Raw genomic sequence first — 72,089 nt, 5'->3', positions numbered from 1 at the left:
GTAGACTTGGAGGTGGGTCCAGCCCCAGCTGAACCTCGAGGCAGGCCGACGACACCTTGACGGCGGCCCTCCTGGGGATGCTGAGTTAGAGGACCTGCTTAGGCCACCCTTGGATCCTTCACCCACAGAAACTTTGATGTAATAAATGAATGTTGTTTTAAGCTGCTGGGCTTCCAAATATGCCTTGTCCCACAGCACCAGGTACTTAATGACACCCCTGGTTCACACAGCGGCTCAGGAGAATGCATGGGAGCAGTTTGAGGCAACGGTAGGCAGACTCTTGTGTTTTCTTCAGTTGGTTGGGGATGAGAAGGGAGAGAGACAGAGACAGACGCAGAGACAGAGACAGAGACAGAGTGTGTGTTCTGGGGCTATGATCATCTTGTGACTTTGTGGAGATACCCTGGCTTAAAAGAAATGTAACATAAATCAGAAAGCAAATCTGAGGGATGGCGGGTCACTGGGTTCCTGTGACATCAATGAGGACCTTCATCCCCCGGTGTCTGAAGCCAGTCCTCTAGCTGGAGCCAAGAGGCCCCCTCCTTCCTTAAGCCTACTCTGTGTTTTGTAACCCAAACAGTCGGACCTGATACAGACCATAATCAGCTCATGACCAGACCCTCAGCTGCCCAGAGGAGGACTTGTCCTTCTAAAACGGGCGATCCCCATTTTGTTTCAGCTGACAGGGTTTGAAGCATCTGTTTACAACTTTACAGAAACGAGGAAAAGCCATTTGTAAGTTTGTGAGCACAGGTTAAAAAAGTAATTGGAAACTAAGTAAGTACAAAAACATCTTCAATCAAAGAAACATTTTGTAAGCTGAAATATTGTTCATTTTTATGATCATGCGTGTATATCTTCATATACAAAACTTCACTATCATTAGGAAGTGTCACACAAAATAACAAACACACCTTTTTCAATCTGGTTATAAATATGCGGAATGGAGTTTACTTCACCGAAGCATTACACACTTCCGACTGATAATATATCAATAAAAGCTCTCACTCCAAGATGTCATTAAAGCCACATTTGTTCATTTCTATTTATTATGAGGGGAAAAAAACCAAAATGAAAAAAGTGGATTTGAGTCATATTTCCTGTGAGTTCATCATTTGCTGGCATATAACACTTGTGAATTTTATTCAATTCATTTAAAATGATTTCTAACATGCAGCCAGAAAGTTAAGGGCAGCAAAGAATTCAAACTGAGCAGCAGGCATCTGAGATTTCTCAGGAGACAGATTTAGAATCACAGCGAAGGTATGTTTTCCTTAAGGAGCTGTGTCTTAGAAAAATTATCTCTAATGAACCAGAATTTTCTCTAATAAACTCAGCTCATTTGTGTTTTGAAATCAGTAGACTCAAGTGACCTTCTTAAGATAGGTGTGTTGTTTCCTGCTTTCTTTAGAATAGGTCAGATATAGGCCAAGATCTATGATGCTCATTTCAGATGCCTTCAGAATTCATTCTTCTTATTTTTTTTTTTTTTTTTGTAACTATGTGTGATGACAAAGAAGTCAACAGGACTAAAGTGATGAGAACTGATTAAAATCTTCTCCCAGATTCTGAACAAAACCTTTCAGATTCTGAGAATACCCAGATAATTTTCAGAAGAAGAGGGGAGGAAAAAAAAGAAGAAAAGAAAAGGAAAGAAACCCCAATAATACCTAAAGCAAAACAAGGTGAAAAAAGGCATGTGGCTTCTTAAAAATTCTCCAGTTATCCTTGGGAGCTGAAATGCTATAAAACCCATTTTCTTTATAATGATTCTGTCTTTTCGAGAGTAGCCTTCTGGGAATCAGGTATCTTAGAAGGTAACCTGTTTGCCTATAATTTTAGCTGAGCCAGAGAGAGGGTTACAGACCCAGGGATTCATAGCAGGTCATATCAGTGACTCAATCTGAATGAATCTGACCAGCATCACAACAGATAACATTCCCCATGAGCCTGACGTTCATGTGAACCTTTGTGGACCGAGCCCCTCATGCTCTGTTTCAATTTTCCTCTTCTAGGAGGCTGGAAAGTTCAAGGACATATTTTTCTGTCATCAGAGCTCTGGGTTAGAGTTAGGCTCTGTTCATCAGTTGCCCTCATGGAGATCTGGAGGGTGGGAGTGGGGCATATCCCTCCTGTGACAGTGATGGTTGACCAGCAGGCACTACATGGGGATTCCTTGGTAGTCCGTTGCCACATTCTAGCGTCTGGTTGCTAGACTGTCAGGGCTAATAGGCAAAGCTATAACAGCAGCAAAAACAGTGCCATGACCTTCAGACCAATAGGTTTTTTTTGTTTTTTTTGTTTTTTTGTTTTTTTTTGCCCCAATCCGTCCAACAATTTGATAGGCAGCTCCAAAGTCCCTTTCATAAGACATAAGGATACAATTCTTTTTTTTTAAGATTTTATTTATTATTTTTTATTATTATTACTTGAGAGAGAGCGAGAACGAGCATGAGGAGGGCAGAAAGGCAGAGGCAGAAGGAGGAGGAGGATCCCGGCTGAGCAGGGAGCCCCCGTGGGGCTTGATCACAGGATGCTGGGACCATGACACGAATCAAAAGCAAACACTTAGCCAACTGGGCCACCCAGGAGCTCCAAGGCTACAATTCTTAACCTTCCTTGTGTCCATGTTCTTGCCCAATAAATGCTCTAACACAGTGACCAGTGCATCCTGCTTTGTCCAGGACTCTCCCAGTTTTAGCACTAAATTCCTGTATCCTGCAAAACCCCTCAGGCTCTGGAAAACCAAAATGGTTTTCACCCTCACATCCAGCTACCCTGGGTGGGACTTTCTATTTCCACTCTTGCCTATGGGCTCAATGTGTAACCTGCTTCGACCAATGGGATGCCAGCAAACCACCCAAGAAGAAGTCCTTTGGCTTCTCTGCCTCTGCCAGGAGAGTGCCCGGGCCATCCTGCTGGAGAAGTACACATCGAACCCAGATGCACCAGTCAACAGTAAGACATGGAATGAGTTCACCATGACCAAAAGAACTCAGCCAAGCCAAGCCCAAATCTCTGACCCACAGACCCATGATTGGAATAAATGCTCATAGTCTTAAGCCAATGAGTGTGTTATGACATTATCATAATAATAGATAGCATACCTAATACCCAAATTAACTCATTTCATGCTTGAAATAGTTGTAGTGATTTCTATTTCCTGCACCGAATCTTCACTGATACCAAACTTGATACACATTTTCTCCTGCCCGCGTCAGAACCACCTGATGAGTAGGTGTGGTCGCTGCTCCCATTTTAATAGACGAGGGTCCCCGATGCTGAGTAAATCATCCAAGTCCCTACAGCTGGCAAATGTCAAGAGCCGGGAAGCAAACCGGGTCTGCTGGACCTCCAATCCCGCATTCCGGACTGTCAGACCACACTGACAGACAAACTAAATCATAGCTAGAGGGGAAAAAAAATAGCATGTTTCTTCTGGGAAGACTCTGGAAGAAGACAGGTTTATAAGGTCGATCAAGAAGTGCAGGCATCACACAGAGAATCGAAGGCTCTCACGGTACTTACATATTGCAGAACCAAATTCTTTGAAGGTTGCGCAATCTCTTCATCCAATAGGGCTGGATTTGGCCCTATCCTCAGACTGACGCACTTCTTCCATGACAGCCCGTTGAGTGACCGTCTCAAATAACGACCCAGTCGTCTGAACAAAGGGAACACACCTCACTCAGGCCCTTCTTTGGTTCATATCCAATTGTCTCAACATGTGGACCCAACAAATGGGAGATCGCTGACTAGCTAGAACAATGAACTTGTTAGTTAACAGAATTAACCGTGTGTTGTTTAACCGTGATGACAGTAATAAGACAGGAGATGTGAAGCCAGTATAGTCACAGCTGAATCGTAATGGATGAGATATTTACAGCAAAGCTGTTAAAACATTGAATAAAATATGGGAAGAGCAAAAGCAGATGTGTTTTTATTCTTCTGAGTTGAAGCTTGTAAGGTAAAAAGATAGTTTGAGTAATAATCACAGGTTCTGATTCACAATGCATTAATAAATATTCATGTGGTAGCAGCCGCTGAAACTTTCCAGATACAGAAATAAAGTGAGAAAGCCCTGTTCTTGCCTTACACTTTGCTAAGTTTAGATTTCCAGACACACATGTCAATATCTCCATTAGGTTCTTGTAAAAGTTCTCTTATTTTCTACAGCCTTCCAAGTCTTGCTGGAGAAACACTTATCTTTCCTTTCCTTTTTTTTTCTTCCGGAGTCGCAGTATTTCCCCCTCTTAAACCAGAAGAAAGTAGAAAGAAATGACTGTCTATTAATAAAGAAGAGACCTATAATTTAAGTAGAAGATTGAGGTGGAAGGAAATGAGCATTTCTCTTTTGAATTAGGCACAGGTAAATGAGCTTTATATCCCACTGGAAATCCACAATCCCAAATGAATCCCAATGGTGGGTTGCTTGATTTTGCAAGATCAAGCAAAATGCATTTATGTGCATCCCTCCCCCTTCTTCGGTTATTATCTTGCCTTTGTTTTCAAAGGGTCAGGAGAGCTTTTGAGAACACAGGGGAGGGCCGTGTTACCCCGATCTGAAACAGTCAGGGAAACGTAACTGGGGAACACGAGTGTGAGGGGAAGCTGTGGCCATATTATGTTTCCCTGCATTTCAGAAAAGCAGCTGTTGAGGGAAGAAAGGGAGAGGCTTGGAACAGACCTCGCTTGGATTTTAGGTGGGGAGGAAGGAAGAAAAGGAGGCCAGGGTGCCTTGCAGGGACGCGACCCCTCTGGCTGGGGTGGCCACAGCCCGCCCTTGAATGTCGTATTCGGATCCCGGAGGCTCCTTGATGGATGACCAGGAGCACCGCAGTTGGTAGCACAACGGGCTCGTTGAGGTTGCTATGACATCCTTTGTTCCCCACTTGCCTGCTTTTATTGGCGTGTGTATGTACCTTGGCTTGTACGTAGAACCGTGGGGCTTTGTGTTGCGTTTTCTTTTTCCCTCTGTTTTATGAATGCCTGCGTCTTTTTGTCTCCTCACTTGTCACCGTGTCTTCTGCCTGGATTTTTGCAGAATCTTTCTTTCGGGGTCCATTCTTTGCTGTCCTTCAAATTAGCTCTGTTGGCTCCAGATGAGGTTCTGTTGTTTCCCACCTCCCTTCCCCACCCGCTCCTTACTATTTTTTTTTTTTTCCTTTCAACTGCTGCTAGCTGCACAGACTTACAGCATCTTTTTTATTTCCTTGCTCTGCCGTGTCTTCTCCGAAAATCCGGATGATGCGGAGATCCTGGGCATTTGTCTGTGGTCTAGAGTTGTAGGAAGCAAGAGGTCGGGGAGGGTAGCTTTCAGACAGTAAAGGCTGGGGCTGGATGGGGAAGCTTCTGCTTATCCAAACCATCCCTCCTACCCCCGCAACCAAGAGAGGATCATTCCCGGGGAACTTTCCCAGGGCACAAATCCCGAAGCAAGCAGGCCTCTCTGGGGATAGAGAGGCCTGGACCAGTACCTTTTGGGTGGATTTCCATTTTATTTCTCAGACAATTAAAAACTTACCAAAGAAGGATTATAAAAAAAATTGTGATATATTTCTACTATGTACTCTTAACAAATTAACACTCCCTGTACAAATCTAAGACTGTGTGATTGTGTTACTGGCGGATTTATAAACCCTGTTTGTTCGGATGGGCCACTGATAGCCTTGCAAACAAGACTGGCTGACAAAATCCGACTGCCCAAGGTGATACCTTAGAAGGCATGCAGAATTTGAAAGCTGATGTCACTTCATTTGTTGCCTCAGTCCTGAAGGAGGTGGTTGGTTCCCCGACCGCGTTCTGATTCTCTCATTGCTCTGTGCACGATGAAGAAGGCATTTGTTCTCCATGGGGGAAAACTGTAAGTTCTAGAAGGCACTTTCCCTCCCCCTGGTAACTTTAGCAGAAGAATTAATTATTACTGTGCAATCATCTTTTTGGAAGTCTATTTGGAATGTGCTTCTTGTCTCTTTTCCCTTCAGATTCTTTTTTTCCTTTGAAATTGGACAGCCTAAATGTTAACTTTACTGAACATACTGTAACACTTAACCCAGGTGAAAAATGACTGCTTGCCAATGACTTTTACATCTATATTAAGACTAGGCTGGCTATGTAGCCTAGTTAAATATAATATGTTCAAATGCAGAGAGCGTGGTGGGTCCAGGCATCAATGATATCCTTCCTTTGAAAACACAAGGGTTTTTGGAACGTGAGCCGGGTAGAGCTACTTAGAAATTTGTGCAAATAAGAAAAATACAGTTACTGCTTTTTAAGGCATCATTCTGTATAACTTTGTATTGGGATTCTTTGTTCATTGGCTGATAAAGAATTTCAGCTAGAGGTAGGGCTTTGCTTTTTCTGCTACATAATTGGTCAGTGAAAGAGCCAGTCTCTAATGAGTAAATGACAATCTGGTACATTGAATAAGTATATGATTCAATAGCGTTGGCATAAACTGGGCTATTTTTTGGTCCCAGTTAAAATCTTTCACTTCCTGGGATGCTAGGACCTCATTCTTAAGGTAAGGGTCTTTATGAATGAAAAGTATTGACAGGAAAGCAAGCATCTGGCTGAATCTGTGCCTGCTCCCTTTTGCCCGGCACACCTGAATTCAGGCTGTGTACTGGGCTCTCGTCCAGTAATGGGATTATTCTCCCTTAGCTTCCCGAGAATTAATTTCTTGTTATAAATAAATATGTTCTGCACCGAGGAGTGAAGGTAGCAAGGCTGAGCACATTTCCTAACAGATATTTCAAAGATACAGAGGAGCACTCGCGTCTTTCCGAAAGCAAGGGGGAGGACGTTCACAGCAGGTGGAGGAAAGGTCCTTTGGGCAGCTGGAGAGGACGCCGAGGTTCTCTTGGATCAGGTTTCCCCTGCCAAGCTTGCCTGGAGAGCTCAGGTTCATACACACACACTCCCACTGCTCAAAACTGGGCCCACAGCTCTGACAATGAACTGACACCCTGGCCAATCAGATCCAAGTCTACCATGTTGCCAGGGTAACTAATACACAGAACTAATACACAGTCACAAAACCCGAATGATCACAGTGGGGAAAAACATACAAAACGCAGTATTTTTATGCTTAGAGAGAGAGGGGAAAAAAAAAAACAACCACCGAGGTTGGACCATAGGTAGCAGGAACCGCTACCTGTGTGTCTCCTAAGACTCCCCGCCCATGGAGGTAGGACCCTGTGCACAATGTGTGTATTTACATATAGGTATGCATGTATATTCATAGAAGAGATGTGCCTCACTTCTGGAACAGTATTAGCGAATTCACTGTGGAAGCCTGATGGCAGATCATGGTTTGAAGTAGAAACATCCGAGGCTGCAAGCAAAAATGTAGCATCTGTCACATTTTCTGAGCCTCTCCTAGTTCTGCCGGATGCTTCTGGGCTCACTGAACTCAGGGAAGAGTCCCTCTTTTAGCAAATGATGCTGCTGATTAAGGCATTAAAACCCACCCCAGGCTCTTAACAGGGATCACTATCACAGGCTGAACTAGTCCCCTGTCTCGATGCTGGAGTGATTTTTGAAAAACACAGATCAGATCCGGTCCTTCCCTGGTTTCCAGTCCCAGGCTGAGGAGCCAGCGCTGTTCCCACTGCGGTCCATAAGGTCCTACCTGAGCCTGCCTCTCCTACGAGCTCCTCTCTTAATCTCTCCCCCAACAGACCAGCATCCCTCCTCTTCCTTTCGGTCCTCGGAGCCTACCTTTCATTACCATCGTATGCATTACTGAGCCCCACAAATAGTAGGGTGGGTGGAAACAACAGACATCTGTTCTCTTATATTTCCGGAGGCTAGGAGTCCGAGATCAAGGTGTCGGCAGGGCCGTGCTCCCTCTGAAGGCTTTGGGGGAGAATCTGTTCCATGCCTTTCTCCAAGCTTCTGGTGTGCCAGAAATCCTTGGCCCTCCTTGGCTTGTAGACACAGCCCTGCATTCCCTGTCTCTGTTGTCACATGGCCGCCTCCCTCTCTGCGTCTCTCTCTTTTTAGAAGAACACTACTCATTGGGTTAAGGTCCACACTAATTGAGTCTGACCTCATCTTACTTGATTTCATCTTCAAAGATCCGATTTCCAAATAAAGTCATGTTCACGGGTACAAGGGGTTAGGATTTCAGCATATCTCAACCCATAACACTCCCCGGTGCCCAGATTTCCACTTCAGACTCTCTTCGATTAGTTCTTTTCATGGCTGGCTCCTTTCCATCTTTAGGGGTCAGCTCAAAAGCTACCTTCTCAGGAGCCTTCCTACCCTCTGAATTACCCGCCCCTCAACCCAGTTCCTCGTTATCACTGGGAGTGCTCGCGTCTTTCATAGACCTTATTTCTTTCTGAAGTATAGCCCCCCTTCCTCTCTCTGTGGGAATGTAAGCTCCTGGGAGAAGTCAGTAGGCATGTCTTAGTTACTGCTCTATTCCCAGAGTGTAGGGCAGTATCTGAAATAAAACAGGTGTTTGATAACTATTTGTTGACTATGAATCCCAATCAGAAAATGTAGAGAGTGTGGGAAGCTATACATGAGAAGGAGGGCTTTAGTGAACATCTATTATGTGCCAGGCTCTGTTCTAACTTAGAGCAGCAGCTAAGATGGAGGAAAACCCTTGTTCTCATGGGAGAGAGACCAACAAGGACTCCCTCATGGGAGTAGATACCCATAAGACTGACACGTACTGTACACTGAGTCTTCAGTAATGCCAGGAATGGTGTGCGACCCCTGTATTGTCAATCCCACAAAAAAATATAGGAAGCAAGTACAATTATTAATTTTACTTTTTTCTGTCAAGGAAACAATTTCAGAGTGGCTAAATAAATTGCCCAAGTTCCCTTAGACAGGCAGCAGGAGAATAGAGACTCCTCTCAGACAGTCAGATTCCATTCCCCCACACCTCCTTAACCGCTCCATTACGCAACTGTTGAAAAAAATGTAATCTTATTTAACGCTGGCCAGAAGTCTGGGGGGTTGGTCCTGGACTCAGCTCCATTTTCCTGATCTGAGGAAATGAAGTATAGAGAAGTTAGGCACCCCGCCCAGTCACACAGCCCTCAGGTTTATGGACAGTGGTAGCTCAGTGTTCTTTGTAACCGAGTTTGGATCCCAGGGCTCACCAGTGCTAACACGTGCAAGCCTCACCAGTCGTTCTGAATTGGCGGGTCAGATGTTTCCACTATCCTTGTGTGACCGCCTGGCTTCCTAGCGTTCCTTGATTTCTCATTTATTTTAATATTCTCCACATGGTAGGCTTTGTGCCCTAAGATGACACCTGAGAGTCTGGGGGATTCCATGGCCTGAATCCCTCCTTCTCTGTGTCCTCTGAAATAGAACATCTGTTATATTGCTTGTCCCAAGTCTCGTCCTCAGATTTCCTTCTGGGGACTCAAGCTGCCCTCATCTCGATCCATGAAGTCTGGAGAGGTATGACTCCTCTTCCTGTTCCGGGTGTGACGGCCAATGATAGCGATGCCAGACAATTTAATGGGCTCTTTTGGGAACAAGAAGCCATCTTTTCACCAGGACCACAAAATCTGTAGGATGGAAGCCTGGTGCTTTGTTACTATGAGGGGAGAGTCACCCAGAGAACACAGCCAGTATTAAGGGAAACAGAGATGAGGAATCAATAAAGGGTCTTGATGAAATCTTGGCACTGCTGGATCCAGCCTTACCTGAAGGTAGGATTATCACTTAAACTTCTATTGTATGAAAGAAAATAAAGACCCCTTTATGCTTAAATGAGATTAAATTAGGTTTTTGACACTTGCTGCCCAAAGACTCCAAAATAAAACATCACCTTCAGGCAAAAATCCCATGTGTTCCAGAAATATCTCCCTCAGAATGATTGGCTCATAATGGTATTTCAAACTGAGGTGTGAACCACAGGAAGTATTGACTCATGTTTTGAAGATTAAGGCACTATCTGAAAGCAGCTGGAGGAATTCTGACTAGCAGAAGGTGCTTAAAAAATGTTCTACGTCTTTACCTAAATTGCATATTTTTCTTTTCTTTTTTTTAATACTAGAAAATACAGGGGCACCTGGGTGGCTCAGCCGGTTAAGCAATTGCCTTCAGCTCAGGTTATGATCCCAGAGTCTCAGGACCAAGTCCCATATCGGGCTCCCTGCTCACCAGCGAGTCTGCTTCTCCCTCTGACCCTCCCCCTCTCTCATGCTCTCTCTCAAATAAATAAGTAAAATCTTTAAAAATAAATAAGTAGATACTGGAAAATATGTACTTGGCCATTTGCAAATACATTTCTAACTTGTGGAGTATAAGAAGGTATTTCATGTGAAAAAAGTTCTTATTACCGTTTCTTACCTATTTGGTTTATTTAGCATGGCTTTGAAGTGCAAAATTTCAAGAGTTTAACTTTTTTCACAATCTTCTTCCCTCCTATCTCCTGCCCTGCCCCACCGGCCTCTCCTATCCACCCCCCCCACCCTACCCCCCCGCGGTCAAGAGTGTCCACCACGCGGAAGCCCGGCTTTTGAAAGACCGCACACTCTTCCCCGTGCAGTGAAGGGTGTGATCCAGACCTTATTTGTTTTAAGATCACGCAACATAGTTACAAGGTGTCTATTTTTTTCTTCATTTAAAGAAAAAGTTACAAAGCAAACATTCCTTCATTATCATAAGCCCAGCGGTGTAGCATACGGGATTGTTTTCTCTACTCCTCTTCAACGTGGTGTTATTAAATTACTGATATCAACATCCTCATGCATATTCCATTCCTTTTCTTACGGTTTGATAACCAGACAGGAGCACACACGTGTGTATGTGTGTGTGTGTGTGTGTGTGCGCGCGTGCGCACACGTGTGAATACACACAGCTCTTTATTTACATACTCTTGTACACTGTTGCTTTTAGGTGTATTTCTAAAGGTGGGATCACTGGGTCAAAGAGTATGTGTATGCTCTGTTTAAGTAAACATAGATTACTTTCCAGAAAGTTTACAGGTTTTCACTTTCTCACCAGTCTATGCCCCAAACCACTGCCAGCCCTGGATGTTTTTTTGCATTTAATACTGTCAGTTTAATGGAGGAAACATATTGCATTTATTAGTTTGTTTGTTTATTTATTTTGTTGTTTTTATTGAAGTTTTACTATCATTTAGATTTTCTGTCCTGTAATGGTCCATTTAGCTAATGGATTGTTCGTCCTCTTCTTATGTATTTGTAGGAATTCTTTGCACCTTAACTGTCAGTCTGTCAAACGCGTTGCAAGCATTCTTCCTTGTATATTATTATCTTCTTACCTTATTTATGGTTTGGCTTTTCTTTTTTTTTTTTTTTTTTTTTTTTGCTAAGTAACATGTTTACCTTTTTATGTGATTTAAGACTCTGTTAAAACGGAATAAGTACGTCACATTCCAGTGGATTAGGAAAGAGAACTAGGGGAAGGATTTGGGTCACTCCCAGAGCTACAGTGAGACTGACAGTGCTCAAGTGTCTCACCGAAAGTTCTAGAGAAAAGTTGTTATGCTTACAGAGAGATAATTGCAGATGGCGGACACCCAGCCCATTCCAATAGGATTTGATGTGACAATAGGGTTTTACTACTGCACCTTCTTCATGAGCTGGTTGGAAATATTTGAAGCAAACCTCCTCCTACTGGGAAGAAGAGGATGAAACCTTGATATGACTGATGGCCACTGTGATTTCTCCCTAGTCACTGGAGTCAAATAGTCTTTATTTTTATTTTAAAGATTTATGTATTTATTTGGGGGATGGAGGAGCAGAGAGGGAGGGAGAGGGGCAGGCAGTCTCTGCACTGAGCTCGGAGCCCAGCTAGGGGCTGTATGGACACTAGATCATGACCTGAGCCAAAATCAAGAATTGGGTGCTTGAGTGACTGGGCCACCTGGTGCCCCAAGATGGGATTTCATAAAGTGAGTTTCAGGCCTGGGTGAGAGAAGTCCAAGAACCGTCTGAACTATTTTGCAGAGTTGGGCGAGGTTTGTTTGGTTAGTTTCTCAGTGGCTAGTAAGTTAATCATGTACCCCAATTTTAAAAAGTTAGGACATGCATCCCCAATATTTGTATATTTCTTTACAAATTGTGTATTTGCACTAGTGTACTGATATCTTATTGTCCACTGTAAAGCATAAAATAAAAATTTAGAATTTTAAATGAGATCAAACTGAAATCAATGACTTACAATCAAATTCTTTTACTCAAAAATAGTGCAGAACCCTCTTCACTCTCTCTAAAGAAAATTAGCATTAATCATGAACTGCATGCTTAGTTTTACATGTTTGATGAGTCATGATCGTTTTATACTATTATTTAAAAACATCAAGACCTAACATGTACTTGGGATAAGGTCCATTGTTACGGTCACCTAGGGCTGGGTACCCAGTTACCCCCGTGTTCAGTGGTTGAAACCCAGCAAATTTATTTTGCACAGGGTTTCCTGGTCAGGAATGAGGATTCAACTGGATGGTTGCACGTGTAGCCCCCAAGTGGTGCAGTCCAGTGTCGACCCGTGTGAACCCCTGATGGACTGGACACCCAAGGGCTCCCTTCACATGGTTCGTAGCCCTGGGACTCAGTGAGGGTTGGTGACCAGAGCACACTCATGTGCCCTCTCCACTCTGCTGGTCTCAGGGTAGCTGGACTTCTTACCTGGCTGCATGCTTCCCAAGGCAGGCATCCCAAGAGAACCCAGTGGGGGAGCTGCACGGCTTTGCTTGTCTTAGGCTCAAAAGTCACTCCATAAAATATTCATCAAAACAGTAATAAGCCTGCCCAGATGCACAAAGTGGGGAATTAGACCATGCATCCTAATAAGCAAATAATAACACCATATTATTTACTCCTTATAAACCACCTTATATAAACCAACATATGGAGTGGGAGACATTGTCAGGGATATCCTTGGAAAATATAATCTGCCCCATTCATCATTACAGACTCAGTCACTGAGGAATAGATATTTATAAAACACCTACTATGTGTCAGGCTGAGACTATGGGGAAACAGTGTTGAAAGAAATAATGTCCTTCTGGAGCCTGTATTCTAGTACGGAAAATATTGGACCATGGAGCTAATGTAAATCTGTCATTTCAATAATCTTTTTGATAACTTTATGGGTTTTTGCTTTGATTTCTTAACAGATCTGTGTTCATCACCACTTTTTTTTTTTTTTCTTTAGTAGCACAACATAACTGACAAAATTTCATCCTGGGACAGGAGACGCTGCAGCTCTGCCCTCTCCTTGTCGTCTTTAAATGCCTGCAGTCTTGGTACTTTCTTCAATCCAGATTTCTTTGTAGCAATTTGGAAGCCACTAGTCCTTTTTGTGAGAGGGGCTCCAGCGAAGAGTAAATACTGCGGTATGATCATCCACCTTATTGGGCACATGGAAGCCTCCAGAAGCTGCAGACCAGAGGGAATCAGAACTCCACTGTCCCTGTTCTCCGCCCCCCACCCCACCCCCGCCCTGCCCCGCCAGGTTGTAGAAATCCTGTTTCCTGCCAGGTCTCCGGTAGGACCATATGCAACCAACAAAGCATCAAGCGGCTTTATTAAAATATAAGAAAGCATCATTTCTTTCTTCTTTTAGTACGAAAATGAGTATAAATAGGAAGTCTAACGTTGTCTTTCTGTTTTCCACTTTGGAGGCCACTGCCCGAGACAAAATCAGAAAACGCTTCACCAGTTCAAGAGGGTGATGCCTGTGCAAGGGACAGAGTCCCATCACGCCCAGCCCCCCCTTTCTTCCTCTCCTGCCTTCCCTTGAGTGAAGACGGGAAAGGAGCTCAGACACAGTGTATCCTGTAGGAAGTAGCCTGACAAGCACCGTTGTTTCAATGAAAGCAAATGCAAAAGAGAAGCTTTCCATACTGTACAGGGATGGTAGGGGGCAGGTTTAAGTTGCTTGTCTGCTTTGGGTAGAGACTCTGTGCTTTGAAGCATCTTACAACTGTTTCTGTCTCTATATTAGAATATCTCAGGCATTCCTCTCTGGAAGCCTTTGTGCTCTTGTTGTCTGAGGAATCTATAAAGAGCGATAAGCCGGCTTGTAAATGGAGCTGGAATGTGAGATTTTCTTGTTCCTTTCTTGCCAGGGGCCACTTGCTTTTATTCCTGAGTTGATGCATCAGTGACCAGGCTTATTGCTCCCAGAATCCGTGTCAGAACACGCGGGCGACAGAGATATTTCAGCTGTGCTATGAAGATACAGTTCGGGCTTCTCTCAATTCTGGTTAAATAATTCAATTATGAATAGCAACAAAGATATTAAAACAGAAATGCTTTTATTAATTCTCATAGCTAAGAGCACCACAGTGCCTCCTCGGGAGTCACGTGGATTTACTCCTCACTGTGCACAACAACCCTGCGAGGTTAGACACTATCGAATTACCTGACATCAGCAAAAGAAGTTTCTCTGATGGCCAGAGAAATGACTAACTTGAATGAAAGAGGCTGAGTTTAGGGAGGACCCACGGAGTCCAGGTCCTGGGTTGCAAAGTGAATGATGTCTATGTATACATTATTGGAAGCGGGTGGGCCAGCTCTGGCTTTGTGATCACCCTGTGCTAATGCCAGAGATTGTAGGCAAATTTCTAATATGACTCTCAGAGATCTTTGCCCTGGATAATCCCCTTCCCTTCAGTGCGGGAATGTGGTGAAATAGCACTTCTACAGAAAGAAGGGTTCTGCCAGTGCAACTGAAGATACATAGTCAGCTGACCTTAAAATAGGGAGACGGCCCTGGGTGGGCCTGACCTAATCAGGCGAGTCCTTGAAAAAGAATGATGAAAGAGATTCAAGGAATGGAAGCAGTTCAACAGGAGGGAGTGTCTCCATTGCTGACTGTGAAGATGGAGGGGGCCACATGGCAAGGAGTAGTGGGTGGCCTCGATGACCCATGAGCACCCCCTGTCAACAGCCAGCAAGAAATTGGGGACTAGAGTTCCTCCAGTCTTAAGGAACTGAATTATGTCAACAGTCCTGAGTGAGCTAGGAAACAGATTCTTCCCTAGAACCTCCAGAGACAAAACACCCGGGTTTCAGCCTTGAGTGCTCCTGAGCAGAAAACGCAACCCTACCATGTCTGTACTTCCGGTCTACAGAACGGATGGCTGATTACTGAGTGGAGTTGTAAACTGCTGAAATGATGGTGAGGTGTCACAAAATAATATAAAACTATATCCCAGATGTGCCTTTTCTATACTGTAGACTCACTGAAGAGCCACCACAGTCTGTCTTCCTTCCTTCCTCCCTTCTTCTTCTTTTTATTTCTTTCAGTTTTTTTTAAATAAATTTTTTAATTTCTTTTCAGCGTAACAGTATTCATTGTTTTTTCACCACACCCAGTGCTCCATGCAATCTGTGCCCTCCCTAATACCCACCACCTGGTTCCCCCAACCTCCCACCCCCCGCCCCTTCAAAACCCTCAGGTTGTTTTTCAGAGTCCATAGTCTCTCGTGGTTCACCTCCCCTTCCACTTTCCCTCACCTCCCTTCTCCTCTCCATCTACCCTTGTCCTCTATATTATTTGTTGTGCTCCACAAATAAGTGAAACCATATGATACTTGACTCTCTCTGCTTGACTTATCATCTCCTTTGCATTGTGTTTTACAGATAGCAGCTTTTGGAGCTGAGGGCTCGAGGATCTAGGTCTAGTTAGCATCGCAGAGTGCCTCCTGGCTATGGGATCTTGGGCAGTTATTCATGTAACTGTCCTGTGAGAAGTACCAACGAAATGACCATATTAGCTCATGAGGCTGATGTGAGACGAAATGACTTTCACATGTGTAATTCCTGGTGCATCGTAAGAACTCAGGAAAATGTCAGTTATTATTGTGTCTCTTGTGAGTTAGCAAATTAATTTTAACCGCTTTGGAGAGAAACCTTATAACATGTCCCAAACACATCTCTGCTTGCCTAAGATGAGTTTTTGGAATTCTTTGTAAACTTTTCTGGGCTACTTGTGGATCAATTATCGAGGCATCCATACTTTGGTAATATTGCTTGGCACCGTGGAGAATTGGACCCCTACCCTAAATGTTCTCATTTCTTATGCTTTTTTTTAAAACTTATTTATTTGATTTTATTATTTTATTATTTTTTAAATTTTATTTTATAGCTGCCTTCCTTTTATATATATTTTTAAATTTAATTTAATTTAGTTTTTTTTTCTTTTCCCCAGGTTTTTTTTTTTAATTTTTTATTTCTTTTCAGCGTAACAATATTCATTGTTTTTGCACAACACCCAGTGCTCCATGCAATCCGTGCACTCCCTAATACCCGCCACCTGGTTCTCCCAACCTCCCAACCCCTGCCCCTTCAAAACCCTCAGGTTGTTTTTCAGAGTCCATAGTCTCTCGTGGTTCACCTCCCCTTCCAATTTCCCTCAACTCCCTTCTCCACTCCATCTCCCCATGTCCTCCATGTTATTTGTTATGCTCCACAAATAAGTGAAACCATATGATCATTGACTCTCTCTGCTTGACTTATTTCACTCTGCATAATCTCTTCCAGTCCCGTCCATGTTGATACAAAAGTTGGGTATTCATCCTTTCTGATGGAGGCATAATACTCCATAGTGTATATGGACCACATCTTCCTTATCCGTTCGTCCATTGAAGGGCATCTTGGTTCTTTCCACAGTTTGGCAACCATGGCCATCGCTGCCATGAACACTGGGGTACAGATGGCCCTTCTTTTCACTACATCTGTATCTTTGTGGTAAATACCCAGCAGTGCAATTGCAGGGTCATAGGGTAGCTGTTTTTAATTTCTTAAGGAATCGCCACAGTGTTTTCCAAAGTGGCTGCACCAGCTTGCATTCCCACCAACAGTGTAGGAGGGTTCCCCTTTCTCCATCTCCTTGCCAATACCTGTCGCTTCCTGACTTGCTAATTTTAGCCATTCTGACTGGTGTGACGTGGTATCTCAATGTGGTTTTGATTTGAATCTCCCTGATGGCTAATGACGATGAACATTTTTTCTATGTGTCTGTTAGCCATTTGTATGTCTTCTTTCCTTATGTTTTTTATTTGAATTCCCTTGGGGAGAGAATTTGTACTCTTGGAACGATCTATCCACATATTGGGATATCTTGGTGTCTGCTGTAAGCCTTGTTTTCTTGTTCACTGTTCTATGCTTCCAGGCATAGCCACACGCAGAATCTACCAGCAGTCCCTTCTGGTTTCCCCACATGCCACAGGCTGAGATACCCACAGTCATCCATCAAGTGTGCCAGACATCTGTAGATCGGCTCTCCACTCCCAGCCTTTGGGGTGGGATCCGCCGGCTCCTTTACTCTCCAACTTTCAATTGGGTAAGCTGGCAACAAATATGAAGGAAGAGAGTGAGGCTGGAAAATTTATTTCCTAGACTCCTTTCCTGTGGGGTGGTCTCGGCTGGTTGTTTCCTTGATGACCACTGTTCCTTTCAGGATAGACTTTTCTGCATAGCTATTTCTTCTTCCTGATTCTGGAAACTTCTCCTCTTCATCAGTACTAGAGATGGGAACAGCTCCTTCAACTTCCCTACACCATGCTCCTTTGTAAATTTCACTAAGCTGTCTGTGAGTTATCCTAATTTAAAACTTCTGTCTGATTTCTGATAGGCTCTTGACTGATACACTAAGATTGTTAAATTTTTACTGATAGTCAAATAAGGGACTATAGATTCTGAGGGTCACTCTCTCATTAGCAAAGTGGTTGGATTTGGCAACATCTATTTTGGCTGTTCTGAGGACCATTTCTTTTCGCATTTTGCTGGGTTTTTCTGGGGTTATATTCTAGAAGGTGGAATATTCCAGAGAAGTGATCACTGTACGAATGTGATATTGCAGAAAGTTTTGCGATCAGGGCATCCCACTCAATTTCCTCTTATTTTGAAGCAAGCCCAGGTCTGTGTCCATTGAAATAAGAGCGGGTATGAGGAAGGTGTAAACCCTCAAATAAGACTGTTTTTATAAAGGTTGTTTGTATATCTCTAGCAAAACAGAATTTTCCCCTTGAATTCCATTTGCCGCAGATTATTTTGGGAACCTCTAGAAAGGGAGAGTGCATTTGGCTCTGATATGGAGCACTTCTATTTTGCATATTGACACTTATTTTTAACAAGGGAAAGGCCAGTGATGGGGCTAGCAATGCTCGTGGGTGTGCCAGCTAACATTTCCTGGAGCCCTCTCCGTACCCTGCAGTCTAAAATAATTTGATAAAATAATTGTCATGATTGATTTTTATTTTCTTTTTGGTCCTAGGGTTCACCCTCATGGCTCTGAGGCTAGGTAACTTTCAGAAACTTAAATTTCCTTTTGATGGGAATTCATTTCTTAAGTTCTGGGTGGATGACAAATTTTGATTAAAATCACAAACTCTTTTACGATGTGTTGGCAAAAGCTGGTGACCCCAGCTACTATTGACATATTCTTTGAGCGACATCTGTTCATTAAGTGACATTAGAATGGCAGAAAATGAATGGTTGGGATTTTTTTGAACATAAACTTCTTTTTTTTCTTTTTAAAGTTTCATTTATTTATTTTAGAGAGAGAGAGAGTGCATAAGCAGGAGGGGCAGAGGGAGAGAGAATCTCAAGCAGACTCTGTACCCAGCAACAGGTTCAGGTGGTCACTGGACGTGAAGTATTACATTAATATTCAGTTTTGCACTTGGCAGGAACCACCGGAAGAGTAGTTCTCATCTGTTGTACTTGCAGTTAATAGGACTTCTAGGTAATGTAATTCTGAAATTTCTAGGGTCTATCAAACAGAGAGAGCTTACCTAAAAATGAAGACAAGCACGGTGAAAATAAGAGCTTAAAGACTGAGAGCAATGAAGTTTGTAGGATGATATTTGGGCTCCTGGATCCAGCTATCCCTGAAGCTACATCTACTCCTGGTATGCCCAGGTATGTAAACCAATGCATTCTCCTCTTTTATTTAAACCAATATGATTGAATTTCTCTCATTCTCTCTTCTAAGACCAATATATTTAATTATTGCCACACCAGTTGTTATGGATTGAATTGTGTCCCCCCAAAAAGAGATGTTAAAATCCTGACACCTAGTATCTCTGAATATGACCTTATTTGAGATAGGTTTGTTACAGATATAATTAGTTAAGATGTGGTCATACTGAGTAGGGTGGGTCTTTAATCCAATAGGACTGGCATCCTTGTAAAAAGAGACAAAGAGATACTCAAGGAGAAAATCACCATGTGAAAATAGTAGCAGAGTCTGGAGTTGCTTATGTGTGTGTGTGTGTGTGTGTGTGTGTGTGTGTGGCGCGCGCGTGTGCACAGTTTCACATCAGATACAGCTTTCTATGAGGCTGATAAATATAAGTACTTGGGAGTATTTTATGGATCAATGAAATATTAATGGACCTGACGGTGCTTTAAGTGTATTTTCAAAGCTAAGCTATCTATAGGTCAAATACGATTGTAGCAAATGCAATTGTAATGAATATCTTTGATAAATTTGGATTTTAAGCCCCAACACATGTCCTACTTATTTCACACAATACGTGCTCTAGGCTCACGATTCCTTAAATGCAATTTTGAAATCCAAACAACCACTAGAAACAGTGAAACAACCTGATATATGCATATACATATTATATGTGTATATTATTTACATATATGTGTGTGTGTATATATATGTATATACAAATACATGAATACATATATATTTCTTTTAAAAATTTCTTTTAAATTTACCCTACTAAATGGGAACATTCATGTTTTACTGTAGAAATACTGGATTTGATTACAAGGATCTGTCCCAGTCCCTTTTGGGAGTGTTAACTTAATAAATTCTGAGTCAAATCACTTGGGACCCAAGTAAAACCTGAATTTGGGTTATATTGGACCCATGGTATTCCAGATGGATGGTTATGGACCTGCACAAACCTACATGACCGTTTCGTCAGAATGCATAAGAAAAGCATTTGAACTGTAATTGATAATATCAGAAATTTCATGGAAACATTTAAGAGACTACAGATAGAGAAATTACACAAATGCAAATACTTATATTTGCCTGTCCCATTAATTTTATGAAACATTTATAGCACAAACATCTATTTTGTTTTGTGGATGGGGAGAGGAGGTCTGTTTTCCTATGAGCTCTGTGAAGTCAGAGGCCAGGATGCTTATTTGCACCACTGTGTCCCAAATGTGTAACTGAGCCTGATAAGTAGGAGGTGATTGACAAATATATATAGGATTAATTATTAAGTCAGTGGAGGAGGTTGGGGATCAGATTTCAGGAGACCCACCCAATTTCTGGGTATGATGGGCTAGCATTCAGATCTTTCCTGTTTGTTCTCCCCATACCATCACTGCCTTGCTAAAATGAGAAGAATTCGGAGCCCTTTCTAAAGTAATCAAGGGGATTAGAACATAAAGAAGGAAGAGGAATGCAAGGGGCCTTTGTCTCAGTTGGACAAAGCTAACTAGTCTGTGTAAATAGCCAAGAGCCTTGTTTCTAGATAAAAGAAGACTTTCATCGGTTCTAATCTGAGAGCATCATTGGCAGTGAGAGATTGTAAAAGCAAAATATTCACTTTGAAAAATGAAACCCATTAAATTTGAGGCATTGTAATTTCCTATTGTGAGACTGTGGTACCCGCGATTAAATTCTATTGTGTGTCTACAGTCCTTGTTACCAACGATGTGTCGTGTTATTAACTGAGATTCTAAGAATATCAGCTCTCCATAGCTGAAGTGCTGTTTGCTCCTCATGTGAAATAATTTGCATACATCTAAGAATCCATCCTTGATTTGTCTCTTTCCCTTATTTCCTTTATCATACTTAAAAGCCTGTCCTGTAGACTACACCTCCACATAGATTCTGTGTGTGTTTACTTCTCTGCCCATGTGGTCCCATCTGGACAACTCCAACCCGTCGACATGCTCTCCATTCTTGACCCGACAGGCAAACTGCTCTCTTAAAAGATGGAAACTCTCTTAGTTTGTGTTCCCCAGCAGCAGACCCTGAGATGAGGGTTTGTATGAAAGCAATTTTTAAAGAAGTGCTTCCAGGGGAGATGAAAGAGGAGTGGGAATTTAGCCAGGAAGAGAAGGAGATGGAACAAGCATGTAATCTCAGTGAGTCCTGGGGAAGGTGACTTGGGATTAGCCCACACTTCACATTTCCCCAGTCAGGAGCAAGAGAGCTGGGGTATTGATCCTCCTTGCACCCATCAGTCATTTGTAAGGGCCATAGCCAGGGATACTAGATTCTCAGACAACTCATGCTCTGAGTATTCTGGAAGAGGAGTATTCACACAACAGCCCCAGGAAATGAACATGGTAGTTACTTTCATTCTACTGGCAAGGAAACTGAGGCACAGGGCCATTATGTAAATTGCACTTGACCACACAGTCAAGAGTTGGGGAGACAGAATGTGACTCCAGAGGTGTCTTAGAGACGGTCTTCTTACCCACAGCTTCAGATGATGTTATAGCATCTTACACATGAGAGCAGTGGGCAGCAGCAGAAGTGCCACAGGAAGTCTAAAGAATTACTGCCTCATAACTTTGCAGTGTCAAGGTCACAAAAGTCAAGGAAAGACCAAGGGACTGTTCCAGACTGAAGAGGATAGAGGCATTAAGAATTAAATGCAATAGGTGATTCTGAACTTGACCCTTTCACTGTGAAAGGCATTGTTAGGACAGTTGGAGACACATAAATGGGATCTGAGGATTAGGTGGTAAGAATATATCATGTTAGTTTCCTGATTTTGATGGTTGATTGTGGTTATGTAAGAGAATTTCCTTATAGGAAATATGCAATAAATGGTTTAGGGCAGAAAGTCATCAACTTACTCTTATAGACCAGGGGTGGGGAAAGGGTTCCTTTTTATAACCTGTAACTTCCCTGCACTTTTGAGATGGCTTCAAAAAAAAAAAAATACTCAAGCAATACTTACTGAATAATTATCTTAATTACAATTCTTAGCTTTGAATTTCAAAATTGATATTTAGTATAAGACCAGGGTCTTAAAAGCCAGGCTTTTACAGGAAATCACTGTTATTCTGGGTATTTCCCAAACTGGGCTTTTATATCTCAGGAATCGAGTCTTGGTGGGCAGACCACAAAGGGAAACTTTGAGTGGGAAAGGTGAGGTTATAGATTCAGAGAAATTTCTGATCACATAGAATGGGAAAAGCCCTTGGGGGCCAGAAGGAGGAGCCCAGAAATGTGGCAGGATGGAGGAAGGCAGGAATTCTGAAAGGAGTATCCTGGTTCTAGGTTTAAGATTGTCTAGAACTTTGGATCTAGACAACTCTTCAGCTAGAAGTTTGAGGAAAACATCAGCCCTCCAGGGGAGCACTGTACTGGGCACAAGGGTGCCTCTGACTTGGCTTGTAGCAGGAGAATACCACTGGGCCACCTGGGCACCCTCATCATAGAGCCTTCCATACCCATGGTATAGTCAAGCTCTATACCAAAGGGGATGTGGAAGAGTTTTTGAGCCATTTGCCTGGAGGAAGACTGGGTTCGGGAAAGGGAAGTTTAAGTGACTCAGACTTTATGCCCAGAGGCAATGATGAGATCCATGGTCTCTAACACCAGAGTGCCAACACAGAGCCCAAAAGAGTAGATGAGTAGACACTAGCTCAGAAGGCTCATTGAGCAGGGGGCCTTACTATGTGACGGCAGTTGCAGTAAGGATGGGGGGTGGTACCCGAAGACTATGAATGGGAGGAACCAATGTGGAAGGAGAGTTCATGGGCCAGCCATGAACTTCCCAGGACTATGAGGGCATACCTTCCCATGGTACCCTGATACATTTCAGGGAGCGGGCACCCGAAACTAAAGAGAACCTTGAAAGGCTGGAAGATAACTCAAAAGAAAATTTAACAAAAAGAGACGTGATACCCTTTACTGATAAATTCAGGGATTTCTGCTATCAGTAGTAATGAAGCTTCAGAATGAGAGGATTTTGGGGGCACCAGTTTTGCATCCGTCTCTTGATCTCAGCTCTTGATCAGGTCTTGATCTCAGGGTCATGAGTTCGAGCTCCATGTTGCATGTGGAGCCTACTTAAAAAAAAAAAAAAGAACAAAAGAATAATATGTTAAGGAAAATGATTTATATACTCTGCTACTCCCACATCACTCTTTTACACACTTGAGTCATCGATATAAATGTCAACTTCCTTATAGAAATGATGCAGGTGAGAAAAGTAGTTAGGAGGATGAGGGTGAGGCTGAGAGCATCCTTTAACAACATGTTCAAATGAGGGTCTGCCAGGAGGACTGAGTCTTGGCTAAAGTGAAGGAGCCAGTGAGAGGAAAATTGGGAGACAAGCGTGCTGGGAAGAAGAAACAACTCGGGCAGAGGCCTTGAAAAGTGATTGCACTTGACATGATTTAGGTCACAAAAGGAGGCCAGTGGGGCTGGAGCTTGGGAGGTCGGGGCAGGAGAGGGGGAGGATGTGATGAGGAGAGAGAGGTGGGCAGGGCCCAGACCATGTAGGGCCAGTAAGTAGGTGTGGTTTTGATTTTAAGTGCAATGGCAGCCATGGCAGAGTTTCAAAGATGAGAACATGGGATTTAATTTGTGTCTAAAGAGATCATTACAGCCTGTTGAGAAAAAAAAATGGAACTTGGAAGAATAGGAAAGAAGCTCATGCAATGAATGGCCCAAGGTGGAATGGAGTGGATTCAAGATATAATTGGGGGGTAAAACTGCCCAAACTTGCTCATGCATTGACTGTGGGGAAGAAAGACATTAACGGTAATTCCCAAGGTTTTGGCTTGAATAAGTCATTGGGGTGGTGGGGGTAATGAATTCATTGGCTAAAGTAGGAAGTCTGGAGCAGAACAGTTGGGGAATGGAGTGGGATTTCTCTGTTACTGGCTAATGCTTGGCTATTTACTGATAATCTATACCAAACAACACGGGTCTGTCCAGCCACAGTCTTCCCTTTCAACATTAAGATGGCGACATGGCACACAATGTATCTCATATAAAACCACTACTGAGGCCATATGTTTCTAGTATAAGATTTTTATTTAGTTAGTAATTGATTAATGACACTGTTTGCACTTGAACACCTCTCTATAATTAAAATAACTCCCAAATTTATCACCTGAGCCCTAAATTAAAGACCCACCGAAGGCTTCATAGGATGAAGTAAGTCTCTATATTCTGTTGTCTTCAATATGAATGACCCATGTAGTTTTTTTTGACATGTGTAATACTTGACATCAGTCAATAAAAAAGTACAACAGAAATATTCCATGTTTAAAGCAGAGCTGAAAAAAAAAGAGAGACTAAGAAAATTCCATATTGCATAAAAGAAAGAGATTGCCACCAAAGTGAAAGGAAATCGATGGGACGACTTTGGAGACCCATTTCAATCTGTTGTTGACATTGTTTTCTGGGAGTAATTTTCTCAAAATGTTAACAGTATTGAGTTTGCCTATTGATTCTATTATTTTTGACCTTGCATTAGTGTGGGCTAATCTCACATGCCATAAAATTTCCTCTCACAGCTAAAATTATTGTATGACTCTGGAGGAAACCTCCAATCAGGTCAGGCAACCCCCCCCCCCCCTCAGGATTTTGATGAGTGTATAAGCAGCAATAATGAGTTGTGTTGACTTCCAATACACTTCTGTGTTGTTTACATTTTATTAAATGGTTTAAGCAGGGTCGTCATATGAAAGATCAACATATTGACTGAAATACTCAAGGCTGGATGAATTGAAGGCCACAGACAGCCAACCAAACTGACCAGCTTGAACTGGAGTCAATAGCACAAATACATATTTGGCCACAGAATCGAAGCCCACTTCGTATTTGCTATTCTGAAAACCCAGCTAAATAAAGAGCCACAAAGTATACCCCTGGAAGATGCCCCTCCCTAACGACCCAGGAACCCCCTCTCCAGCTGGGCCCCTCCAAAAAGACAAGAATCCAGCCTGAATGAACTCAGCAGAATTAAGGAGTGTTGATGAGGACAGAGTGAAGGAGAACCCAAAAGCTCTTAACATGGTTTTCCTGGGAAAAAGACTAGATTCATTGTTGGCTCTGAGCAGGGGAAATTCAGCAGTTGTATTTGCAGAGGGTTTATGAAACACAGTCACAACATGCCATTAATGTTCCCCACCTTCCTCGTCCCACATATCTCCATGGGGGGTCAAACCACCTGTGCACCGCACTCCCCAACCCACCCCTTGCCTTTGATGCTGTAGTTGCTCAGCCTGCCTGCAAAGAAATTTCAGGATTTACTGGCACAATGCTAATGGGTTTGCCCACAAATACTTAGAAGAGTATCGCTAGAGGAGTTAATTTGCCTCTTAATGATTTAATTATATGCTACAGCTCTGCTGTTCCAAGAATCACAATGTTTCTTACTTTCTGCCACTGCTGGGGATGCTGATTTGGGGGAGTTTTGGAAAAGAATGACAACGAGAGAGGGGTTGAGAGAGGGGGTTTGAGTTATTGGAGGCGAGGGTGGGAAGGAGCATTTTTCCCATGCCACAAAATCATCTTTCTTATTCCTCTGTAACGGAGTGAGGGGGTCTTTTGCAGGATCAGTGATGGTCATGGTAAGACGTGCTGTGATTTTTATTCACATTGTCTTGGCTGAATCTGTGAAGAAATATTCGTCTTTATTTTTATGTAAGTTCAATAAGTTACAGGGCTTGCCTAACTCAGTGATAGATTGATGTGCTAGGGTCTGACTGGGGTCTTTTGCCCTGAAACCCAACTATTTGAGCCTACTTTTCTGTGGTTTAACAGCCTCACTTCCTAATGCAGGTTGGGTTCTTTGGAAGCTGAACTGGAGGTTCAAGATGTTTATTGGGATCAATGCCTATAAAAAGAAGGGGGAGGAAGGAGGATTGCACAGAAGCTCAAGTCAAGCCAAAATGTAGGCTCAGCAGAGCCTTGGCCAGCCCTGTGGGGGGCTCTGGGGCTGGGATTGTCCATCACGGCATCCCACATTGGGCAGAAATGGCCAAACCATCATGCTGCCACCCTGCCTGGCTCTGTCACTATACCAGCTGGTCCGAGGGCAAGACCTGGGGCCCTCTGGCATTTTTCAGCTATGACAGCTCCTGGATTCAAGGGGAGACAGGTGGGCAGCAAGTCTTACCCTGAAGGGAGGTGCAAATGGTGCTTTTCTTTGTCTACAACATACTGTTTTCAGGTAAATCTATAGAAACGCTAATCACACAAGAGAGACACAGAAGACGAAGGAGAAAGATTGTAGGTTCTGGACCAGGATGTCTGAATTCGTGTCCCAAATGCATCTCTTCCTAACTAGGGCATTGGGCTAGGTTAGTTGAACCTGGAGACCGATCAAAACTGTAAACGTGGCATACTGGTAGCAGCTTCTCCACTTAGGATAAGGACCAGGACCAGGAATAATTTCTGTAAAGTGTCTTTGGTCAGCGGAGGATATTTTTATGAGCCTCTGGAGAAAAGGCCTATGTTCTGGGCCACCCATTGGCCTCTTAGATTCTGACCTAAATATACCTTCTCCTGGTTAGTAGCATTCTCTTTCTGTTCAGGCTCCTCCAAGCACCATGAGACCTCCTCTGCCCACAGCTGGACTGTCTTCCAGTATCTTCATTGTAAAATCCCATCCCGGAGAGGCTGGGAACCAAAGAGGGGATTCCTTCGAGCTTGGAGCCCTGTGAACTCTTGTACAGTCCTTGTGTTAGCCCCTCCCTGGAACTCAATGCCAGTTTCCAGAACATGGGTTTCTCTTCTTTGTTTTGGGCTGCAAGGGGAGCCAAGTGCCGGGGCATCTGTATAGAGCTGGAGGCCAGAGGTGACCATGCACCAGGATTCAGTGGAGGCAGAAGGAGCCTTCTGAATACTTATTGAGTGCTTATTACATGCCACCATCAAGTCATGCCTTTTGCATGAATTTTCTCATTCAATCTTCACAACCATTGGAGGTGTTATCCCTGGTCATATTTTAGTGAGAAAACAGAGGCTTACAAAAGAGGAGGGAACTTCTCCAGTCCCTACAGCTAGCGAGTGTTGGCACTCCGAGTTGATCTAGGGCAGTCTGACACCAGGCTCAGAGTGAGAGGCAGATGGGGAATGTGAGGAAGATTTAGCACATTCACTTCTGTGCAATCTGTGACGTCTTACAATTCCTGTGTTGGCCTTTGTGCTGTGGGGCCCGGCTCTCTTTCATCGCTGAAAGTCTCATTTTTCTATTTATTCAATTACTTCTGGCTCCAATTTTATCTTTCTACAGATCAGATACCTCCAAGCTTCTGTTGTGGGCGCTTGCGTGTTTGACATACATAAGAGAAATCCAGTTGACAATTGTCAGACTCTTAGAAAACTCACTGGCAATGTGCAGCTTTTCTTCCCTACTCATTGGACTTTTCCCTCTGATGATTGTCAGTTTTTATATGTTCTCTGTCTTCATGCCTGATTTTGAAGGGAATGATTATCAGCTTTACTCCGATGATGTTTATCAGTGCAACTGCTCTGCAGTTTCCCATAAGGTAACCACTGTGTGTCGAACTCTAAAGTCAGAGTCTTCCAGATTAAAAAAATCCCAGCTCTACTCTTTATGGGCTGTGTGACCTGAACTTGGTCAATTTTGTAAGCTTTCCTTCTCAAACTTTCCCACCTGCAAAATGGGCATGATATTACTTATGGAGTTGTCCAGTGAGAAAATGAACTTGAATGTCTGAAACATAGTAAGTGCTCCACAAATTTTTATTACTGTTATTACACACAGTTCTCTATGAAGGATAAGAGAACAGATTGAGGTTGTGTTTTAATTACACAGCAGGATGGCTTTTGTTATTATTCTATGTTTGATTTTTCTTTCATTCTTCAGGTCATGAGGATAGGGCAGGAGAAACAATGATAACTAACAGGCTGTCTGTTTCAGCTCCGGAAGGGATATTTTCAGAAGGAAATGTGTTGAAATGAGGTCTTTCAGGGGTGGAGTGGAGACGACTGAAAAACTCTTGAACCATCAAAGAGGTTTAGGTGGGTTTGGTTTCTCAGGTGACACAAAGGGACTTCCTTCCTCCATGAAAAAGAGTCACCAAGTGATAAACCAAGCGCCCTCTTTGAAAATTTTCCCGTATATTTGTCCCTAGAGGAGTGTGCCTCAGGGAGATTTATTGTTGGAAGCTTTTAGCCTCGAGCTTCATTTTAAAAGTGTGTATTTCCCTAGAAACAGAGTAGCTCCATTTAAAAGTCACAGGTGCCCCCGAGCTCTGCTCGGAAGATTACCTCAAGTTTCATTTAATACCAGCCTCATACCTGGAGGCGAATTATTTATTTCCTGCTCTGAGAACGGATTATCCTTCCACTTCCCATTTCCGCCCCTGCCATCTTGAGGATGGAGACGCAGGCCCCGGGAAATGAGAAATGAGCAGGAGGAAAGCCCGAGCCCGACGAATATGCAGAAATATTTGAAGGCAAGGGATCCAATCTACGTCTGTAGGGTGCGCTCGTTGGAGCTCCCTGCCCCCCACCAGGGCCAACCCTGTGATGGGGATTGGGGTATCGGGGTTCACGCAGAGAAGAAACCGATGAACGCTGGTCAGGGTTTGGAGAAGCCAGACGGGGATAGGAAGGCATGTTGTCCAGGAAGCTGGCTCCTGCCTGGGACCCTGGAGACAGAGAAGACGCAGCTCCGCATTCTCCGGGTCGGGGGCAAAGGGGCTGGATATTTGTACATGTTTCCATCAGTCAGTGGTTGAGGGCTGCTCCCAGAGGCATCAATGCTCTGGCCCGTTAGGCCTGCCAGGTTTTGGAAATGGTGGACCTGGAAGCCAAGAACGCCCTTGGGCACAAAGCCTATCAGGGCAGCCTGCCTGGACATGACAAGGGCTGAGCTGACAGGGGTAAACACCGGTTGACATTGGATAAAAGTTCTATCAGTGGGTTGTGTCTTTGGCGTCTGATCTGTTTTAAGTCTATTTAGGTCATGGGCTTGGTGCTGAGATGGTGTGGACGATTAAGATCAAGTTCTGCCCTTCTGATGTTCAGTTTAGTGAGGGAGCTGGGGGAGAGGGGCAAGTAACAAATAATTTTGGGCCAGTGATTCTGGTATTATATTATGACCTGTTGTACAGTGTGGGTGTAATTTGTGCCAGGTGGTACTCAAAGTACTCACCTAGCTTAATTTGTTTGATCCCCACAAATACCCTACAAGGTGGGCACCTTCTTTGTCTAGTTTAGAGATGAGGAAACAAATCTGAAGGTTTTCAGCCTGTCTGTGGCAGAGTCAGGATTTGAACACAAGATTTCCGGTTCCAAAACCCTGGCCTTCGCTGCTACACGTTACACATCAGGGGTCCTCAACTTTGTCAATATTGATATCCTGAGCTGGATACTTCCTTGACCTGGGCTGTTCTGGGCATTATACCATGTTTAGCAATATCCCTGACCTCTACTTGCTAGAAGCCAGTAACACCTCTCACTCCTCTGTTCCCACCTTCTGAGTTGTGACTATCCAAAAGATCTCCAGACATTGCTGAGGGTTCACTGAGGTGCAAAGGGCCCTTTACAGATCATCCACAGTCTATAATAAGGCTGTCAGTATTTCTTGGGACGTGTACATGGAACACAGATGAAAATCCCTTTCTTCTCTACTACTCAATCTTCCAGCAAAAGAAGAGAAGTAGTATTTGGAGCTGATCATATCTATAAATCAACAGCCAAATATTCTTCAGTGAAGAGAAAACAGAAGAGGGAATCAAGTCATTGAAAAGTAAGATGTTTTTTGCGCATCTGTGTCGTGAAGTAGGCATTCTTGCCTACTGCACTTGGGTTCATGCCCTTTGAACAGACTGGCATTGTGTTTACATGTCACTTTGCAGCTCGTTTAGCTGCACAATTTGTGAAAAGACCGTTGGATGAAACTCAACGATGAGCTTGTACAGAATGGCTTGTTGTATTATTTTTCATTTCCTTGGGCTATTTTATTCATGATGTCTTAGAGTTCTGTTTTGAACTCCCCTCACCCAAGTGAATAAATCCCACTTCTCTCTGTCACAAGCCTGGAGATTCCAAGCTTTATTTTTCAAATCCTCCAAACCCCGTTTTATCCGTGTGGCTTCTTAGAGTCGGTCAAGTTTGAAAACTGATCCTTGAGATTTGGGGCTGTTTTGTGTGAGGACAATAGCCATAGCTTCGGCATTAACGTGTCCTTATTTGTCTCCTTTCTCTCTTCTGGCAAAAGCACATTTTAATTCAGTCTGTTCCAAATTTGGCTTTATAGCTAATCTACGTGATTCAGTGTAGTGTTGAAAGCCCGAAGAATTCACTTTTTTCAGTTGGTCATGAAAGTATGATCCCACGATGCCAGAGCATTCTTTATAACAAAGCATTTCCATGCACCTTGGGATAACTTACTGAACAGTACTTTGTTAACCTGCTTACAATTCTCTATGACCTATGCTTTTGGTGGTTCCTGCTTCTAGTCAAGAAATAAACAGTCACCCGGATGACTTACATTCTGTTTATGTGCTATGCGTGAGAGATGAAATGTCACCGTAGTCCAGAGTGTAGGCCCTGCGGTTGGCTAGAACTGGATTGGAATCCAGTCTTCAGCACTGTTACTTTGTGTGATTGAACAAGTATGGAGACAGAACAATGGTTTCCCCAAAGATGTTGGTGCCCTAGTCCCCGAACCCTGTCAATATGTCACCTTACCTGGCAAAAGGGACTTTGCAGATATGATTAAGTTAAGAACTGTGAGGTGGAATATTATCCTGGATTATCTGCGTGGGTCCAATATCATCAGGTGAGAGGGATTGCAGTAAGAGAGAGAGATTGGAAGATGCTGTGCTGTTGGCTTTGAGGTTGAGGAAGACACCACAAGCTAAGAGCTATAAGCCCACTCCAGAAGCTGGATAAGGTAAGGACATGGCCCCAAAGGAGTGCAGTCTGGCTGACACCTCAATTCTGACCCAGTGTGACCCATTTCAGATTCTTCACTTCCAGAACTGTAAGATAAATTTGTTTTATTTTAAGCCATTAAGTTTGTATTAATTCGTTATAGCAACAGTAATAAATTAGCACAGCAAGCAACCTTATCTGTCTAAACCATGGTTTGATCATAGGCAAAGTAGAATAATAAAAATATGTATCCCGCCAGGCTACTGTGAGGTAAGAATGAGAGACACTCTTGGCACTGGGTCTGGAGTAGAGTACATGCTTGAAGACACTGAATTAGTCATGCGCTTTTGATTTTGCCATAGAGTAGCATCTCCATCATCCTGCCCAACAGTAACCTTCTAAAATACCCACCTGTGATGATTAATTTTGTGTGTCGACTTGGCTAGGCTATGGTGCCCAGCTGTTTGTTCAAATGCTAGTCTAGATATTGCTGTGAATTCCTCGCATCTCTCTTTGTGGATGTGATTAACATTTTTAACCAGTTGACTTTAAGTAAATCAGATTACCCTTTATCCTGTGGGTGGTCCTCATTCAATCAGTTGAAAGCCTTAAAAACAAAGACTGAGTTTTCTTGAGGAAAAAGTCATTCTGTATTAAGACTGCAACATAGAAACTCTGTGTGAGTTTTCTGCCTGATGGCATGCCCTTCAGAGTCAGACTCCAGGCTAAAACATCAACTCTTTTTTTTTTTTTTTAAACAGATGTACAATTGTTTTATTTGCTTCTTTGGAGGGTAAATATTGCTATTTACTCATACAAACAGTTCTTGAACACCTAACATTTACATAGTACAGTGAAATTTCTCTTTAAAAGTTTTTTTTTTTTTTAGTTTCTTTTCAGCGTAACAGGATTCATTGTTTTTGCACCACACCCAGTGCTCCATGCAATACGTGCCCTCCATAATACCCACCACCTGGCTCCCCCAACCTCCCACGCGCCGCCCCTTCAAAACCCTCAGGTTGTTTTTCGGAGTCCATGGTCTCTCATGGTTCACTTCCCCTTCCAATTTCCCTCAACTCCCTTCTCTCCATCACCCTATGTCCTCCATGTTATTTGTTATGCTCCACAAATAAGTGAAACCATATGATCATTGACTCTCTCTGCTTGACTTATTTCACTCAGCATAATCTCTTTCAGTCCTGTCCATGTTGATACAAAAGTTGGGTATTCATCCTTTCTGATGGAGGCATAATACTCCATAGTGTATATGGACCACATCTTCCTTATCCGTTCGTCTGTTGAAGGGCATCTTGGTTCTTTCCACAGTTTGGTGACCGTGGCCATTGCTGCTATAAACATTGGGGTACAGATGGCCCTTCTTTTCACTACATCTGTATCTTTGTGGTAAATACCCAGTAGTGCAATTGCAGGGTCATAGGGAAGCTCTATTTTTAATTTCTTAAGGAATCTCCACAATGTTTTCCAAAATGGCTGCACCAACTTACATTCCCACCAACAGTGTAAGAGGGTTCCCCTTTCTCCACATCCTCTCCAACACACGTTGTTTCCTGTCTTGCTAATTTTGGCCATTCTAACTGGTGTAAGGTGGTATCTCAACGTGGTTTTAATTTGAATCTCCCTGATAGCTAGTGATGATGAACATTTTTTCATGTGTCTGGTAGCCATTTGTATGTCTTCATTGGAGAAGTGTCTGTTCATGTCTTCTGCCCATTTTTTGACATGATTATCTGTTTTGTGTGTTTGAGTTTGAGAAGTTCCTTATAGATCCTGGATATCAACCTTTTGTCTGTACTGTCATTTGCAAATATCTTCTCCCATTCCGTGGGTTGCCTCTTTGTTTTGTTGACTTTCCTTTGCTGTGCAGAAGCTTTTGATCTTGATGAAGTCCCAAAAGTTCATTTTCGCTTTTGTTTCCTTTGCCTTTGGTGACATATCTTGAAAGAAGTTGCTGTGGCTGATATCGAAGAGGTTACTGCCTATGTTCTCCTCTAGGATTCTGATGGATTCCTGTCTCATGATGAGGTCTTTATCCATTCTGAGTTTATCTTTGTGTACAGTGTAAGAGAATGGTCAAGTTTCATTCTTCTACATATAGCTGTCCAATTTTCCCGGCACCATTTATTGAAGAGACTGTCTTTTTTCCACTGTATATTTTTTCCTGCTTTGCCGAAGATTATTTGACCATAGAGTTGAGGGTCCATGTCTGGGCTCTCTACTCTGTTTCACTGGTCTATGTGTCTGTTTTTATGCCAGTACCGTGCTGTCTTGGTGATCACAGCTTTGTAGTAAAGCTTGAAATCAGGTAATGTGATGCTGCCAGTTTTATTTTTGTTTTTCCACGTTTCCTTAGCAATTCAGGGTCTCTTCTGATTCCATACAAATTTTAGGATTATTTGCTCCAGCTCTTTGAAAAATACCAGTGGAATTTTGATCGGAATGGCATTAAAAGTATAGATTGCTATAGGCAGTATAGATATTTTAACAATGTTTATTCTTCCGAGCCAAGAGCATGGAATGGTCTTCCATCTTTTTCTGTCTTCTTCAGTTTCTTTCATGAGTGTTCTGTAGTTCCTAGAGTACAGATCCTTCACCTCTTTGGTTAGGTTTATTCCCAGGTATCTTATGGTTCTTGGTGCTATAGTAAATGGAATCGATTCTCTAATTTCCCTTTCTGTATTTTCACTGTTAGTGTGTAAGAAAGCCACTGATTTCTGTACATTGACTTTGTATCCTGCCACATTACTGAGTTGCTGTATGAGTTCTAGTAGTTTGGGGGTAGAGTCTTTTGGGTTTTCCATATAAAGTATCGTGTCATCTGCGAAGAGAGAGAGTTTGACTTCTTCATTGCCAATTTGGATACCTTTTATTTCTCTTTGTTGTCTGATTGATGTTGCTAGGACTTCTAATACTATGTTGAACAAGAGTGGTGAGAGTGGGCATCCTTGTCGTGTTCCTGATCTCAACGCGAAGGCTGTGAGCTTTTTCCCATTGAGGATGATATTTGCTGTGGGTCCTTCATGGATAGATTTTATGAAGTTCAGGAATGTTCCCTCTATCCCTATACTTTGAAGCGTTTTAATCAGGAACGGATGCTGGATTTTGTCAAATGCTTTTTCTGCATTAATTGAGAGGACCATGTGGTTCTTCTCTCTTCTCTTATTGATGTGTTCTATCACATTGATTGATTTGCGAATGTTGAACCATCCTTGTAACCCAGGGATGAATCCCACCTGGTCATGGTGGATAATCTTTTTAATGTGCTGTTGGATCCTGTTTGCTAGGATCTTGTTGAGAATCTTAGCATCCATATTCATCAGTGATATTGGTCTGAAATTCTCCTTTTTGGTGTGGTCTTTGCCTGGTTGGGGGATCAAGGTAATGCTGGCTTCATAAAAAGAGTCTGGAAGTTTTCCTTCTGCTTCAATTTTTTGAAACAGCTTCAGGAGAATAGGTGTTATTTCTTCTTTGAAAGTTTGGTAGAATTCCCCAGGGAATCTGTCAGGTCCTGGGCTCTTGTTTTTGGGGAGGTTTTTGATCACTGCTTCAATCTCGTTACTAGATATCAGTCTATTCAGGTTGTCAATTTCTTCCTGGTTCAATTTTGGGAGTTTATAGTTTTCCAGGAATGCATCCATTTCATCTAGGTTGCTTAACTTATTGGCATATAACTTTTGGTAATAACTTCTGATGATTGTTTCTACTTCCTTGGTGTTAGTTGTGATCTCTCCCTTTTCATTCATAATTTTATTAATTTGAGCTTTCTCTCTTTTCTTTTGGATTAGTGTGGCCAGCGGTTTATCGATCTTATTGATTCTTTCAAAAAACCAGCTTCTAGTTTCATTGATACGTTCTACTGTATCTCTAGTTTCTACCTCATTGATCTCTGCTCTAATCTTGATTATTTCCCTTCTTGTGTGTGGAGTTGGTTTAATTTTACAACATCAACTCTTAACCTAAATTTCCTGCAAGTCTGCTCTACAAATCTTAGCACTGCCAGCCCCTGAGATCATGTGAGCAAATTTCTTAAAATAAAGCTCTCTTTTCTCTGAAGAATCTTCTTTCTTGAAGAACCTGTTTTCAGTGAAGGACCTGTTTTTGTTTTTCTGAAGATCCCTGACTCTTACACCATCCAAACCAAAGGCAGCTCACTGAAAGATTTAAGCTCTTGAGAAAGGAAGAGATGGTACTGACAAGTACGTAACGTTGAACTTCCTCTCCACTTTCTTAGATCTTTGCATTTCCTTGCTGACGTTTAAAGGGACTGCACCTCAGTTATTTTCTTTCTGTCCCCTTTGAACCAAAAGTGTGTAATTAGGGGTTATGGTAATAATGGAATCTCTTAGGACAAAATATCACAGCAAGAGATTTGGGATGGTTCTGTAACCTTCTTTGTAATGGGGCTTGACTTTGAAGTTAGAGTTGATATTCAGCAGGGATGATTGGCAATGCCATACCGGTTTGTATAGGGCTCCTTAGAGTTCGCTAAGCCCCTCTAAAAGCCCCCTGCTCTTTCCTGGCCACCTAAGCCTCTACCCTAGAACCCCCTAGCAGCTAAAAGGTTAATGTGTGTGCAGGGAATCCCTGCTCTGATTGGCCAGTGATGGTGCCGCCTAGATTGTTAATTATTCTGCTATTTATTCTGCCTGAAAGTAATAGTTAATCAATGAGATACAATGAAGAATTGTCTAATGGTTCACATGATAAATGTCTACATTTGTGCAATTTCACTGTATGTTATCAGTTTAAAGAAAAAAAATGGGAAAAATTTTCCCATTTCATTCCTCTTCTTGGAGAAAATTTTAAATCTTCAAACTATTCTTTTTTAGGATTAATGTACTCTGTCTCTTGTTTACTTTTTGCCTTAACAGACAGGAGACAAGTAGGACTATTTTCAATTGGACAAATATTTAGATTTTCTCCTATGAAGATCAGTCTCACTGTCTTGCTTGCTGATTCACATATAATTCTTCTGTATAAATTTTTTTGTTATTGGCCTCAGAAGAAAAAAAAAACTAACTCATTCATACTGTTGGAGTATCTTCCCCCAATTTCATAGAGAAAGTAATTTGCCAAACACAAGGATTTGATCAATAAACAAGTCACAATCCCTACGAGGCCTTTAAAGGGATTTGGGTTGTCAAACACTGACTCAGGGTTTGTTCTGGTAGTTGTTAAAAATTACATAAACAGAGGGGGAGGAGTCAAGATGGCGGAGAAGTAGCAGGCTGAGACGACATCGGGTAGCAGGAGATCAGCTAGATAGCTTATCTAACCATTGTGAACACCTATAAATCCAACGGGAAATCGAAGAGAAGAAGAGCAACAATCCCAGAAACAGAAAATCGATCACTTTCTGAAAGGTAGGACCTGCGGAGAAGTGAATCCAAAGCGACGGGAAGATAGACCCCGGGGGGAGGGGCCGGCACCCGGCAAGCGGCGGAGCGACGGAGCACAAAATCGGGACTTTTAAAAGTCGGCTCCACTGGGAGACATCGCTCCAGAGGCTAAACTGGGGGGAAACCCAGGCGGGGTCAGCATAACCCCAGGACCCGCGGGGTCACAGAAGGACTGGGGGTGTCTGAGTGCCGCAGAGCTCGCAGGTATTAGAGCGGGGAAGCCGGCTATAGCGACAAAGCCGAGGAGTGAGCTCTAAGCCCGGGGTTACCCTGTGCCGGTCGCAGGCTGGGTGGGCTCGGAGCGCGGCCGGAGGCCACGGAGACAAAAGCGACCCGGCGCTTTTCTCCAGCTCCAACAATTGACTGCTTTCCTCGAGGCGCGACCGCAAGCCAGGGAGGCGGGGCTATTGGGCGCTTTGCTCTGAGAGTGCACTGAGGAGCGGAACCCCAAGCTCTCGGCTCCTCCGGGCCGAGAGATTGGGAGGCCGCCATCTTCATTCCCGTCCTCCGGAACTCTACGGAAAGCGCTCAGGGAACAAAAGCTCCCGAAAGCGAACCCGAGCGGATTACTTAGCCCGGCCCCTGGCAAGGGCGGTGCAATTCCGCCTGCGGCAAAGACACTTGAGAATCACTACAACAGGCCCCTCCCCCAAGAAGATCAACAAGAAACCATCCAAAACCAACTTCAGTCACCAAGAACAGCGGAATTCCACAGCAGGAGAAAGCAAATCCTACCTGGACAAAATGACAAGGCGGAAAAACTCACCTCGAAAAAAAGAACAAGAGGCCGTACCGAAGGCTGGAGACCTAATCAATACAGACATAGGTAGCATGACAGATCTAGAGTTCAGAATGACAATTCTCAAGGTTCTAGCCGGGCTCGAAAAAGGCATAGAAGATATTAGAGAAACCCTCTCCGGAGAGATAAAAGCCCTTTCTGGAGAAATAAAAGAACTAAAATCTAACCAAGTTGAAATAAAAAAAGCTATTCATGAGGTGCAATCAAAAATGGAAGCTCTCACTGCCAGGATAAATGAGGCAGAAGAAAGAATTAGTGACATAGAAGACCAAATGACAGAGAATAAAGAAGCTGAGCAAAAGAGAGACAAACAACTACTGGAACACGAGGAGAGGATTCGAGAGATAAGTGACACCATAAGACGACACAACATTAGAATAATTGGGATTCCAGAAGAAGAAGAAAGAGAGAGGGGAGCAGAAGGTATATTGGAGACAATTATTGGAGAGAATTTCCCTAATATGGCAAAGGGAACAAACATCAAAATCCAGGAGATGCTAAGAACGCCCCTCAAAATCAATAAAAATAGGTCCACACCTCGTCACCTGATAGTAAAATTTACAAGTCTTAGCGACAAAGAGAAAATCCTGAAAGCAGCCCGGGAAAAGAAGTCTGTAACATACAAGGGTAAAAACATTAGATTGGCAGCGGACCTATCCACAGAGACCTGGCAGGCCAGAAAGAACTGGCATGATATATTCAGAGCACTAAACGAGAAAAACATGCAGCCAAGAATACTATATCCGGCTAGGCTATCATTGAAAATAGAAGGAGAGATAAAGAGCTTCCAGGACAAACAAAAGCTGAAAGAATTTGCAAACACCAAACCAGCTCTACAGGAAATATTGAAAGGGGTCCTCTAAGCAAAGAGAGACCCTAAAAGTAGTAGATCAGAAAGAAACAGAAACAATATACAGTAACAATCATCTTACAGGCAATACAATGGCACTAAATTCATATCTCTCAATAGTTACCCTGAATGTTAATGGGCTCAATGCCCCAATCAAAAGACACAGGGTATCAGAATGGATAAAAAAACAAAACCCATCCATATGCTGCCTACAAGAAACTCATTTTAGACCCGAAGACACCTCCAGATTTAAAGTGAGGGGGTGGAAAACAATGTACCATGCTAATGGACATCAGAAGAAAGCTGGGGTGGCAATCCTTATATCAGATCAATTAGATTTTAAGCCAAAGACTATAATAAGAGATGAGGAAGGACACTATATCATACTCAAAGGGTCTGTCCAACAAGAAGATCTAACAATCTTAAATATCTATGCCCCTAACATGGGAGCAGCCAACTATATAAACCAATTAATAACAAAATCAAAGAAATACATCGACAGTAATACAATAATAGCAGGGGACTTTAACACTCCCCTCACTGAAATGGACAGATCATCTAAGCAAAAGATCAACAAGGAAATAAAGGCCTTAAATGACACACTGGACCAGATGGACATCACAGATATATTCAGAACATTCCATCCCAAAGCAACAGAATATACATTCTTCTCTAGTGCACATGGAACATTCTCCAGAATAGACCACATCCTGGGTCATAAATCAGGTCTCAATCGGTACCAAAAGATCGAGATCATTCCCTGCATATTTTCAGACCACAATGCTCTGAAGCTCGAACTCAATCACAAGAGGAAATTTGGAAAGAACGCAAATACATGGAGACTAAACAGCATCCTTCTAAAAAATGAATGGGTCAACCAGGAAATTAAAGAAGAATTGAAAAAATTCATGGAAACAAATGATAATGAAAACACAACAGTTCAAAATCTGTGGGACACAACAAAGGCAGTCCTGAGAGGAAAATATATAGCAGTGCAAGCCTTTCTCAAGAAACAAGAAAGGTCTCAAATACACAACCTAACCCTACACCTAAAGGAGCTGGAGAGAGAACAACAAAGAAAGCCTAAACCCAGCAGGAGAAGAGAAATCATAAAGATCAGAGCAGAAATCAATGAAATAGAAACTAAAAAAACAATAGAACAAATCAACAAAACTAGGAGCTGGTTCTTTGAAAGAATTAATAAGATTGATAAGCCCCTGGCCAGACTTATCAAAAAGAAAAGAGAAAGGACGCAAATAAATAAAATTATGAATGAAAGAGGAGAGATCACAACCAACACCAAAGAAATACAAACAATTATAAGAACATACTACGAGCAACTCTATGGCAACAAATTTGACAACCTGGAAGAAATGGATACATTTCTAGAGATGTATAAACTACCACAACTGAACCAGGAAGAAATAGATAACCTGAACAGACCCATAACCAGTAAAGAGATTGAAACAGTCATCAAAAATCTCCAAACAAACAAAAGTCCAGGACCAGACGGCTTCCCAGGGGAATTCTACCAAACATTTAAAGAAGAATTAATTCCTATTCTCCTGAAACTGTTCCAAAAAATAGAAATGGAAGGAAAACTTCCAAACTCATTCTATGAGGCCAGCATCACCTTGATCCCAAAACCAGACAAGGATCCCACCAAAAAAGAGAATTACAGACCAATATCCTTGATGAACACAGATGCGAAAATTCTCACCAAAATACTGGCCAATAGGATCCAACAGTACATTAAAAGGATTATTCACCACGACCAAGTGGGATTTATTCCAGGGCTGCAAGGTTGGTTCAACATCCGCAAATCCATCAATGTGATACAATACATTAATAAAAGAAAGAGTAAGAACCATATGATACTCTCAATAGATGCTGAAAAAGCATTTGACAAAGTGCAGCATCCCTTCCTGATTAAAACTCTTCAAAGTGTAGGGATAGAAGGCACATACCTCAATATTATCAAAGCCATCTATGAAAAACCCACCGCAAATATCATTCTCAATGGAGAAAAACTGAAAGCTTTTCCGCTAAGGTCAGGAACACGGCAGGGATGTCCGTTATCACCACTGCTGTTCAACATAGTACTAGAAGTCCTAGCCTCAGCAATCAGACAACAAAAAGAAATTAAAGGCATCCAAATCGGCAAAGAAGAAGTCAAACTATCACTCTTTGCAGATGATATGATACTATATGTGGAAAACCCAAAAGGCTCCACTCCAAAACTGCTAGAACTTATACAGGAATTCAGTAAAGTGTCAGGATATAAAGTCAATGCACAGAAATCAGTCGCATTTCTTTACACTAACAACAAGACAGAAGAAAGAGAAATTGAGGAGTCAGTCCCATTTACAATCGTACCCAAAACCATAAGATACCTAGGAATAAATCTAACCAAAGAGGCAAAGAATCTATACTCAGAAAACTATAAAGTACTCATGAAAGAAATTGAGGAAGACACAAAGAAATGGAAAAATATTCCATGCTCATGGATTGGAAGAACAAATATTGTGAAAATGTCTATTTTACCTAAAGCAATCTACACATTTAATGCAATCCCTATCAAAATCCCATCCATTTTTTTTAAAGAAATAGAACAAATAATCCTAAAATTTATATGGAACCAGAAAAGACCTCGAATAGCCAAAGGAATATTGAAAAAGAAAGCCAAAGTCGGTGGTATCACAATTCCAGACTTCAAGCTCTATTACAAAGCTGTCATCATCAAGACAGTATGGTACTGGCACAAAAACAGACATATAGACCAATGGAACAGAATAGAGAGCCCAGAAATAGACCCTCAACTCTATGGTCAACTAATCTTCGACAAAGCAGGAAAGAATATCCAATGGAAAAAAGACAGCCTCTTCAACAAATGGTGCTGGGAAAATTGGACAGCCACATGCAGAAAAATGAAATTGGACTATTTCCTTACACCACACACGAAAATAGACTCAAAGTGGATGAAGGACCTCAATGTGCGAAAGGAATCTATCAAAATCCTTGAGGAGAATGCAGGCAGCAACCTCTTTGACCTCCACCGCAGCAACTTCTTCCTAGGAACATCGTCAAAGGCAACAGAAGCAAGGGCAAAAATGAACTATTGGGATTTCATCAAGATCAAAAGCTTTTGCACAGCAAAGGAAACAGTTAACAAAACCAAAAGACAACTGACAGAATGGGAGAAGATATTTGCAAACGACATATCAGATAAAGGGCTCGTATCCAAAATCTATAAAGAGCTTATCAAACTCAATACCCAAAGAACAAATAATCCAGTCAAGAAATGGGCAGAGGACATGAACAGACATTTCTGCAAGGAAGACATCCAGATGGCCAACAGACACATGAAAAAATGCTCCACATCACTCGGCATCAGGGAAATACAAATCAAAACCACAATGAGATACCACCTCACACCAGTCAGAATGGCTAAAATTAACAAGTCAAGAAATGACAGATGCTGGCGAGGATGCGGAGAGAGGGGAACCCTCCTACACTGCTGGTGGGAATGCAAGCTGGTGCAACCACTCTGGAAAACAGTGTGGAGGTTCCTCAAAAAACTGAAAATAGAGCTACCCTACGACCCAGCAATTGCACTCCTGGGTATATATCCTAAAGATACAAACGTGGTGCTCCGAAGGGGCACGTGCACCCGAATGTTTATAGCAGCAATGTCCACAATAGCCAAACTGTGGAAAGCGCCTAGATGTCCATCAACAGATGAATGGATAAAGAAGATGTGGTATATATACACAATGGAATACTATGCAGCCATCAAAAGACATGAAATCTTGCCATTTGCGACGACGTGGATGGAACTAGAGGGTATCATGCTTAGCGAAATAAGTCAATCGGAGAAATATAACTATCATATGATCTCTTTGATATGAGGAAGTGGAGATGCAAGGTGGGGGGGTTTGGGGGGAGGTAGGAAAAGAAAAAATGAAAAGATGGGATTGGGAGGGAGACAAACCATAAAAGACTCAATCTCAAGAAACAGACTGAGGGTTGCGGAGGGGAAGGGGGATGGGAGAGGGTGGTGGGGAAATGGACATTGGGGAGGGTATGTGCTATGATGAGTGCTGTGAAATGTGTAAACCAGACGATTCACAGACCTGTACCCCTGGGGATAAAAATACATTATATGTTTATTAAAATAAAAAAATTAAAAAAAAAAAATTACATAAACATAAGTTGCTTTTTTTTTTTTTTTAAACTTCAATCAACCAAAGAGTCAGTAGTAGGAGAAGATTTGGCCCTGTTATTGATTAGTTGTTATAGATGCTCTTCCAAAGAAAGTTAATCAACAAAGTGTTGACAGTATCAGCAATGTCTTGCATCTTTCTTGGAAATTGTTACTTACAATTGTGAGTTATTCTACACTACTCCTTCCTGCCAGGAAACAATAGAGGTGAGATTTTTTGCTCCACATCGAATTTTCTAGGAGCCCACGGGGCCATTCCTGTTCCTAAACTAAGTACTGCAGAACTGGCAAGCAGGTCTGCTAGGCCAGAAAAGGGAAGGTATTCCCTAAAACACGTTCCAAAATGAGCTTCCTGATGGTAAAGTTCACACCAATCTTATTAATCCAAATTCCCAGCACCTTTCAGAGTACTGGCCCGGTGTGCTCTGTAAATATAGGGGATTTCAATATATGCCAAGGTTGTCTTCTAGAAAAGTCAGCAGAAAGTGATTTGTTCTCCCCTGTATGTGATTTTACAAAAAAAGTCAATTTATTAATAAAGTATAGGCAATTTACCAACAGGTGCTATTTAGTTTTTGACATATGCTGAGGGTACCCAAGAAGAAAACACAACTTATTAAGGGGTGGCTGGGTGGCTCAGTCGATAAGAGTCTGCCTTTGGCTCAGGTCATGATCTCAGGGTCCTGGGACTGAGTCCTGTGTCGGGCTCTCCGCTTACTGGTGAGTCTGCTTCTCAGCTCCCTCTATGATCTCTCTTGCTTTCACTCTCTCTCAAACAAATAAGTGAAATCTTTAAAAAAGAAACAAAAAAGAAAACACAACTTACTGAGAAAAAAATGTATATGTGAGCATTATTTTCAGTTGAATTTAGTGAGAAATAAAAGAACATGAGGCACATTCCTAGATCTTAAACATAGAACACATCAAATTCATGAATACAGCTCCATACAAGTAAATAATACTTAAGATAAGTTATATAAATAATGAAAAAGTAAAAGATGTTATATAATCATTCCTCTTTTAAAAGGTAAACTCCAGACTCCTGGAATGGGGTAAGGGGAATCTTAGGAGCCCGTAAGTTCTTTCCTTCTTTTTTTTTTTTTTTAATTTTATTTATTTTAAAATAAATAGAGAAATCACAAGTAGGCAAAGAGGCAGGTAGAGAGTGAGGAGCAAGCAGGCTCCCAACTGAGCAGAGAGCCCAGTGCAGGGCTGGATCCCAGGACCCTGAGATCATGACCTGAGCCAAAGGCAAAGGCTTTAACCCACTGAGCCACACAGGTGCCCCAGGAGCCTGTAAGTTCTAACATCAAAGGCAGAAGTTATGCAAGGAGACTGGGAAGGAGGACCTTATGTGGGTGGAGGGGAATGTGGGAGGGACACCCACAGCCAGCTTCTCAGGTCCATGTGGATATTTGGGAGACTAGATGCAGGATAGAGGACAGCTGCCTTCCACAGGAGGCCTCCACTCTCTCCTAGCCAGAGACTTCACCAATAGAAACGTGAAGTATGGCTTACCAGGAAATACCTCCTTGAAAGTTAGTTCTAGAAGTGCAGAATGATAAGCAATATCTCATATGATCTCCAGTATCTATCGCCTTCATTAACAAGGAGATGATAGCTTTCCAATTCATCCTCACAACCCCACCTTTGTGAGGATTCTCCTCCTTTTATTTCTGACCTGGCTTTTAAAGTCGCTTCATTATCTTACACCTGTCTCTGTTTTCTCCAACATTCCATCTTTGGTTCTCTCTGCTATAGCCCGGGCCCTGGTTTGCATTGTGCCAGGCCCGGGCAGGACAAGGGAGAGCCATTTAATAGAACAAGTAAAGATGACATGGCTTTTTATAATGAAATGGAAAGAAAAGTATTTTAACCTGATGGTTCTCTATTTCTACAGATAAAATATTAACATTTTCTATTAAAAAATTAAAAACAATTTTAATTTGTTCTCTGTGTGGGCAAGGACTGTCTAAACTTAAAAAAATTATTGAAATCACACAGGATACATTAACAATTTAAATAAAATTTCTATACTTAAAAAAGTAACATAAACCCTATGAAAAGGTGCACTATAAATATAGATTCATATGGGCAACATACGTGGCTCAAAAGGTGTAAATATATTTACTCTTGAAGGGCTCATGCAAACCAGTTTTTGAAGACTGAGATCTATGGAGAAAAGTGGGCAAAAGACCAACTATTCCAATCCTCCAAGAAGAAATGCAAAGGGCTAATAAACATTTGAAAATTTTGAACCCAATAAGAAAAAAATTCATATTAAAACAAGATCTTGGAGCCTGGGTGGCTCAGTTGTTAAGTGTCTGCCTTCCACTCAGGTTATGATCTCAGGGTCCTGAGATCGAGTCCTGAGTCAGGCTCCATGCTCAGTGGGGAGTCTGCTTCCCCTCTTCCTCTCCCTCTGCTTCTTCCCGACCTCTCTGTCTCTCTCTCTCAAAGCAAGCAATCAATCAATCAATCTTTGAATCTTTACATACTTTAAAAAATTACTCAATGCTTGGAAGGATATGGTGAATCTGCCCTGGGGGCGGGGGATGTGTGGGGAGGGCAGATTAGGGCATTTTCTGTTTCTCACTATCTCCCTTATCTCGCTCCTGATTCAGCCCTTGTGGGAATGAGTTTCCTGATCTTAATTTACGGCACCTTCTTGTTAAATTTATCCTTTTGTGTCTCTTTGTCTTCCCATCGCCCCCTTTTTATGCCACTGTGCTTGGTTGATGCCACAAAGTTGTACCTTGATTATCTTCCCTAACTTGAGTCTCAAAAGGAGTTCCTGGTTCTTTTTGCAAACTAGTCGGCTTCCTCCCTGGAGTTCTGGCTGCGGAAAGGAGGAAGTGCCAGAGAAGGTTACCAGTTCGCTCCAGTATACTTAGATTTCACCGGTTTTGGTATTGAAAGTCCCTGTGAAAAACTCTCCATCCTGGATAAACTGGGAGAACTGGTTACCCTCCTGTTGTGTGCAATCATCGTAGCATTTCCCTAGGGAATTCATTGCTTAGGGCTGCTGTACCAAAGTTTTCCAAACTGGGTGGCTTGAAACGAATTCTATCACCCTTCTGAAGGCTGTCAAGTGTGAAATGAAGCTGTTAGCAAGTCCAGGCTCTGTCTACTGACTCCAGGAGAGAATCTTCCCTTGGCTCTTCTCGCTTCTGACGATGGCTGGCAATCCCTGGTGTTCTCTGGCTTAGTACATACGTTGGTCCAACTTTGCCTCTGTCACCACATGGCCATCTTCTCCCTGTGTGTCTTCACATAGTTTTCCCTTTGTATTGTGTCCAAATTCCTTTTTTTTTTTTTTTAAGATTTTATTTATTTATTTGACAGACAGAGATCACAAGTAGGCAGAGAGAGAGAGTAGGGGAAGCAGTCTCCCTGCTGAGCAGAGAGCCTGATTCGGGGCTCGATCCCAGGACCCTGAGGTCATGACCTGACCCGAAGGCAGAGGCTTTAACCCACTGAGCCACCCAGGTGCCCCTCAAATTTCTTTTTTTATAAGGACACCAGTCATATTGGATTAGAGCTCATTCTAAATGACCTCATCTTGACTTGGTTAATTCTGCGAAGACCTTATTTCCAAGTAAGGTCAAATTCTAAGGTACTGAGGTTTAGGATCTCAACACATCTTTTAGGGGAGACATGATTTAACCCATGTCACTCAGTCTTACATTTCACTGGCTCTTGGACAATAAACTCTTTAGTGTAAATCATGGGAGACTGTAAGTGCAGGGTTGAGACATTTGTACTTCATCCAGTAGGCCTCAATGAGTCATTGATGGCTTCTGAACAAACGAGTGACATGCTGTAAGTGTCATTTTAATATCATTAACATGGAAATAGTGTACATGATGGATTGGCCTATGATGGGAGCTGGTTATTAGGGCCATGAGAAATCCCCTGGGCCTATGCCCAGCTACATCACCACCTCCTGCTGAGATCAGCCTTTTGTTCAAGACACATCATATCCCTTCTCTTACTTTCTCAGAAAAGGCATATAAGAACTTCTGCAGACATCCTCTCTGGTGCCCAGAGTTAGACTCCTATTAAATTGTGGCTAAGGGACTCTGATCTGCCCACCCTCTTATGAAAGATTCCCTTATCAAATAATAGGGAAGGATTTTATCTTACCAGTTTCCTCATGCTCAACCCATACGCTTAAGTCTTTCTTTTTGTCTTGGTTCTGCAAGTATTGATATTCCTTCCTCTCCTCATAACACATCCCAGATAAACACCCAACCACATTTCAGCCTGGACTATGACTTCAAGTTTGTACATACTTTCTGCTTGGTTTCTCAGTATTTGAGAATAATTTACTTTCTCCTCCTCAGTTAGACTCCTTTGACTTTAGTCTTGGGACCTATCTTTGATCTCAAGATTAAAACTCCTATTAATGATCCAAGGATGGCGGAGGTTGGGGGTGGATATCGCCCAGTTGCCATGGCCTTGAGCTTATGTATCACTTTAGCCATTCTGCCCTGCCAACATGACTAAGTTTTAGGCTCTGTGAGGGAGCTTCATTCTCTGAATTCCCAAGAAAGTCCATAAGCTCTTGGAGGAAGGACAGTGAGAAAGTTGAAATCTCTAGTACCTAACATTACATCATCTTGACCCGTTCACACCCCTTTCTTAGATAATTGGCTTTGTTCATGGCTTAGTAGATGTCTCCCTAGACACCTGATCTTTGACCCCACCTGGTTGGACAAGGAGTGGGCATCTGAACAAGATAATCAGATCAGATGGTTTTTCTCTCCAAATTCAGAATGGTACAGACACTGGACTGGTTAACTGGTATAGAGTTCAAACTAGAAATTCTTATCAAGTTGGGGCTCTAAGCTGACATTCTGGAATATCCGTGATGACCTACTTAAAAGGGTATTGAACATAGGAGTCTGTCTTCAGAGAAGGAAGGAATATTTGACAAATATCGATTGAGAAAAAATATGGATTCAGAAGGGTCAGCCTCTGAGGTTTTAGGCTTTGGGGATATGGGAGTGAAATGGACTCACCTCCTGGAATTTGCTTTATAGAACTAGGAGAGAGATAATAAACAAACTGCTTGAAATTATGCTGTAGAGTTGAGAGCTCTGATGAAAGGATAACAGAATAAGGACCCAGAGAATAATGGGAGGGGATTTTGCTATTTTAGATAGACTAGCCAAGGATGGGCTCTCTGAAAGGTCCTACTTGAGCAGGAGCTTGAATAAAGGAAAGAAGCAAGCCACATGGGCATATGGGGAGAAAACACTGTGACGAAGGGACAGGTACAAAAGCCATGACATATGACATCTTAAAGGACTCTCCTCTTGCTGCTATCTGGAAGGCAAGTGGTGGTGGGGGAAGGGATGAAGGGAACGGAGAGGAGGAGAGGAGGAAATTGACCAGCTGTATAACCTGGAAACCCTCCCTTTGGTTTGTTTTGGTTTAGAAATTTTTCTGCGTACTTAAGACAAATACTTTTTTACTTGGTCACACGGAGTTGGATTTCTGTTCCTTGCAATCAGATCTCCTCCCCGATTAAGACAGAGCTCCTAAGAGCCTGAAATATGGTGGCAGTAACGCATAAGGACCATAGAACATACCACGATAATCCATTGATAGGACATAATCATATCTTATTTTTAACTGTAATGGTGAAAATATAATTCAGTTTGCAGAGAGATCATTCTCCAACAGTAGTTCTCAACTGAGGATGATTCTACCCTCCAGGGAACATTTGGCCAAGTCTAATGACATTTTTGATTCACTGGGAGGTAGTGCTACTGGCATCTAATGGGTAGAGGTCATGGGTGATGCTAAACATCCTGCAACAAACCCCGACCCTCCCCCGCCCCAAACACACACATTGAAGAATTTTCCAGGCCCAAATTTCAACAGTGCTGTAGTTGAGAAACCCTGCTCCCGAGTACTAGTGAAGCGAATGCAAAGTACTTGGTTGCAAGCATGATTATTTAGAAGGTCTTCCTGAATCTTTCAGGTATCTCTTCAAAACTGAAGAGGGAGAAAAGAAAATGAAAACAATGCTTACTGACTTAGTATGGTTTTCCAAGGGGAGTCAGCTGCTGTGGCCCCGCCTCTTTGGCCCGCATACCTGTCTTGTGGTAGTGATCTACACTCTAAGAGGCCCTGTTTCCTAGATAGACAGAGAGGACCTGCCCAGAAGCAGAAAATACCCTGGGAGAATGGACCTTGTAATTGCACCGTTTTCTGTTTCTTCACTCTTGTCCTTGCTATAGTTTTGCAGAAAAGCATCCTCTATTGCCAAATGACCATCAATGGTTTTTACAGGAGATTGCGCAAATACAATGTGACCGGACTAATGCCTAATAGTCATTGTTAATCTTCACAGATGAATGGAATAAAAACTCCTTCCAAGACTAACAACAATTTTCCCTTTCTGTCACATCGAAGCCTGAGCATCCTTGCAAATTCAGTTCAGCAAATAAGTGTTTGTCAAATGGAATTACAAATCAAATCATTTGCATTCTTAATGAAGGAGGAGGAGAGAGGGAGACTGGTGGTTTTAGGCCGGGATTCACCATTGAACTACCCCAGAGGAAAAAGGGGCAAGGGTCATCGTTCCAGACACAAATCTTCATGCTCGTGTCTCTAGAACTTCCACTTTATCTGTTCTGTTGGGAGAAAATTGGTGTACTGGTCACCACCTTTACGAATCCTTTTAGAGGCAGAGGGGGCCACTTGGGGGATGGAAAAGTTAAAAAATTCTTTTGCATGTTGTCATCATTCTTTTCCTGCTTATCTCTGAATTTTCATGAATGCAACAAATATTTATTGAGCACCTATTACAACCCAGACACTCTTCTGGTGCTTGGGATACAACAGAGAACAACATAAGCAAAACTTTCCGATCTCCTGGAGCTTGGGATCTAACCAGGGAGACAGACAACATATTAGATGCTTGTCTCAAATATTTGTCTTGGAGAGGGTCTCATGCTAAGAGGAAAGTGAAGGAAGGAAGAAAGTGGGAAGCATGCATGGGAAGAGGATGGCTCTTTCAGAGAGACTGGCTAGGGAAAGCTGCGTGGGGAGGTGGCCTTTACAGGAAGACTGGAAGGGAATGAGAAGCAAGCTCTGAGGTGCCCAAAAGAAGCAAATTGCAGAAGGACAGAAGACTATGTGCCAGTCCTCGGAGAGGAAATCATGGCTGGTGTTTCAGAAATGCTGCATCTGGTTGATGGGCATGGAGGAAGTGAAGGGGACACAGGTGATGTGGGACCCAGTCATTCAAGTTTCATAGGTCATGTGGGGGATAGGGCCTTTTACAAACAAGTGACTTGGGTGCCAGCAGGAGCATCTGATGAGAAGGGCAGGTCGCTCGATGTGAATTGTGTTATAACCGGATCATTCTGGCTGCTGTAAGGTAACGTAGTGCAGGGGACAAGTAAGTGGGTCATTCACTGTCATACTTCAGGGGAAATATGTTGGTGGCTTGGACTAGGGACGTAGGACTAGATGTGGTTATTTCCTGACTATTTTTTCCTTTGCCTGCTTATTCTTGTTCCTCCCGTTTCTAGCCATAGTTACTAATTCATGATTACCACTGACATTTCCTGCACTTTCGTGAGTTTCTGGAGCCCTGTGTGTTCCCCCGCCCCCGTTTCATTATTATCAAACGGCTCGGCTGTGATAGACCGCTGATCTTCATCTTCATATTGATTAATTTCATTTTCACATGCGCCACGCGCCTCTCAACATCTTCAGCAGTTTTCACGTGACGAGTCATCTGCGAACGACAGCTTTTCATTATAGGAGTCCTCTTTGGGGGTAGCCTGTGCTGGGCTCCAGTCAGGTAAAATGTTTGCTCAGGGCTGCTTCCTGCTCTGTCTCTCATGACATGGGGTTTGATGGTTTTTTGGTTTGGTTTTTTTTTTTTTTTTTTTTAATCAGACCACGGTTGAAATAATTACAAAGCTGTTTTCTCTTATTTATTTGCTGATCAACTGGGAATTGTGTTATTGTTTTACTTGGGAAATGTAATTCCAGCAGTCACTCCTTAGAAATGAAATGATAATGTGCTACATTGTGGGTATATAGCGTGCCTATTAGGGACTGAGGACCCTGGTCTCTTGAGCCTGGGGTTCCAGACTGGGTGGAGAGGAGAAAGATTACTCCTGCAGGCCCAGAATTGGCTACCAGAAGTCTCTTGTTTCTGGCAGACGTTGCAAATTCAGATACTTCCTGGACCTGTCAGCGGGTGCAAGTGGGTTAAGCAGGAAGGAGTAAGAAAGAAGAGACTAGAGAGGATTGTGGCCGACCGCACCCTCCCAGCCTGTGGAGCCGGGCTGGAGTCAACAGTGGCAGCCAAAGCCAGCGTGATTTGCCTGTTGCTTCGCTGGAACGTGGTCTCAGCCTTGACATATTCCCTTAAGTGAACTAGGAAATCTGGGTGACTGTGGACATCCCGAGTTTTAATTTCTTTTTACCCCCTGAGCAACGGAGTAGGTCTTTGCACCAGATCAGATCCAGACTCTCTGTTTTGTAACTCAGGGTTTACAAGGACGCTCTGTTAGGCTGCCTTAACTTGCTCTCAGGGATGAAGTCCATGCAGGGCTCTGTAGAGTTGAGGCGTGCCGTGACTAATGGTGAGGAACTTTCCTCGGGCTGACTAACCTACCTGTCTTAGAACAGCTGGCCTCAGCGGACTGAGCATTGGCTCCCAGTGGGAACAGACTCTTAAGCTCTTGGTCGTGTGCTATGCTGGACCCCCAGGTAGTGGATAGTGTTAGCAGAATTTGAACCCAGATCTTGGAGACCAGATCCTGTCTTCCAGTCTACAGTGTTAATAATGAAATCCAATGAGAATCAAACTTTTAATCATGTAGGTAAGCTGTTTGAGCTCTCTGGTATATTTTCAACTTACTATATTTTTGTCTTTTGTCCTGAAATTCCATCATAATGTGTCTAGAGGAGGACTTTTATGTTATTATTATTGTTTTTATAATTTCTCCTTCTAGAATTTCTTCTTGAGGAATAACAAAGTCTGGGCTACATCCTCCACAGTCTGCCTCTGTGGTCACACTGTCCTCTCTTCTGGGTGCGAGATCTCTCTCTGCCTTTTCTTATAGGGACACTTGGATGGCAGTAGGGTCCAGGGCATAATCCCAGATCATCTCCCCATCTCAACATTTGACACAATCTGCATTCTATGCATTTTTTCTACGTCAGGTATCAGGGACGGGTTCCAGGGGACGAGGGTTTAATATCTTTGAGGCCAGTGCCAGCCCTCGCCTCTCCCAACACTTCCCCTTTCCCTTCCTCGTCTTATTCCTCCTCTTCCCTGAGCTCCCCCTCCTGCTACTGCTTGGTTTCCTCCCTCCCACCTAACATCCTCAAAGCAAATCCAACACATCAGGAGTTCTGCAACATTCCAGTTCACTGACAAGGTTTCTTCTACTTTCTCATATTAGGATTCCCTTGACCCTAAGAAAGAAATCAATTCTTAAAATTTTTGAAGTTTTTCTAGAGAAGAATACCCCTTGCCATTTTCCTCCCTGAAAACACCTTATTGTCTACCTTACTTCTTTTTTTTTTTTTAATTTTATCTATTTATTTGACAGACAGAGATCACAGGTAGACAGAGAGAGAGGGGGAAGCAGGCTCCCCGCTGAGCAGAGAGCCCAATGCAGGGCTCGATCCCAGGACCCTGGGATTATGACCTGAGCTGAAGGCCGAGGCTTTAGCCCGCTGAGCCACCCAGGCGCCCTTTACCTTACTTCTTTAGACTGGGAACTCTCAGTGGCAAAGACTCTGTCTTATTTGTCTTTATTTACTTAATGCCCAGCACATGGTGTTGCTCTCACATGTTTATTAAATGAATGTCATTGTGGATTTTGTAAAATGAATTGCGTAAGGTGGTTTTAACTGATTACCTAAATTGATTAGACTGCTATTTCCCATGCACAAAGAGGGTCCTAGAAAGCTAGTGATTGTTTGGATACTAATTTGAGAACAATACTCAAGTTTCTATTAGTCTTAGTGGGTTGAACTTGAGAGTGTCATTAACTCTTTCTCAGAAGAGCACATTGTGGAGGGAGGGGGTAGCAGCTTTGTGGCTTTTGGGTATGCAGATGTTCACTTTCAAAACTTAATTTAAAACAATAAAAAATGTACCTTGAAATCATTTTGTCTCCCTATTTATTTAATATGATTTATGCTAAATGCATTTCATATCACCGTAATGTATCAGAGCTTAGCCTCCACCTGTTATTTTGTAGGGGAAATAAACAAGACCTCTCTCATCAGATGAGTTAATTACACTGACATATTCACTCCTCCCCAGAGATACCATAACTAAAATGCTGCAAAGCTCTAATTCAAACAAGCAGGCTGGGAAGAAGAGCTCCACGGTGGTATGTGTTTCCTTTGGAAGAGCCGAGAGCTCAACCCAGACTTGACCCTGGAGGGTCGCATAGCTTGAATGGGTCACATGGAGGCCCGGCTAGGGTCATGTAACAAATCTGTAGGTGAGTTGAGCTTGATCCATTTCTCAGTATTTTGGCATTGTTTTTCCAACCTTAGTGCTTCTCAGCATCACGTGCTCATCTTCTTTACCTGCTTCATCCCACAATGTCTTCCTCTCTCCAGGGATCTGTGGGGTGATGGCTGTGCGCGCAGGCCCTTACTGCCATGAGGAGCGTGGGGGAAGGTTGTGCGTGGCTGCCTCGGTCATGGTTGGTGGGTGGCAGTCACCAGCCACTGGAACCACCTTGGCTCTTTATCAGTTAGGGAAGTCAGGCTGCCGAGCGTGGGGGAGGCTGTTCAGGGTGTCTTAGGTCGGATTCCTCAGAAACAGGACCTGAGTCAAGGATTCATGCACAAGGGATTTATAGAGAATGTGTTCCCAGAAGAATGGTGTGAGGAGATGCAGGGGGAGCAGGAGAGGGAAGAGAAAGAAGCCAAGCAAGGCGTGCCCTACGGCAGGCAAATCCCAGCCTCAGCCTGACCCAGAAGGAGGACCTAGAGCATCAATCACACCTCAGAGCCCTTCCTGACTGGTGGCAAAAGGATCGGGTCTTTGCACCCCTCGCCCGTCGTTCACTGGCTGAGAGCTGGTTGGAAGGGGCAGAAACTCCCAGGAGCTGGTTCTCTTCCATGTGTCCAAACGGCCCCAACAGCTCATGGCAGGAACTCCGGGGTGGGGTGAGGGGGTGGCAAGGAGGGATGAGGGCAGGGCACACAAAGAGAGTGTGACTGGGCTTCAGGGGATGTGAGAGGTGCATAGACAGTGTCTGCTGCCCTGGGTTAGGGGTGCCAAGGGTTCTGTGTCTGCAAGGGGGGAGCCGGGGGCTGGGGACCTCCCCGTCACTCCTGCATTCTGGGTTACAGCATGTGTCAGGCCCTCTATACACAGTGCTTGCAGTCTAGACAGCTCTAAAATAAAACCTAAAAGAAAAAACAAATTTTAACATATAAAGAAAAAATTAATTTGAAAATGATTAGTTTACCAATTCAACAAATATTTCCTAAGCATGTATTAGGTTCCCTTTGGTTCTCTGTGTTGGGGTTATTACAGTGAACAAAACACAAAAATACCTTTCCTTGTGATGAAAGTAGAAAGACAATCAATAAAAGAAATAAGATGTGTTGTCGCTTATGTTCGTAAGTCCCACAGAGAAAACAAGGCAGGGGAGGAGCAACTGGGCACGTAGTGACTGGGAGAGGAAGGGTAAGTGCACTTTTATTTCTTTTTTAAAGATTTTATTTATTTATTTGACAGAGAGATCACAAGTAGGCAGAGAGGCAGGTGGGGGGTGGGGGTGAAGCAGGCTCCCTGCTGAGCAGAGAGCCTGATGTGGGGCTCGATCCCAAGACCCTGAGATCATGACCAGAGCTGAAGGCAGAGGCTTAACTCACTGAGCCACCCAGGCACCCCATGGGTAAGTGTCCTTTTAAATTAGGTGGTCAGGGAAGGCTTCACAGAGAAGGTGACATTTGAACAAAGGCCTGAAGTAGGTGAGGGAATTTGTCATAAAGTTTCATGGGGGAAGGGTATTCAGGCAAAAGGGACAGCATGTGCAAAGATCCTGAGGCAAGAGGGTGCTTAATGTGATGAGAAACAGGGAGCCCTGTGTGTCTGAGAGGGTATGTTTGGGGTGGTAATAGGAAATGAACTCAGAGGAGCATGGGGCCAGTCAGTGTAGGGCTGGTGGAGAGTAGAAAGGATGCAAGCTTTGTTTAACAATCATAAAAATCTTCATTATATTTTTAAAAATGTGTAATTTGATGTTCTCACTTCACTATAATCCCTGCTATTCATCAGGGTCTAAGACAATCCTATGTGCTAATGAGAGCCCCAAAATAACACAACAACATAGGAGTTTATTTCTCTCCCATGCGATGATGTGAAGGTAGGTGGGTGGTCCAGAGAGGGGGCGACTCTGCTCCGTGACGGCATCCTGGGGCCCAGGTTCCTTCCATCTCCTTGCTCCACCAGCCTTTGAAGCCTTGTCCTTGTTGACCTCGACTAAGCAGTTTCAAGTCACATCAAAAGAAAAGAACCCATTTCTGTTCTAAGGAACGTGATCTGGAAGTCACACATATCCTGAGTACTCATGCCCAACTGACCAGGCTTAAAACCATGGCCACCTTTAGGGGGATAGAAAAGCCGTCAGCTAAATGATTCTGCATCATCTTCAAGTTGGAGGTTGGGGAATGAAGAAATGGAGAATGGACCCAGGGAGCAGTTAGCATTTGCCACCATACTTACTGATGGCTGGGAACTTACAGCCCCAAGCAAATCAAATAAGTGACTTATAGCTAAATAAGCAACCTTACAAAAAATTCTGTCCACCTATTTTTAACAAAATAAATGATATTTAATATGGAGAGAAGTAGGGTCACTGACAGTCACAATTCCAGGAAGTTCCATTCACAACTGGCGTTGTGCAATATGGCCGACCTGGGAACGTGTGCGGTTTAGCGTAGTTGCTCTAACACGGGGTGGTGACCCCCTGGGATTAGAGTGCCCAGGGTTATAAATGTCTTAAAACATCCTTCCTCACTGTGGTCACGTAGCATTGCAGGTCTACAAGTCAAATGTCAGCGCACCCTAGGAAAAGCGGGATTTGCAAACTGAACTCGGGAAGTGGATTGATAAATCCACAAACCAATTTTTTCATTTAGAGCCCACGATACAGCCGGCACAATAACTCAACCAGTCTCTTTCCCGGTATTGACTTACCTGAGAAACCAAATTAATTATCAGAAGGTTGCTCTGCTAAGTACGGAATTAGAAAGAAAGGAAATTGGATGGTCTTAAGGGATTGCTCTTACAGGCTTGGATAAGTCCTGGTAAATTGCTCTTAAAGAAAAAGGCATGTGCAGCTCACTGAGAACCTGGCTCAGCCCTGAGCATCTTCTCCTTGAACTCTGCTGTTGACCCAAGGGTATCATCCCAGGCTTTCGGTTTACACTTGTCATTATTATATTACCTGATTTTTAAAAAACCTAAATTGCATTTTACATCAGTGCCATTTTACAGGTGCTGTGTTCTGGCGGTGTGGGGGAAGATCTCTTACTCTCGTAGATAAGTGGTAATCTTTCATCAGAGCTAATTTCCTCCGTTTGATCTCTCTTTTTATTCTTCCGTCTGTCTCACTTTAGGCTCTTTCCCCCTTTTCCCTTATCACAGTAGCATATGCCTTAAAAAGCTGAAAATAACATGCAGATAAATGCACCCCCTCCTTTTACACTAATGATGAGGAGCCCATGCTTTAGCCCAATTTTGCCCCTTCCTCTTAGTGGCTGATGATTGGAAGCGATCTCATTTTGCCCATTCTCTTATTTATAAACTGAGGAATGGGACACTTGGGTGGGGCAGTCTGTTAAGCATCTGGCTTTTGGTTTCAGCTCAGGTCCAGATCTCAGGGTCCTGCGATCCAGCTGGTACGGGGTTCTGTGCTCAGTGGGAGTCTGCTTGTCCCTCTCCCTCCCCCACCGCCCTCTCCCTGCTCATGCTCTCTCTGTCCCTAAAATAAAAATCTTTTTTGAAAAACGAGGATAATAATAACACCCATGCCACAGAGCTCTTGTAAGGATTGAGTGTGGGGGTAGTTTGGAAGAGCCGTTCTCAAAGTGTGGTTTGATCCCAGAGACCTAGGATCGGCCAAGGCAAAAGTATTTTCAAAACAATACTGAGCGGCTCTCTACCTGTCTCACTGAGTGGATGTCTGCTCTGATGGTACAAGAGCGCAGTGGGTAGAACAGAGCCTCAGCATGAATCTGCAGCCGGACCAGCAGTCATGGCCATCTTGCAGGGAGCAAAACAGATGTCAGTTTAAGAGCACCCTTGAAGGGGGAACAAATATTAATTTTATTAAATCTTGACATTTTTAATATTCCATCTGATGAAACGGGAGGTATATATAAAGCACTTCTGCTGTACAATGAATTAGGATAGTGGCTTTAAGGAAAAACACTTGTTTGATGGAGTTGGGAGATGAAGTCACCATTGTTTTCATGAAGCACCACTTTTACTTGAAGAATGAATGACGACGGATGGCTATTCAGATCTCAGGATCTGGTAGATGTATTTTTTGTTTTGTTTTGTTTTGAAAATGAACAAAATATGCCGTCAATGCAAGGACCACAGCTAATAGTATTTGTTCCCAATGATAAGATCCTTATTTTTGAGCAAAAATTAGAATGTTGGAAAATGTGACGTCACCACTCTGAGTGGGACAGCCTTCTCATACTTCAGTACTTCTCTGATGAGGATGGTGGGGCGTGAAATGCACCAATATCTGGAATCACTTTATACGTTGGTAAGTCTGTGGTTCCCAGGCGCCCGATCTATGATTTTACAAGATCAGGCACGTGTAAGAGATCAACTCAAATTGCAGGATTGACCAAATGGATTTGTTTAATGTTAAACTGATTTGCTTTCAGATTTCACATTGCTATCAACTTTATTACCGGTGGAGTTTTGGTGTAATATAAGAGAAGAGTTTCTGTGCTTATCTCTTCTCCAACCGCATACTTACGTGATTTTCCTACGGTGCTTACTTCAGCCAGAACTACATAGCACAACAGACTGAGTGCAGGAGAAGATAGGAGAACGTAGCTATCGTCGGCATCCACACTTTAAAGGTGTGCATCTCACTACAAAATTGTTTTTGGAAATAGAGTTGCATTTTTATAAGCAGAGGGTGTTTATGTGAACATGGTATGGGTTTGCTTTTATTTATTTCTATGGTTTATCTTTATTTGTTGGAAATTTAATATGAACCGAAAATAGGTATTTGTAAGCTTTCTTTTTTTAAATAATTTTTTTATTATGTTATTTTAGTCACCTTGCAGTGCATCATTAGTTTTTCATGTGGTGTTCCATGATTCATTGTTTGCGTACAACACCCAGTGCTCCAAGCAATCCATGTCCTCCTCAAAACCCATCACTGGGCTCGGCCATGCCCCCCACCCCCTTCCCTCTAAACCCCTCAGTTTGATTCCTGGAGTCCACAGTCTTTCCTGGTTTTAACTCCTCTTGTGGTAAATATTGATCACTATAAGCCATACGAACAGAAGCTTTTCAGGAAGCGAAATGATTGGTAAAATTGTAAAGACTTCTTGAGACCTGAAATTTGAGAATTGCTGGTTTAGAACACTGCTTAGTACATAGTAAAAGATATCTTATCCCCAACTCTTTTATTACCTAGTTATTCACAGAACTAGAACCGTTTATTCCCAAATTGTGCCTAATAATAATAATAATAATAATGTCTTGGTGATGATTTGTTTTGTGCCAGATACTGTGCTGTCTCTTTCGCATCTGCCATCTAATATGATTTTTGACAAAATATGATGAGATACGTACAGTTGTTAGCTTGATGTTACAGATGAGGAAAATGAGATACAGAGTGGTCAGGTCATTTGGTTCAGGTCACACAGCTCTACAGCAGCAGAAATGAGACCCGGGCACTCCGATTCCAGAGATCCTGCCTCTAATGACTTTTTCCCTCCAGAGGTGTCTGGATATTAGTCTTTCATTTAGAACACCCCCCACCAACTTGAATGTATGACCAGAGTTTACCCTTCCCACCCAACCTGAGGGAGTCTCTCCCCTGTGCTTTCTAGGACCCCCACCCCACCCCACTCCACAAAGTGCCTTTTTGGAGGCCACAATCAATTCCATCAGCCGCTGTCTGCCATGGTCTTCTCTCTTCCTCTGACTCATTAGTGTCTCCTCGTGACACCTCCAGTTGAAGGAGGGCTGCCGCTCTGATGGGGGCATCCTTTGTATCCCAGGCCCTACCTCTTTACCTTTGGGATGTCAGCAAGGGCTGGGATCTCCCTGGACCAGCTACATAACTTGTGGGGCCCAGCACAAAATTAGAATGCGGGGCTTTTTCTTCAAACATGATTAAAATGTCAAGACTGCGGTAGCAGGGCCTGGATCAAGTGGGGCACCCGGCCTTGTGACTGCATAGGTCACATGCCCATGGAGCCAGTCCCAGGTTCTATGCAGAGAGGGGAAATATCACTGCCTCTGTGCCTCTGTCTTACTTTATGCCTCTTGGACATGAAGAGGGCGGAAGTCAGCAGCCCATGGTTTTGCCCATGTTCTCTTGGGACTAAGTCCTGGAGCTTCTGGGCTTCATCCCTCTTGCCAGAGATGGTCAGATCTAGTCCCTAGGGTTGGGAGGCACTGATGTCCTGGTCTTTCCTCTAGCTTTCTCTCCTTCCTCTCCTTCCAGCCCCCAAAACAAAGCCCCACATATCTGTGGTTGTGAATTGTTAAAGAGAGCTTGGAGGATGAGGGGACATTCATCTCCACAGCTACACCAGGGACCTGTTAGTATTTTGTGGGTAAAGAAATTTAATATATAGCATGACAAACATGATCTATTCATCAGGACTCACTCACTCACAGGTTATAGAAAAATCAAACTATCTTAAGAGAAAGAGGGACATTTATTATCTTACTTAATCAAACCAGCTGGTTTCAGATGTATGTAGACCAAGGGCTTTGACTCAGTCTAAAGTCTCACTATTAGAGTCTTATCTCTACTTCCATAACTGGCCTTGGCTTTGGACTTATGCCATCCTTGGACCAACCACTATGGCCAGGGGATATGATGGGATTACTGTCTAGACTGTGTTCACTCACATGTTCAGGCAGGCCAATGGGGTGCTATGACCAACGTCCATCACCAGAACAAGATGGAGAAGTAGGGGAGGAACCATTGACCCCCAGAAGGGGTAGCTGTCCTGGGATGAACCCTTATAGCACAGCCATAGTTCCCCCAGAGTTGTCCTTTGCAGAAATGTGAATCTAAATGTTGGTAAACCTTTAGCATAGTGAGGGCAAGGAGGTGAGATATAGTTTGAGAATATCTGTTGTTTATTAAGAAACAGCATCAGGTAAATGCTGATGGTATCGTACAAGATCTGGAAATCCAGCAAAAGGTGAAATCAGTAGGACCCTCCTGTCCTTTAAAAGACATATGGACTAAACCAGTGGATCACGCTCTTGTTTGTCTTAGGACGTTGGGGATCCGGCCGGTGGTTATTAGTTCCAGGGTGTGATAAGACAGTTTCTATTTCTGAACTCATAATTGCAGAATGAATTTTTTACCAAGATAAAGATAAAAACAAACCATGACCTGAGAATTTAATCTGTCAGATCACTATATTGCATGATTCATTTATTGTGAAACATATCTCATAAAAAAAAGCAAATATGCAAAAGACATTCACATGAGTTTTGAAAATTGGCCCTCCTCCATGAACGGGTGGCCTGGAAATGAGGAACCCAATGAGGAATTAACATGCTTCTATTTATGTATGTCCTTTGTTTTGCACCAAAGGTAGTGTCCTTGCGGGAAATCTGTATTTGTTCTCCCAACCTCCAAATGGAGGCAGCAGGTGAAATGAAGTCTCCCAGGACATGGGGAGGGCCACTTGCTTAAGGGTGGGTGGAACCAATGAGAAGTCTGATTTGCTGTGCTTCAGTGACTTCTTAAAATTCTTTGCAAGCCTGACCTATTTCTAATTCCTTGAGCCTATAGTCTGAAAGGTCATTAATCTGGGCCCAGCTCATGATGCCGAGGCTTAAGACTTCCATTTCTTAAATGCCAAAGGTGTGTCAGGTTGCCTTTCAAAAAGTTGGTGTCTCTATTCAGGTGTGCAGTGGTGAGTAAAGAGCAGTTTCTTTTATCATGGAAACATTCACCTCACCAAAGAACCACCTGTGTTGTTCTCTGGGCCCTTTGGATCTTTGCCATGGATTGAAAAGACAAACCAATTTCCCACACACGCTTTCTTTTTGTCAAGTACTGGGACAAACAGGTACGTGTTTGCTGAAAGGTTGACAGCATCAAATGTACTTCCTGGGAGTAAAGCTGGAGGAAAACATCAAAGTGCCAATTTACTCTTGTCACTCTCATCCATGTTTCCCCTTTTGCTTTAGGATGAAGCTCTTTGTCACCTCCGATGGTCTTTTTTGGTGTTCTGTTGACTTACTAGTCTTACTTCTTGCTTCTCCCTACACTTACCTTTGACCTCCAAGAACCTTTGGTTCACCTGGGCGCCTTTGTCAGTGCCATTCTCTACCCTCGAGGCTGTTGAATTCTCACCAGCTCTTCAGGTGTGAATTCGGGTGTTCCTTCCTCAGTTGGTCCTACTGACCTCAGTGCCTGAGGGAGGGACTCCTCCTGGTGTTCCTGTAGCAACTGGCAACTGGTGCTGGCTGCAGGGACACACTTCCTCTGAGTTTAATGACCTGTTTACTTGTCCTACTTCACCTGCTATTGCCCGTTCTTCCTCTTCTTCTTCTTTCTCCCACATGTCCTTCACCTACTTCACTTGAACGCATTCTCCTTGGACAAAGTCATACATCACGGATGTTCAACCAAGGGTTTCATCTGTCTTTCTAGGTCCATGTCCTGGCCAACCAGCTCTGTGCTCTAGGAGGCTGACTGAGTGGTCTGTGATGATGGGCTCTTTGCCTACTAGTTTCCTGTTGGGCTTGGGCATTAAGGGTACCAAGGGAGACAAGAGGGTGGGAAAGAAAGTGTTCAGGGTATTCCCCCCCACCCCCACCTCCCTTCCTGCTGCGTGGCAATGGGCTGGTTGTCACTCCAAAAAAGGCCACAGATCCTTTTGGTGTCCCACTTCATGTGATTGTTTCTCAGGGTTCTAATGGCATTTTCTCTTCTTGTCCCTTCAGGCCTGGGTGGGTGAATGGTTGTCACTAATCTAGATGTACAGCTCTGTACCTTTCCCTAGACACTGTCTCTGTCTGCATAGACAGTTCCTTTATCAAGTGCTCCTTACCCTGCACAGTTGGAATGCACAACCCACTTCTTCCAAGACCCTGACTGATCGGAGCATTGTTCCCAATCCTGGTCCCTGCCACCTTCCCTAGAAGTCACTCCAGTGACTGTGACTGTGTAACTATGACTTCTACACCCCGCAGCTCTAGGTTAGCACAGTGCAACACACACATAGGAGGGGTTCAGTAAATGTTGGCTAAATGCTGCCATTTAATCTTGAGCTCCCAGGAGAAGATGGGTCAAAAGTTGCTAATTCCAGGCAAACACTCATTCCTTCTGCACCTCATAAAGATGAGACAACATCACAGTTATTAGAGTGGAAAATTCCTTCACTGTTGTGGCAGCAGATAGCCATGATGTGTTCCAGTGAAAGACTCAGGAATGGGCATAAAAATTCACTGTACACCATGAAAATGTGAAAGCACATTCTTTTCCTTTGAAACGAGATCAGCTTCTGGAAGCTTCCACACCAACACCCATCCGTCTAAAATGTCTCTCCGAGGACCCGAGTAAGATGCAATTTGTTTCATAATAAGCCTCAGGAGTTTACTTTAAAGACATGATTACCCAGAAGGCAATGAGAGCTGTCTACAATTTCTTCTGTTTCAAGAACATTTCTTATACTAAAAAAAGGCAGGATAAGCTCCAAAGTTTCAGTGGAAATTCTGGCTTGTGAATTATACAGAAAATAGAAAGTTTGCATATCTGTGATTTATCCTGATTTGGACTTCATTCCCCCAATTAGGGTGTTCAAGTACAGAGTGTAAGACCCCATGGAAGCCCCCTTATCTGTCAGACCAGAAGGAATGCTGTAAGCTGACGGTCTGTTCTACTGGGGTTTCGTGACGGGGCCTATTTCAAACCAAGCTGGGACTTTGCATAAGAAACTACTACTATGGGGGCGCCTGGGTGGCTCAGTGGGTTCAAGCCTCTGCCTTCGGCTAAGGTCATGATCCCGGGGTCCTGGGATCGAGCCCCACATCGGGCTCTCTGCTCGGCAGGGAGCCTGCTTCCTCCTCTCTCTCTCTCTCTCTCTCTGCCTGCCTCTCTGCCTGCTTGTGGTCTCTGTCTGTCAAATAAATAAATAAAATCTTAAAAAAAAAAAAAAAAGAAACTACTATTATGGCTGCCATTAGTGGTGTCCTTACCCTGTACTGCGCATGTCTTACTTCACCCCGCCTGCTGTCTGTCGGCAGCACAAGGGGTCGTGCTCAGCATCTCTTTCAATAGATAGGGACACTTAGTGAGAAGAAGTGGTGGAGGCAGGACTTCTTCTCCAGCCCAGATTCTGTGCGGCTGTGCCTGCTGCCTTCCAAGCTCTCTCCATTCACCTGTGGAGAGCTAACCCAAACTCCGAGCGGCCTCTCCGCCTTGGTCCCCACTTCCGTTGGTACTTAGGTCGTTGTGTTGAGTTGATTCACCCTCACAGGTCACAGAGTTGGGCACGAACCATGTTTGGCCGACACCAACTTCCCCTCCAAGGTCCTTTAACATTTTACTGAATCACACTTCAGGGTTACTCACGAACATCTCTGGTTATGTGTAACCCCTGCTGGTTTAGGTCTCTGTGTGAGTCTCCACTGAAAGGAGCAACACACTGCCCCCAGTCTACTGACTGGACTTTACCTTCTGCACTTCAGATTGGTGCAGTGACCGCTGCCTCGCCCAGGCCCATGTCTTCACTCTCAGCAAGCTTTCCCACACCGCATTCCTCTTTCCCTTGGCAGTGTTCTTGTTATACCCATTTGCATCAGCTGGTTCCATGAAGTCACAGGTGTCCTGACTTAGAAGCACAAGGGTTTGCTCACCACCAGGCACTGGCTCGGTGCAGTGCACCTGATTCCAGAGCATGCGCGCTATTGATGCTTTGACCACAGTAATTCTCCGTGGTGGAGGCTGTCCTGCGTCTTGTAGGTTGTTGGGTGGTGTCCTTGTCCTCTACCCACTCCATGCTGGTAGTACTTCCCATCCAGTTGTGACAAACAGAAATATCTCTAGCCATGGTCCCTGGGGCCAAAATGGTCCCTATCTGAGAACCACTGGTGTCGCAAAGGACAAGTGGGACCTGTCTCAACATGGGAAGATGGTCGTGGCAGCACATCCCTACACAACAAGACTCCCTGCCGCATGCTCAGGGCAGTCCATGATTCTTCTCCAGGAGCAAGACATCTCGGAGCCCCCGAGGTAAGAATCCCAGTGGGTTTTTTTCGTTTCACATTTTATGCCTGCAAGAACTCAGGGTCCTGGCACATTCATTTCTACGTGGCTGGCATTTCAGGCTGCAGTAAACTCTTGGTAGGGCCCTTGTCTTTGGCCATCAGGCGGTTGTATCTCAGAGCATCGCTTTGTTCAATCTTTACAGATTTGCTCCACCAGACAATTATTATTAGGAGCCTATTCTATAAAGGAACTTAGAGAGGAAAGTCACCTGCTAAGGTTGTACAGATAGGCACTCATAGAGCCAAGTCTTGAGGCTAGGACTTTAGGATTCCAGGCACCAACTGGTTGATCACGACTGTTTTCTTGGTGATGAGAGAAGGTTCTGTGACTCTCCCACTTGAGGAATAAACACAGTGAGTAAACTAAGTGGTGAAACTCAGGTCTTAGACATCTAGAAGACTGGCTCTTCTCCAACCAATAAACCAAGGACAGTTACCCTGATTGTTGTCAGTGACTGTTGTCACTACCCCGGGTTTTGATCCCTCCCTCTGTACCTCTCTCTGCCTGTCAAATTCCTCGGTCCCCTGTTCTATTTAAGGAACAGGAAGGCTTGGTACAGGATTTTTCCACTGTTGTTAGATACATGTTGCCATCTAGTTTAGTGACTGTGACACCATTTTCATGTTTCATAAGCACTGTGAGGGCAGGACAATGTCTGTATTGCCTATCAGTTTATTCTCAGCAATTAGGGCTCTCAGTGAGTACTCACTGAATAAGTGAATCAGTGAAATAATGGATAACTCCATCTTGAAGAAGAGTAGATTAATTTTGACTGCTACTGCTTTTCTCAGATGTTTAGTCCATAAGCAGGAATTAGCAATGGTCTTCAAGATGAGCAAGCTTGACAGTGATTTTAGGTAATGGGTGTAGAATCTTAAAAATGTCCAGGAATGTGAGTCTGTGTTTCCAACATATGTCTCTTGGATGAGAGCAGAGAATAATATGGTATTTCTTTCTTATTTATTTATTTTAGAGACAGGGGAGGGGCAGCGGAAAGGGAGAGAGGGAATCTTAATCAGGCTCCACACCCAGTGCAGAGTGTTATGTGGGGCTGGATCTCACAACCCTGAGATGATGACCTGAGCCAAAATCAAGAGTTGGAGGCTTAAATGACTGAGTCACCCAGGTGCCTCTGGTATTTCTTTAAACAGAAAATATGATATTCAATATGGGAGTACATTCTTTCACCATTAAATAACACTGACACGTTCCTACACAGTGAGAAAGATTTGTCTTTCTCTTTGGTTGAATTCTCTTTGGGTCCTTCTGCTTGTGTTGGGGAAAAAGTCTTACTTGGTGCTCATGTGATCATTTAACAGCACTTTCTCCCTTGTGAATCTTCTCCATTTAACAAAGGAAGACCAACCCTCAGGCTCAGACATTTCAGCAGCGAAGTCTAGGTAGAATTTAATAGCATATTCTTTATGTTTATATTGTGATATATTCAAGGTGGTTGTCTATTTAAGGCAGATGATTCTTGGTGTTTTGCCTTTATGGTTTTCATATAACATTTCCATTAAAATAAATTTAGCGAAGTAAAAATAAAAGGAAGGCTGACTGGAAGAAAATTCTTCCAGATCTTTATAACTGTTGTCGCAGATATGGCAAAAACTGTGTATGAGATGCACAAATGGATGGAGTTTGAGTAACATTGTCCTGTTAAGAAGAGCGATAGACCCGGTTTTGAATCCTGAATTTATGTCCTGCGGGTTTCAGAAATTGTTTAGCTTTTGCGAACCTTGGTTCTCCCAGATGGACGTGGGGATAGAATCTCTGTCATAGTTTCATCTTGAGTCATAGTCTTGTGATGAAAGAGGAATGGTGGAACGTATGGCTTATACCCTGGGCCATAGGAAGCCCTCAAAACATGGCTGCCATTTGTCGTTATCATCGTGTCTTGTTTCTCCATGGGTTGATACTGTGACTAAATGAGCCGTAGGCAAACCCCATATTACAAGGGACTGAGAAATAAGCCTTTTCTTATTCCTAAAATGGCCTGACTTCATTATGTCAACCCTGGAGTGACCTGAACAGACAACAACTCCAGCTAGTTGATTATTGTCCGATGGGTCAGCCGCCGACCTGCTCTTCTAAAGCTATTGTTTTTGGCAGATGTTCCTCAACATCTTCCTGGTTTATAAATAACGATTTCATACAAAAAGTCACCTTCTTTCGTTTCTTTGGTGTGCATTTCACAAATGGTTTGTTTTGGCGGGCTCTCCGGGAAGTTGCTTTATTATAGCTACAGGTGGTTTGTTAAGATTTCGTTTTGGTCAAGGAGGGCACCTTGTGATGCCTGCCTTAAACATTTTCAGGCCGTCATGATTTGGGAAATGCGAGTTTCTCCTGGGTCTTGACTCTCTATTCTGTGTCTGGGGCAGGTTCAAAACAGATCTCTGGGTAACATCTGGGGATTCTGGCTATGGGGCCGGATTGTCCGAGCTTCTTCCTGTTGCTCTCTTCTTCCTGTTACCGTCTTCCCCTCATCCTCTTTCTCTCAGCTCCTCTGATACTCCAAGACGCAGTCTGATCACAAGTGTTCGGAATCAACTGGGAATCGACTGGGCTGAGAGATCATTTTAAAGTTCTATCAACCGAAGAGAAAATTTTAAAAAAAAATTACTATCAACAAGGAAAGTATCAGAGTGGGGAAGCTCAGAGAAAGGGAAGGAGGTGGTGCCTTGGGGAGGATCCCTGGATCCCCCTTTATGGGGTCAACAGTAGGAGGGCAGAGTCAGAGTGTTCCTTAGTGGTTGGCTCTATCTCCTTGGGGGAGAAGAAGTCTCTCCCAGCCATGTCTCTGACTGGCTCCATGAGCACAGAGCTTTGACTGCTGTTGCAGGAACTCAGAACAGCTTTGGTTTAAAGAAGAGAGCAGTTCATTTTCTTTCTCAGCCTGGGGCTGGTGTGGCAGTTCTATGGTATCTGTCTCTCTTTCTTCCTTGTTACTCCTTCATTGCTAGGGCAACTTCCCTCTCTGGCTGGCTCAGAATAGTTTACCGCTGTGTCCACACTTCCGCTAAGTGGGGACAAGTAAATGGAGAGCAGCAGGCAAAGCCATTTGTTTCAAGTTCATGACCTAGAATCTGTAGGTGTCACTTCTACTCACAGCCCTTAACCTGTATTTGCCAAGCACCTTGGTCCCAGGCACTGTGGATAAGGAATATTGAATTTCTCCCTCCAGTGTAGCAGGCCAGCTAGCATTTCTCAGGGGTGTGATCATAATTCCTTGCCATTGAGTATTTATCACATTTTGAGAAAAACAACAACATGTATTCAGTGTTACGTGTGAAGAACTGAGCGCAGAAGTGACGGTAAGAGATGAGCCGGCATGATCCTCCCCTCATGGAACATACAGTCTCCTGAACATCAGCCATGAGCAAGAACACGAGTAAATTTAAAAAGTGATTGCAAATTGTGGCACATATTTTGAAAGGAAAAAAAAAATCTAAATGCTTCTGTAGAAAATAACCAGAAAGTGAAACAAATGTTGGCAAGGGTGTGGAGAAAGGGGAACTCTTGGGCACTGTTGGTGGGAATGCAACTGGTGCAGCCACTCTGGAAACCAGCATGGAGTTTCCTCAAAAAGATGACAATAGAACTGCCCTATGATCCCCTAGTCGCACGGTTGGGTATTTACCTAAAAAATACAAGAATGTTAATTCAAAGGGATACATGCAGCCCTATGTGTACTGCAGCATTATTTACAACAGCCAAATTAGGGAAGCAGCCCAAGTGTCTGTTGAAAGATGAATGGATAAAGAAGGTAAAGTAAAGATAAAAGAAGTAATATGCATATTACTCAGCAATGAAAAAGAATGAAATCTTGCTATTTGCAACAACATGGACAGAGCTAGAGGGTATAATGCAAAGAGAAATAAGTCAGAGAAAGACAAATACCACTTGATTTCAATCACATGTGAAATGTAAGAAACAAATGAACAAAGAGAAAAAAGAGAGAGACACACACACCAAGAAACAGACTCTTAACTATAAAGAACACACTGACGGTCACCAGCGGGGAGGTGGATGGGGGAATGGGGGAAACAGGTGATGGGGATGAAGGAGGGTGCTTTTCAGGAGCACCGGGTGATGGATGGAGTGTAGAATCACTATGTTGTACACCTGAAACTGATACAACACAATACTGGAATTAAAATAATAATAATAATAATAAAAGAACCAAAAAGCATGTCCTTTTGATGGATGGCCGCTGAGGCCATCTGCGTAAGTGTCATTCTAAAGCCAATCCCTGGAATCGGACTGGAGTGAAATGCAGGAGCAGGAACCACAAGAAGCAGGAGTAGATAAATCACAGAATGGTGGAACATTATACAGCAGTGAAGAATGAAAGACCCACCGCCCCAGGCAACGCCGTGGCTGCGTCTTAGAAGCAAGCAGTTGGGTGACAAAGAGAATCAGCCAAGACTGCACACACTAGGGTACTGTTGTCATAAAGCCCAACACATGCAAGACGGAGCAACATATCCCTTAGAGATGCATTCATGCGTGATACAACTCGATACAAAAAAGATAGGACAATGACAAACACAAAACTCAGAATAATATGTACCTGAGAGGGGAGGAGGGAGAGAGGAAATAATGCGTATATTCAAGGCAATGCTCTAGTTTGAAATGTAGGTGGCAGATTCGTGGATGCTGGTTTTGTTATGCTTCCTAAATTATACATGCGTCCAATGCATTTTTAATATATCCAACATTACTGAATACAACATGTGTTAGAAACAAAGGAGGCGGGGCACTTCATTTCGTTTCCTGCAGACTCCGGGCAGGCAGGTGTAAAACGAGTGGGTTGGCCCTTCGGTGGTGGGTTGCCAAACACCTTCCCTGCGGACAGGGGCACCACCACCCGGCCCCAGCGCACGGTCACCATGCAGACTGCGTCCAGAACTGCCTATTTCTCTTGAGAAGCCTGACACCTGAATTTTTACAAGTGGTATCCCAATTTTTCCATGTTGGCAAAATCCCACATTTTTAAAAAACCCTGTGGACAAACAAGTCCCTATTGGGAGGGGGGGGTGTACTGAGCCTCTGAAATAGGGATTGATTTTGACCTCCCCCCATCCCCACCCCCACCCTGAAGGCTGGCAGGCAGGAAACCCATCCCCCTTATATCCCCAGAGCGTGCTATTTCCAACGTGTCGCTGGGCTCTGTTCCTCCCCTGTCTCACCTGTGAGCTTTCGCCTCTAAGTTTGGAATGTGTGAAGGTGGTGTGGGCGCCGAGGGGATGGGCACGCAGGAGCTGGGTCTGCACCTCTGCCCCCAGCAGCTGTCACTGGCCCTGCAGCCTTCCAGACCCAGCTATGCAGAGCACCGGCAGCACCCCCACTCTTCCCAGAGGGGTAGGGAGAGGAAAGGCCTACACTGAACTCTGACCGTGCACGGGGAGATCTGCTTTATGTTGCACACAGTTGGGATCAGTGTTGGGATCTTCTTCCGTAGATGAATATATTTGTCTTTTCTTTAAGAAGGGAGAGTTTCACCTTGGAGGCATTAACTCTCCTAACACCCACGCGTGGCAAGCTTGGCTGTTTGTTTTCTCATTATCACAGGGGTTCTCGGCGGGGGAAGATGTTTTGTGCCCACCCCTTTTGATCATGTCTGGAAATACTTTTGGTTGTCACAACTGGAGTCAGGGGCTTCTTCTTCCTTTTTAATATTTTATTTATTTATTTGAGAGTGAGAAAGAGAGACAGCATGAGAGGGGGAAGGGAGCCCGATGTCGGGCTCAATCCCAGGACCCTGGGATCATGATCTGAGCCAAAGGCAGATGCTTGACCCAATGAACCACCCAGGAGCCCCTCCTTTAAAAAAATATATATTTTTTTTATTTATTTATTTTAAAGAGAGTGGAGGGATGGCAGCAGGAGCAAAGGGGGAGGAGGAAAGGGAGAGAGAGAGAATATGGAGCGGACTGTGCAGAGCCCAGCCCAGGGCTGGATCCCAGGACCCTGAGATCATGACCTGAGCCGAAACCAGGAGTGAGGCACTTAATCGACTGAGACTCCGGGTGCCCCATGGGGCTTCTTTCATCTAGTAGTGGGTAGAGGCCAGGGATGGCGCTAAATATCATACAAGGAACAGGGCAACCACCCCCCCAATCCCAACACCCCACCAAAGATTTATCCAGCCCCACATGTCAATAGGCAGTAGTGCTGAGGCTAAGCCCCTCTGCTTCCCCGCCCCCACCAGAAAACAAAGGTAAAGAGACCCACAGGCTGGGCCATTCCCTGTGAATTATGAAAGGTGTGTGTTTTTTGGGGGGAGGGGATATGGCGAGGGGTGTAACCAACATGAATTTACAAGGCATGCCCTTTAGCTAGAGCTGGGATTTGTGGCCACTATTTTGGTTTTTATTAAAGCGTAATGCTCACAAGCAGAAGAGGGGATTTGTTATTCTAAAGACAGCTGCACACCAAAGCATGCTATTGTATAATCTGGCATTTTCCCCACCGGGGAGCTATGGTGCATTACTCACGAGTGACAGAACCAACGAGCTTCATCTCCCAAGAGGCTAGTGCATCCTCTTAAAGGGAGACAGTGCCACGGTGCAGCTCCGCCCCCGCCCCACCCCCACCTAGAGAGCAGGGTGAAGGTGAGCCTCTGTTGTAGTCATGATGAACGTGATCCAGCCCACGGCTCGATGTCCACCTGCACCCCTAAAACAAAAGATTCGAGTCTACTTATGTTCTAGGAGCAAGACCACAGGATGGGAGGCAGGGGCTGGGATTTTATTCTAGGCTTCACCTTGATAAATTTCACTAGGGGTGTCCCAGCTCTCTCTGTGCCTTGCCTCTGTTGTCTGGAAGACCCATGCATAGTGAGGCTGGGATCTTGGGCTTGGGGTTGGTCAGGTAGGGATCAAACACGAGTACAGCACTGATGGCGTGCTCCCTGGGTCCGGACTTGTCTCAGAGCCTTGGTTTTCTCATCTATAAAGTGGATATAGTCCTGTTTGTCTCGGAGTGTCACCGTGAGGATAAAAGAGAAGGCTCGTAAAACACTCAGAACTTGCCAAGCAGGTAGCAAGGATCCTTGTCTGCTACTCATGTATCATTCCTGTGGTCAAAAGCAAATGAAGTCAACCTGCCTTCCACGGACCTCACAGAACAGTGATGAATCGAAATGAGATCGCGGATGGAAAAGCACAAGGGAAACATTTTAAATGCTGTATCAATGTAAATCGCTATCAATATCATGTAATGAAATCAATGCAAACACCAATGCACATAGTTACCATGTTTATTGTACTGGTCCCAAGGAAATAGAACAGTTATTACCCACTACAATTGTAAGTGGTTAGGTGTGGAAGGAAATTAGGGTTGCTTTTAATTTAAATCTTCCCTTTTACAAACAAGGAAGAAGCAGTTGTTAGTGGCAAAATTTCCATTAACTCCAGCTCAGTGATCTTCTCCTGTCCCCTGAGGTTGACCCTGGAGTTCAGCAACCCAGTAAGAGTGTACCTATAGCTGATAGAATATTCCTAACATAGGGCCTCAGTTTCTTTATCTCTAAAATGGACACTATTATAGTACCTAACCTCCCAGCAGTGGTGAAACATGAGGTCATGCAGGTAAAGTGCCTGCCACAAGGAAAGTCCCTCCACAAACAGCACTCATCATTGTCCCTATTAAAGAGAATAATTGAGATGATGCCTACATGGGCATCTCTCCCAGGATCTGACCTAAGTGGGGGGAATAGTATTTGTTCCCTGCTAAGTTGCTTCCAAGAGTACCCTAGTAATCACAGAAGCATTGAGAGGGGGACTCTAGGTCCTCCTGAAGAGGTCACTGGCATAGTGTCTGACTCTTGCTCATCACAGGGAAGATCCTGGGCAGGCTAGTGGCATTATTCTGTGGCCTCAGAAACAAGGAAGGGGGTCTGGCTGATCTCGAATTCTGATAGGGCTTGAACTGGACAAGTGAAAGGTCTCGATGTTCATGCTGGCATGGACTTGGGGGATTTGTAAGCATTTGGGGTGAGCAGTGGAGCTCAGTCCACAGGTCCAGATGGCCCTAAGATAGTGGTTCTTAAACTGTGGCCTGCAGCAGGATCACCTAGAAGGCTTATGAAAACTCAGGCCGCTGCTCCCGCCTACTCAGTGGATCTGGGGCGGGGCCTTCTATTTTGCATTTCTAACAAGATCCTGGGGGCTGCTGCTGCTGCTGTTGGTGTAGGGGCCATGCTTGAGAATCAGTGTCCCAGAGCAGCATGTCCCAGCCTCACTGTTGGTGATATATGGGGCTGGATGAGTCAATGTTACGTTATTGGATATTCAGCAGCATCCCTGGCCTGTGCTCATGGTCCCCCAGTAGCAGTGGTGACAACCAAAATGTCTCCAGATGTTGCCTGATGTCCTCTGGGGAGTGAAATCACCTCTGATTGAGGACGGCTGCTCTAGGCAGATGGCCTAGATCCAATCTAGAGTAC

This window comes from Martes martes (genome assembly GCF_963455335.1).
Source record: "Martes martes genome assembly, chromosome: 9".
NCBI lineage: Eukaryota > Metazoa > Chordata > Mammalia > Carnivora > Mustelidae > Martes > Martes martes.
The sequence above is the reverse complement of the archived record's forward strand: the minus strand, read 5'-3'. Positions refer to the sequence as shown.